The following is a 72089-nucleotide window of genomic DNA, read 5'->3' as shown; positions in this document are numbered from 1 at the left end:
AGAGGACTATAACTAGCCTAGAGCCCTGAGGAGCTCTATTGGTGATCGGCCTCTTTGTGGAAGTGATCTGTCAAATCCTAACTTCTTGGGTCCTGCCTATGAGCTAGCTGGTTATCCCATGAGCTGCACAGGAGTTTAAGCCTAATTCTTTGAGTTTGTTTGCAATGCCCAGTAGGGTATTGTTTCATGTGCCTTAGCTAGGTCAAGGTAGGCAGTATGCACTGTTTTGCTCTTATCCATTGCCTTGTCAACTTTCTCAAAGAAGTCCACCAGGTTTATTAGGCATGAATTTCCTTTGACAAATCCAGAACTGATAGTTCAAGGGGTTACGATAGGTGGTATTTCTTGGTGGTGGCTGGGAGTTAGATGAGAGCAAAGTCGGAGCTGAATTTGCCAGCCAGATAATTTGCTACATCTCCTGTTCCATGAGCATGGCTCCTTTTACCAACAGTTCAACACACAGTTGAGTTCTGTGCTGTCTTTGAGATTTTAGACATAGCTAAAAAGAACTTATGGTTGTCTTTGACTTTGGATGCTATTTTTATCTCATAATTTGCTTTGTTGGACTTAATTAGTCCTCTTAGTTGTCTATTCAGTTTGATAAGAGAGTTTTTATCTTGTTTGGTGTTATACTTCCTAATTTTAGCTATGACTTGTTTTCTTTTGTTTTATAGTTTATTTCATTTTGGATTTTACCAGGGTGTTGTTTTTTTTTTAGTTAGTTTTGGGCTTACTTCTGGTATACACAGCAGCCTGTATGTAATCATTGACATGGTTGGATGGAGCTTCTGTGAATAGCTCTGCTCTGCTACTGTGTTGTTTGGGTTTGGATGGGCTTGATATTTTGACAGAGTATCCTTAAACAAAAGGGTAGTTTGCCTTGGAGAAGTTTATCACTATTACAGGGTTTTCCGGGGTAACAAAACTGATTCTTATTTCAAAGAAGACTGCTTTGTTGTCTAACCTTATCAGAGAGATGAGGCACTTGTATTATTACCAGGTCCAAAATGTTTATACATCTAGGCATATGCACTAACTTGTCCAAGGTGTTTATGTTTACAAAATCTAGGAATCTCTGTGCCTGTAAATTTGTGGTTCTTTAGGATTCCCAGTTTATAGCAAGATAATTAAAGTTCCCCATGAGAATGGTATTTGACTGAATGGTGAGTATCTCCAGTAGGTCTAAGGATTAGTTATGAATTTCACGATACATATAGGGTAACCTATAGTTTGCTAAGGTATGATATTGGACTTTGTCTATGGTAATCTGGATGTGGAGGAACTCCAGTGTGTCATCCTGTTTAATCAACTTAGGGGTATGCATGTTGCTGAGGTAGGTCAAGCCACCTCCATCTTTAGTCGCTGTCTGTGGAGTTGATGGCCAAAATGTTTGGAAGGTACTGAAGAATTGCACTGCTGGGGATCTCTCTGTGGCTTTAAACCATGTCTCAGCAACTGCACCTGTGTTCATTCTCCAATGTCAGGAGAGCTTGGAGGGAGTGGAGCTTCTTGTTAAGACTCCTGGCATTAAGCAACAATACCTTCAGACTTTCTTGAGTAGATTTTGCTAACTCAGAAAGTTTTTTAACTTGGCATTGCCTAAAAATAGCTCTATGGGGGAGGATGATGTTTTAACCAACATTTAAAAGTGTAGTGTGAGGGGACTGGTACAGGCCATCCATAGCAAAGAAACATGGTTTATTAGTTATGTCTCCCCATGCTGAAAAAAACTGTATCTCCTAAAACAACACCAAAAACTAAGTGAGTTATTAAAGTCAATCATCTTCTGTTCATACTGTGACATCATCTTGGTGAAGGTAGAATGCTGCTCAATGCTAGGCCTGCATCTCTGAAATAGCTGCACTGCACTTCACTTTTAAGATGCTCTTTTAATTTTGTTTGGACTCTAGCAGTGAGTTTGAGACTTCTTGTCTAAGGGTGAGTAGATCCTGGTGGCTAGATCTATTCCTGTGAAGGTTTTTTTCTCCTGTAGTGGTATCAAACCTAGGTCTTATGAATAGCCATCTCTCCTCTTGTGTGCATCTGAGCCCATAATTTGGATCTCTAGAAGGAAGTCTGGATTTCAGGAAAGGGCAATGGTTACCATGATTTTGCATATTTGGGTACTAAGTATAAATAATGCTCTGCTTTGTACTGGGAGTCAATGGATATCCTTTTGTATGTCACAATGATGGGAATACTGACTGACTAAGACAGAAAAAAAATGACATTTTCTTTTTTACTCTTTCTGCCTTTTGGGACATAGGTGACATTCACAACTGTGGGTAGTATAGCAGAATTTGCCTCTGTCATACTGCATGAAAGTACTGGAGACAGTGATTGTAAACGCACAGAGGAATAGAAAGCAAGATGGGAGGTGATCAGTTCAGATTCAGCTCAGGATACAACACAAGTGATCCGATGTTTGCAGTGAGAAACATAGTTGAGAATAAATTACAGAAGAAGATCCTAACTGGGTATTCTTAGACCTGGAAAAAGCATCTAGCAAGGTCCCAAGAAAGATGATTTAGTCAGTCCTGCAATGGTTCATAGTCCCAGAAACAATCACAGAATTAGGGTAGGCTATGTAGAAGGACTGAATGACACATGTATGTACAGTATTGGGACTCACAAAGGGGTTTCCAGTGGGAGTGGGTGTGCACCAGAGCTGAACTCTAAGCCAGCTGCTGTTCATATTGTTGATGGACTATATCAGCAGACAGGTCAGAGATGACAGATCAGCAAAGCTGCTATATGCAAACATTGTGTCATTATAAACAAATTCTGAACAAGAACTTCAAAAAAAGGCATGAGACTGGAATGCAAAACTGAAGGAACATGGAATGAAACTGAGCACAGACAAGACAATTGCCATGTCTGCAAATGGAAGAAATTAGAAGAAGATGATAGATGAGATAGAATGGAAAACAGTGGAACAAGTTAATAGTTTCAAGTATCTGTAAGGAGTGGTTGAGGAGAATGGAAGTCTGAATGAGGAGGTCAAAGCTAGAATCAGAGAGGCTGCAGCCAACTGGCATAGAGTGTCAGGTGTAGTGCATGACAGAAGAATGCTAACTAAGCTGATAGTAAGGTGTACAAAACAGTGGTGTGACCAGAGCTACTGTATGACTCAGAAATCTGGGAATTAAAGGCAGAACAGTTAAGAAAGCTAGCGATGAGGGAGATGAAATGCCTGAGACTGGTGGTAGTATGACAACTGCAGGACTGAAAGAAATGAGGACATCAGTAGCACAAGCTGTAGAAAAGTTCAAAGAGAACAGATTTAGGGGGATCAGGCAGAAGAAAACAGGTGAAGAAGATTTAGGGGAAATATGAAAAAGGCAAGAGGAAATGAGGGCATTCTGTAAAAAGATGGATAGTATAAGAACAGACCTATGACCGTCAGGCACGACTGTGCCAAAGAAGGCAGGGCAGTAACTCTGAATCAAGTGAGACTGATGCAGGTACCACAACACCCTAAGCCCATGTAGAAAATGGGAAAAAGGGCAGTGACATGTAGTTTTTGGGAGTTAATATTACAATGGAGGATTAAGGGAAGTAAAGCATATTCATGTTTCAGTGATACATTTTGACTAATGATGGCTGTGCTTTTGGTGATAGTAGATGTCTTATTCTGCAGTAAAGCTTTGATTGATGTAATAATTTGCTTAATATGTGCTCAGTGGTATCTGATAAAGATATTGGGGGTCAAGCAGCATTTGAGTATATCACATGAAGTACAGATTTTCTGTAATGGCACTATCTTTGGAAGAAACATTGACAGAGGTGTGCAGTGCTTCACTGGAAGTGGAAACCAAAATTTTGACACAGCCTTCTTTTATAACAGGCAGGGGCTGAAAAGATGAAGTAAGAGGTGCATCAGACATAAGGGAATGTATATTAAATGGTCACTTATAAACATTAAGAAATAGTTAAAAGGTACCTTATTTGACAGAGTGAAATCTGAAAGATGTTTCCATAGCTTATGATAGATAGATTAGTGGTAGGATAATTGCCCTTGTGGGCCATTTTAAGCCAAGACAATTACCCCTTATGAGAATCAAACCCTGCTCCTTGTGTTTGCAAGGTAAAACACCTTATCCATTATGCTAGTCCCCCGCCCCCCCCAATTGTGAATAGTGTGATTGTGGATAGTCCATGCTTCATCAGTCTGGATACCAAACTTTGTTACTTTACCTCAGCCTCCATTGCGTAACTTGGTGACTTTGACAAGTCAATTTATGATCAAGTCCAAAGTTCTAAGTTGGAATATGTCAATGCAGTTTAACTTTGGCTGCTTTGTTCTTAGTATTCTATCTTGGATCCACTATATTGCCATCAGGGAAAAAAAATATCATTTACTCCAAAAAGCAATTTATACAACTTATCAACCCCCACCCATTTTTTTACGCTGTCTCTGCTCTCATCTCCGATGTAATAACATTTTTCTGGGTTCTGTTGCATTTGCTTAAGTAGTGTGAGCCTATAAGTATGGCATTTTATGTTGCGTTTTTTTTTTTGGTCAAACAGCATATTTTACCACTGTTTCTTAAGAAAAACAATATTTAAGCATCTATATATTCATAGGTTAGTACTAGGCTAACTGCCCTTGTGAGCCATTTTAAGCCTAGCCAATTATCCCTTGTGAGATTCAAACCCTGCACCTTGTGTTTGTAAGACAAACACCTTAACAATTAGGCCACCCTCCCAATTGTTCTGTGAACAGACACAGCATGTGGTCTGTTTTTCCAGATGAAGTAATTACATGTCCCATCTCTCTTTCTACCTCCTACTCAATGAAAATAATAAACAAAAAGAGTTATCTTTCAAACTTTAATTTAGATTTAGTGGTTCTTACTAGGCACCTAGTCCAGGAGAATAACAGGCTTTCTGTTTTCATACACTTTATGCAAGTTATGAACTCTGAAACTCAAATATCTATCAGTTAGTATATGTGAATAGCTGCTGTCTCCGAAGCTCCTCTCTCTCTCTTTGTCTCTTTCTCTCTGTGTGTCATGGTGAACCCTGGCATACTCTATGTGCTCAAATGAGTGCATATTTTTTGACCATGTCTTGGAAACATCAACAATCATTTTCAGGGTTGAGTGCACTTTTAAAATGGAGCTGGGATGGAGGTAGAACCCACACGTTTTGATCTTTCATTATCAAAGGGAGGTTTGCTACTGGGTGAGCCACTGACATTTCAGGTTTCAGCATAAAACAAGCATCAACAAGGTCTTAGCAGAACTTTTTGTCAGTAGTCTTGTTACTAAACTTATGAACGTAGGAATATACGAACAATAATAAGCAAGCAATTATGGAAACCATAGGCTGCTTAGACATGTATACTTTTAAAAAAGCATACTTAAAAGCACTTGCTTCCCTTTTCAAGTCTTCAGTAGTGATAACCTCCTACACTGATAAGGGTTGCACATGATAAACCTAGTATAAATTTCTGTCCACCCAGTCAGTGAACCCAGCTTGGTATTTGTTCTTCTTTTCTTGTTCCCGTTATTTTCTTTGAGTCACCACTTATGTGAAGTTCCTCATGCAGATTCATATTTGAAATATTTGTGTCTTTGTTCCTCCCACAATATCGACTAATCTGTGGAGAATTCAACTGCCTTAGATGATGAGGAAGGAGAAGGACATTGATGAATGCCATTATGGGAAAGAAGTTACAATGAAAAAGTATGACTTCCCTTTTTACAGTCATCTCCCTCTACATCCAAGAAATGAGGCCTCCATCATAGGAGGGAGGAGAAAAGAGAAAGAACTCTCATTAGCACTGAGTGGGTAATCTTCCCCAGTACTTGGTTGCACTTGACTGAGTGTTGCATCAAAGGCCTGTGCTCCACAAATGTTTTCCTCCTATGCAGTTAATAGTCTGTTCTCCTGCATCTGCTTTTGTCCATGAGACAGTAATGGTCTTTCAGTGCCTTCAGTCATACCTATGCCCTTGATAGTTTATGAGGCGTTGGTGACTGCCATTAGTGCCTTGGACTGCTTTTTCTTTAAGCACCATAGACAACCAAGATTACCATCAACATTTGGTCCATTAGCTTCTCTTCTTTAATTTCAGCCCTACCAGTCTTCAGGCACTTAAGCTACTATTGCTAACTGCCTAGAAGCAAGACTCAAAGTGCTTATACTTCTGGTGCTGGCCAATGGACAAAGGTCTATCCATACCCTCTTCAGTGGATGTGTCATCTGTCTGCACTCATACACAATATGTTAAAATACTATGTACCACCCCATATTGGCTAGTACCTGGCAAGGGTCTGTAATACTCCCCTAGGTCTTGTCTGTCAAGTCTCCTTTGACATATGTTATTTTAACAGTTAGACCAGTCACTTCCTTGATAGTTGTAAAATATTACTTGGATGGTGGGGGCAACAATTTTAAGTCTGAGTACAAAATGTTGATTTCTGGCTACATTCCTGCCCTGCATGGCAAACAACTGGGCACATTTTACAACAGATGATACTAGCGTTGCCTTTCATAATGGAGAACATGCTAGATGAATATCATCTGATGGACAGTGGCAATAATTTCATACTGGAGGATTCTAAGAAAGTAGCCCCACTCTCTCTAAGCCATCTTCATCCTGAAGAACAGAGACATCTATTCAGTTACAGAGACAGTGGACATTACCCATCTGGCACTTGGCTACAATAGCTGCTGCACAAATAGGCCACCTACTTGACAGGCAGGTACTACATGGGAAATTGCCCCAATCTACATCACCAACACATTCACCCCAAGGCTAATCAAGTACAATTATGAAGATCTTTAGCTTCTGCAAGTTCTAATGTACAATAAGACAAGTCATAAACCCTCTCCTTGGTGTCTACAGATTCACCTAAGCACCCAGGAAACCAAAAATGAATACTACTCAGCCTAACATCATATTGCTGGCCAACACTAAAACCCTGGGAATTATACAGGACACCAAGCATTCACGCCCAAAGACTGTAGCCCTTTGAAAGCACAGACGTAACACAATCAAGCCAAGGCAATCTAAGAGTTACTGCTCAATACCAGTAGCCTAAACAACAAAATCCACTCCCTCAATGCTCTAGTCACCCATCAGAATGTGGACATCTGTACATTTACCAAGAGATGGTTTAAAGCCACAGTGAGCACCACTGCAGTGAAGGGCTACAATGCCACCCTTACATTCAGGCCAGCTACTGCACATGCAGGGACCACATGTGGAGATGTCAAAAGCTATAAGAACAACCAACTCCCTAACATGCAGCACCACAAATTCTTGGACTTTCTGAACACAAATATCTTTGTAATTCCAGTCTCTGTGCCTATCAAAGCAACTTAGGAAGTAAAAAAGTATAAAATAAAATAAAGTAAAAAATAAATAAATAAATAAAGCCTGGACATGGCCATACTTACATTTTAAGAACACTGAGTTTGTAGACAAAGGGGCTTTAATGGTCATGGAACTGTGACTAGTACACTGTTTGCAAGAAACTAAAGTTGATTCAATACTAACTGATCAGCCCTGCTGACATCAAACACTTAATGGACACTCATGGCCCCTGGCAGATTGCAAAAAAATGTTTTGGGAAAAGAAAATTAATATTTTTATTTACTTACGGTGTTTTTTATACTTTCAGTGCTGTTTGTGCTGCTCTAGCAAACAGGCACAAACCATACAAAACAAAAAGAAAAAAAGAGAATAATTTCAAGTTTATACAGAAAGAGAAAAATAGAGGTATATTTTCCCTTTGGAGTACTGGAAACAAAGGAAGTATGTAGGGGGATCATGATATGTTAAAGATTGCTGCTTCCTGGACCAAAAAAAAATGCCATCATTACGGGTTGCATGATGACATGCATTTGTGCGAACAAATTCTCTGCATAGGGGAGAATTAGTGGAGAGAGCAGGATTTTATTTATTTATTTTTTTAATAAAAATAAAATCACTTGATGAAGCTTAAAATGGACTTCTAGATTTTTGCATGTAAGATCTCATGTGATTATGTCTTTCTGGTAAGAAATGAAAGGTAAAACATGATCAACCAGATAGTGCTCCCAGGCTGAGTCTGAAGGTCCATGGAGATCAGGGCTCTACCCTGGAAAACAAATACAAATAAAATAAATAATATTGATTTTAAAAAAGTTATTTTTCCATCCCCTCAGCAGCTTCATATTATAATTCTGAAGCTTAAATGACTCAATGATATAAGACTGAAAATAAAATCCTTAAAGTTACAAAAGACTGAAACTCAGAATCTTGAGTTACACAGCATCAGTCAAACAAAAACTCTGTTACCACTGCTAAAGCTACCGATGGAAGTAGCAAAACAGCAAATAAAACCTTTGACAGGCCACCATGGCTCAGACACTAAAAACAATTGCTTTAATAATACGTTAAAGACTTAGTAGGAAGTAAACTCTGTGAACAATAAAAGTTGAGGCAGGAATAAGCTCAGTTCCGATAAGGGCTTTCAGTTAAAATAGCCATCTTCAGATCGTAGAACATTTCCTGCATCAAAATTTTTAAAAGCCAAGTGACCAATCCCAAATTAAAACAAGAACACATCCTCTGTAGCAACCAGTCATAATTAATTTCCTGCTTCAAAGTCTTTGTAAGCCAAGTAGCTAATCTCGAGCTTAGAACAAGGGCACACACTCTTAATCAACCAATAGTGTAACCTCCAATGGTAGTCCTCCTCAGATTAAAGTAGCCAATCTCTAATCTGGGGCAGGACCATATCATCTTTATCAACCAATAGTATCCAATCAAAGCTGTCCTAAGGATCAATCCTCCGAAAATTAACCTATCATTAGTCTTCTCGCTTTAAGAATAGATTTCAAAAGAACTACATTATTTAAGCCTAGAGGGCAGTGCGGTCTCATGTTAACAATCCAATCTATTTCTGGGATTTCAGTCCAATATTTTATGACTCCTTTTCTTTGTGTTTGATGAACACATACTATTGCTTTGAATTTAAAACTATGGGTAGGGCTAGTACCAATGTGCAGAGCAAGTGCATTATTCGGATCGGCATTTCTCATGTCTTGCAAGTGACGTAGAATCTGATCTTTAAAATGCTGATTAGTTTTGCCAATATAGAAGGCTTTACATAGACACCAAGATGCCAAATAAACCAGATGTTGTGTGTTGCAATTAGCAAACACCTTGAAAGTATAAGTTCTATTGGAGATGGGATGGACGAACATGTTGCTACTGTCTATAGAAGTGCATGCTTTGCACCGGTGGCATCTGAATGTACCTTTTCTGGCCGAGGGTGTCAGATGACAAAATCATCCTTGTTACATAAGCGATTTTTAATATTTTTCTTGTTTTTATATGAAAAACTAGGGTAATCCCCTACAATGTTCTTGATCTTCTTATCCACTGTTAGCACAGGCCAATACTTTCTAATAGTCTCACAGACTTGTTTATTGTCAGTGCGGTATGTCAATAAACATTTAAGATGTATATTCTTGGTCCTATAATTAGTGGAGGAGGAAGAGGTCACTGGTCCACTATAGTACGGTTGTCCTTTGTTGGTTCTAATGGTACTGGTGTTGGTTGCGAGCCTGAGATCAGAATTTTGTAACCTCTCATCTGAAGGTTACATCATTGGCTGATTAAGAAGATGTGCCCTTGTTCTAAGCTCGAGATTAGCTACTTGGCTTCCAAAGACTTTGAAGCAAGAAATGAATTCCGACTGGTTGCTACAGAGGACGTGTTTGTGTTTTAATTTGGGATTGGTCACTTGGCTTTTAAAAGATTTTGATGCAGGAAATGTTCTACAATCTGAAGAAGGCTATTTTATCCGAAAGCGCTTATCAGAACTGAGTTTATTCCTTCCTCAGCTTTTATTTTTCGCAGAGTTTACTTCCTACTAAGTTTTTAACATATTACCAAAGTTATTGTTTTTAACGTCTGAGCCGTGGTTGTCTGTCGAAGGTTTTATTTGATGAGTTACACAGCATAGCTGCTAAGAATGGACTGAATAGCTTTTCTTTCTTGATAAAGATAATATATGGTAGTGCATTGTTAGTTAAGTTCTCAGCAGTGCAAATGCAACTGGAAATATTTGTGTTTAACCATGTCATTGCCAGAAATGCATTATGCCCAGCAATTGCTATAATCATGGGCTGTAAATGAAAATTTACATTAAAAATCAGGAGAAATAAAAAGATAAGAAATTATATAGAGTAACTGTAACCTGAAGCTTACTTTTCCTCGGTACAGTTCAGCTGAAGTCCTATTTCTATACTGTCATACACTGCATGTCCTGTCTAAACCTGACAGTGTCTGGATTGATTATCTTATTGAATGTAAAATATGAGGCAATGCATTTTAACATGTCAGATTCTCCCACATCTAAACCTTTTGTGGCCACAACAAAGCTTGAAATATTTCTCATTTTCTAAAATATCAGATGTGTGATTTCAAATGCAGAGATAGGATTGTGACAATACATTTAATTCAAATGAAATGAATGTCTGTTTTGTTTGCTGCTATTTCATGTTATAGTTTACATGGTGAATCTATTGTGTTCTGAAACTCCATTGAATCACACAAAAGCAGTGCAAACAAACATACACTGCTAAGGCATTCACTGGAGAGTTCTGAAAATGCATTCAAATGCACTTATGTAATGTTTGCTCATCTGTTGCTCTGCGATGTTATCTGTTTGTAAGAAGTTTGCAAGTCTGTTCCTAGATTGCATTCTCTAAATCATGCTTTGAATGACAATAGTTTGTGTATTTGCTGTACAAACCAGCATTTCAGACACAGAAAAATATTATTTTGAATGTTTTAAGCCAAACAAGTGCAACCCTATATAAAAAGGAATATAAGTTACACCACATGAAATAACTAATCAAATTGGGATTATTGAGATAGTAAAAGAGGAAAGAATTCAGTTCCACTGCTAAGTGGCTTTAATATCCTTTAACCCACAAACTATAGTAATGTGTGTGTGTAGAGAGGGGTTATTAAGATCTTGCAAAAAGGAACTCTTACATCTGCCATTACTAGTGTAATTAAAAACTAGCTCTTTCTTAAATTAACTGACACCTTGTATGGGTGGAAGTGTATGCTTAACAGGAAAGAAAACTGGAGTAAACAAAAATGATTGAATACTATAAGCCCTTATGCACGCAGAGGAATAGATACTGTGTCCAACCCAGTTAAGGGACTTGTCCTGTGACCTATGTGTCTATGTGATATCAGTTAGTAGAAGCAATAGAACTCTAATAGAAGTTTTACCTTTCATTAAATCATTGTTTTCCTCTGTTAATAGACACCTAATAAAATGGTACAGAGACATTGTTTTAGAAGCGTGTCAGCTGAGTGCACAGCTCACTTCAGGGAACATCTTGAAGCACTGCACAGACACAGAGGCACAACAAAATAACTCTGCTCATTGGTATGACTTTTCCTTAGCCTTCTGTGTATTTGAGCTGTTTCTTAGCAAGCTCAAACTTAACATGAGCTTGTAGTAGCTTGCCTAGCTATGCTCTTTCCAGCTCATCATGTTGCCATCTAAAGCCATCCTATTTGACACAAACATGCTCTCTCCTAATAAAATCCTTAACAATCATTTCACAGGGTGCACAGATTGCTGTTCTTGCTATTTTCAATCAATTGCTAAAGCCCTCACTGCTGCAGAACAAGGAAGTAAAGTTATCCAAAGGATGCATTAAAACTGGGCACTCTTGTTACTGCTGAAGGTATAGCCTGCATATATAGCAGACTTAGTGTACCCGCAGTTACATTTCTCCCATCACCACCATTTGTTCAGAATGTTGTCACTTGTCCTGCTCATGGCATCCTGATAAGCTTACCACCACATCAGACAGAGTGAATGTACTTTCTGAGTCTCTGCCAGATTACTATTGCTGCAGTGTATTTACCAGCAAGGGTGTAGCCAGGCATATTCTTTGTACTGCACCGAGTACATTTTTTTCTGAACAGCATATCAACATGGCTTTTTCAGGTCATATTATGTCTACAACTGTCTAAAGGAATGCCTTTAACAACAGGTACAATAGTGCTAATCTAAAAAGAATATTTCTAATAGTTTTAGGGGAACAGCTAAAAGTATTACATACAGGCAGTAGATAGAAAAAGTTTACACACTCCTGTTAAAATGTCAGGTTTTTGTAATATAAAAGATGAGATACCAATAAATCATTTCAAAACTTTTCCCACCTTTAATGTGACTTATAACCTGTACAATTCAATTGAAAACAAACAAATCTGTTAGGGGAAAAAATATAAAAAATAAAAAATGTACAATATGCTGGTTGCATGTGTGCACACACAAACTAATACTTTGTTGTGCGTGCACAGCCTTAAACTTTGTTGAAGCACTTTTTGATTTAATTACAACATTCAGTCTTCTTGTGTAGGAGTCTATCAGCATGGGACATCTTGACTTGGAAATATTTGCCCACTCTTCCTTGCAAAAGCGCTCCAAACCTGTCAGATTGCGAAGGCATCACTTGTGCACAGCCCTCTTCAGGTCACCCCAGAAATTTTCTATTAGATTTAGGTCTGGGGTCTGGCTGGGCCATTCCAAAACTTTAAAGTTCTTCTGGGGAAGCCATTCTTTTGTTGATTTGGATGTATGTTTGCGGTCACTGTTGTGTTGAAAGATGAAATTCCTCTTCATCTTCAACTTTGTAGCAAATGCCTGAAAGTTTTGAGCCAAAATTGACTAGTATTTGGAACTGTTCATAATTCCCTCCAACTTGACTAAAGCCCCAGTTCTAGCTGAAGAAAAGCAACCCCAATGCATGAAACAACTCCAGCATGCTTCACCTTGGGGATGGTGTTCTTTTGGTGATGTGAAGTGTTGTTTTTGTGCCAAATATACCTTTTGGAATTGTAGCCAAAAAGTTCAGCCTTGGTCTCATCAGACCATAACACATTTTCCCACATGCTTTTGGGAGATGTGAGGTATTGTTTGTCAAATTTTATCTGGGCCTGGATTTTTTTCTGTGTAAGAAAAGTCTTCCATTTTGCAACCCTACCCCATAGCCCAGACATATGGAGATAATGGGAGATTGTTGTCACGTAGTACACAACCAGTACTTGTCAGAAATTCCTGCAGCTCCTTCAGTGTTGTTATAGATCTATTGGCAGCCTCCCTGACAAGTTTTCATCTTGTATTTTCATCAATTTTGGAGGGACATCCAGTTCTTTCATACGTTACTGTTGTCCCAATATTTTCACCTCTTTTTGATGACTGGTATATCCAATGCTCTGAAAATATTTTTGTACCCTTCTCCTGACTGATACCTTTCAACAATGAGAGCCCTTTGATGCTTTGTAAGTTCTCTGTGAACCCGGGCTTTTGCTGTAGCAGGTAACTGAGTAAATATCAGGAAAATCCTACTAGGTCAGCTGAACATTATTTGGGGTTAATCAGAGCCTCTTTAATTGATGGCAGGTGTGTACCCAAGAAGACTGAATGTTGTAATTAAATCAAAAGGTCCTTCAACAATGTATTAGTTTAAGGGTGTGCACAGACAACAAAGTAATTGTTTAAGGGTATGCACACTTATGCAACCAGTGTATTGTGTGTTTTTTATTTTTTAAAATGTTTCCCCTAACAGATTTGTTTGTTTTACAATTGAAATGTACAGGTTATAGGTGACATTAAAGGTGGGAAAAGTTTTGAAATGATTTATTGCAGTCTCATTTTTTATATCAAAAAAACCTGGCATTTTAACAGGGGTGTGTAAGCATTTTATATCCAATGTACTTTATTAAGTGCTTTGGTGGCAACATTTAGAGACATGTGTCCATTTTTAGGTGATAGGTGTCCAGGGTGGGGGTTAGCACTAAGAGTTTTTGAGTATGAAATGGAATTAGCTTGCTACACCCATTTTTACCAGAATTTGTGGATTTCCTTATCAAATTTTACAGCCTACCTCAAATTCTCATTTGTTTTACTCTCATCCACTGTCTGACTCCCAGATTTGATCACCTGGTTCATAGGTAGGTACTAGGCTATCAGCCCTAGAGCCTATACAAGCCTAGCCAAAAAGGTACCCTGGCTTTCACCACCCAAGAACATTATTTTCCTGTGCCCCTATTGAGCAAAGCCACAGAGGTTATCCCCGGCGTGAATTTCCTATTTCCCATCCAATCATCAAGATTTTTCTTGAAGAGTGCTAATGAGGAGCTTTGTTTGATATAGATAGGTAGTTTGTTCGAGAGTATGGGAAGTCTCTGGGACAGGAATCTATCCCTCCATCATATTCTGTTGATTGTGGTGACAAGGTTTAGGTCCCTAGAGCGTGTAGCTCGGAGGGATTGAGATTTCTTTAAGTGGAGCATATGCAACAGCTCTGGGTTTGGCATAGCTTTGTATGTTAGGCAGAGATTGCGTCTGAGTAGGAGACAGAGTGAAACTGGAGTTTTTTGAGACGGTCTGCGTAGGGCATCTGTTTGAGGCCAGTAATCCTCTTTGTGAGGTATTTCTGCAGCCTTTACCGTTGTTGTAGATGTATTGTGAGGTACATACCAAAAGGGGTGTTTTACTCTATAATGGGTCTAATGAGTGCCAAGTAGAGAGGAACAATGACCTCTTTTTTCCTTGATGAAAAACCTTTATTGTTGAGGTGTGCCATGTAGAAGGATTTCCTGGCTACTGTGGCAATGTGATTATCAAAGGAGAGACTTCTGTCCACATGTGTCCCAAGGTCACTTATCACACTTTCGGTGTTAAGTAGACTACCAAATATGTGGTAGCTCATGGGTACAGAGTTTTTACCAAAGGGGATGACAATGCACTTTTTGGCATTGAGCTTGAGCCCATGGCTTTGACACCAGTCATCTGTCTCAGTGAGGCCCTTTTGTGGTATGTCCACATTATTAGGAGTTTCAGTTATGGCTCCTAGTTTGCAGTCATCTGCGAACTTCATTAGCCAAAGACCTTCTGTGTTAGTCTGTACTTCAGAAAAGTAGATACCAAATAGGAGAGGACCCAAGACTGAACCTTGTGGTACTCCACTTGTTACTGGTCTGAAGTCGGATTTGGAGTCTGCTACTTTCACGGTGTGGGTTCTGTCAGTGAGCCAGTTGTCAGCCCATCTTATGACATAGGGATTTATACCTAGTTTAGTCAGTTTATCTATATTTCCAGAGTGGGGGATGGTGTCAAAAACCTTGGCGAGATCTAGATAGGTTGTGTGAACCACCTTACCCTCATCTAAGGCTTTGTTGACTGCTTCAAAGAAGTCAGTCAGGTTTAGGAGACATAATCTGCCTTTTACAAACACGAACTGGGTGGGGTCCAGCGTTTGGAGATTACCAATGTCTTTGTTTATTAGTTCCATGGTGATGCATTCCATGGCCTTGCAGACCAAGCTCATTAGGCTAATGGGGCGGTAGTTCCCGGGGTCAGTGGTGGCTCCCCCTTTGTGGAGTGGGATAACCGTCGCTGTGCACCATTCAGTGGGCACAAAGCCTGAGGTGAGGCTATGATTGAACATGGTGCTTAGGTGGGGTGCCAGTTCATTCTGTAGTTCATGTAGAATGCAGCCTGGGATGTTGTCAGGTCCCATGGATGCTGTGTTCTTGGCTTTGGAGAGTGTATTTTTTACCTGTGCAGCCGTGATTACAGGAACTTTGCATTCTTCCAGTATAGAGATGGGCCCTTTAGGGGGTGGGGTTGGATAAAGTTAGCACTGAACCTATCTGCCAGGATGTTAGCAATATCAGTTGGTTCTGTATATTTAGTGCCATTGTGCTGCAGATCTGAGTGTTGCCATTGAGATTCTTGACATAGCTATAGAATGCTTTGTAGCTGTCTTTAGAATCAGTGGCAATTTTGTTTTCATAACTAGTTTTGGATAATTTTATGAGGGTTCTCAACTTCTTACTGAGGCTGACCAGGAAGTTCTTTCAGCCATGGGATTTTACTCTTTTTTGCAACAGTTTCTTTCTTCTGTTGTAGAGTTTGTTTATGGCAGGGGACCCCCAGATTGGCTTTCTTTTTTTGGAGGATAGCATCTTGGTTCTGTTAGGGATAGCATGATCCATGCACTCATGTAAGTGCTTATAAAGTGCATTTGTATAGGATTCAGCAGCCGTACCTCTATTGTCCATCTGCAAGGGTGCCGTGATGTTTGCCACTTCTGTCTTAAGAAGCATGAAGTTGGCTTTGGAGAAAGTTTTTATGGTGATTTCCCTAATGGGGGGTGGGGGTGTGATGTGGACGTCTAGGCTGATTTGCTTGTGGTCAGATTTGACAAACGAGGAATTGACCTCTGGTGTGGAACACCAGTCACCCATGTTGGTAATGACCTGGTGGGGGTATGGATAAGTTGATCCAAGGCATTGGAATTTATGAATTCCAGAAAACGTTGAGCACAAGAGTTGATACATGAGTAGTTTTCCCAGTTGATGGTGGAGTAGTTGAAATTGCCCATTATTAGGGTGTTGGGTTGTGCCCTAATATTTTCCAGTGTATCAAGAAATGAGGAGAGGGTATTCTGAGGCATGGTGGGGGATCTGTAGCAAGTTACAATTTGGATTGCAGTTTTGCCCAGAGTTAGTTACACTTGGATAATCTCAGATGCATTATGCTGAGCAGCTAGCCTGGAGGTGTGGATATCCTTAATGAATATGGACACACCTCTGCCTTTGGTGTTCCAGTCCGAGTTAGGTGGCCGAAAGGTGTGGTATGATTTATAGCAAACGCAAGCACCTGTGCATACAGATGTGCATGGACCAAACCAAAGGCAATGACTTGAAAAACCAAAAAGGTCCAGCACAAAAAGTGTGATAACTCAGAAATATTTAATTTTATTGTTGTAGCTCAAAAGCAAAAAGCAGCATATTGGTTTTGGCAACAGCCTTCCTCAGTGCTGAATAAAAACAGAAATAACCAAACCCTTCAGGAATATCATTGGTTGGTGAAAAAACTATGACAACTCATTAAGGCCAGGTTTAAACAGACCCCCCCCCCCCAGCCGAGAAATCCAACCTGATTCCTTATTATTTAATAAAATGTGCCAACCAGCTTTAGAAAAACATTGGCCCTGGACCTTAACAATAATTATAAAAGTAAACTTGGCCATTTTATGAGTTAAAGTGTGCTTAAACAAAGCATTTGTGGCTCTCCTGTTCCTGATCTCACTGAGGTGTTCAGAAATTTGAAGCCTCAGTGTTCTGGACATTTGTCCTACATAAAACGCCGAACAGGAACAGGTAGAAAAATAAACAATCCATTCAGTGCTGCAATTATCATAACACAAAATATCATAAACCTTAGGGGTATTAAAGCTAGCAAATGTCTTATCTTTGAATATATGGGGGCATGCAGAACAATGTCCACAAGGTACACAACCCCTAACCTTATTCCCAAATATAGTGGATTGTTGTAGTGAAGGAGGAACCTTACGTTTATAATGACTAAGATTAGACCCCAAAATGGGTCCTCTGCAGAAAGAAAAGGAGCATGTAGAGGGACGGATTTCATTAAGCTAAACATAGGCTTTTAAAATATCCCAATGATGGTTAATAATGTGTTTAAATGTTTGAATATTTCATCCAAAGGTTGTAACCTTTGGCTACCTGTTCCTGTTCGGCGTTTTATGTAGGACAAATGTCCAGAACACTGAGGCTTTGAATTTTCAAACACCTCAGTGAGATCAGGAACAGGAGAGGGAGGGGTCTGTTTAAACCTGGTCTTAATGAGTTGTCATAGTTTTTTCACTAACCAATGATATTCCTGAATACTACACTAATGCTTCTTGATTTAAGGGTTTGGTTATTTCTGTTTTTATTAAGCACTGAGGAAGTCTGTTGCTGAAACTGGTATGCTGCTTTTTGCTTTTGAGCTGCTACAATAAAATGAAATATTTCTGAGTTATCATTCTTTTTGTGGTATGAATTATAGCCTGGTAATTCAGGGGTGCTCTCTGGAGCCTTGAACCAGGTCTCTGTCACTGCACAGATGTCGATGTTCTCCATTTTAAGGAGTGTCTCGAGTGAATGCATTTTGAGGTTTAGACTTCTAGCACTGAGTAGCATTACGCTCAGATTTTGCTTGCTTGTACATGTTACAGTGGTGAATTTGCCATTTGAACCTTGCCTAAAAAAGGCACTATAGGGTTGGCAAGAGCCTTATCCAGTATTCAGAATCCCAAGGGCGACAGGTGCAGGCCATCTCTGGCAAAGCATCGTGGTCTGTCGATCATGTCATCTCAGGCAGACAGATACTGGATCCACTTAGATTGACACCAGAAGCTTAGTCAATTGTTGAAGTCAATCATTTTGTCCTTGTACTGTGGTATCATTCTGGGTGATGGCAGGATGCTACTCAGGGCTAGGGTCATACCTGCCTGGGCTACAGGATAAGAGACCTCCTCCATCTCTCTTTTCATGTAGTCCAGATAGGTACATCTCAGGTCATTCACACCAACATGGACAATGACAGAGCCATAGTTGTACTTGTTGTGGAGTGACCTGAGTATGTGCATTATGTGGCGGATCCTGGCACCCGACAGGCAGCTGACAGTAACTTTCTCCTTGTTTAGCCTGGTGAGTGGAACATCAGTGTGCCTGACTATAGAGTCACCTATGATTAGAGTGTTGGGTATGTTGTTATGCCTTATGGGCTGTGGTTGAGTGGCACACTGAGTTTGTGGGCTATGTGTCATTTGGGTTGTGTTGGCGGGGTGGAGTTTGCATGCATTTCTGCTTTGGATGTCTCTGTTGCTTGAGCAATTTTTTAATGAGAGCATCCACAAATGTAGGTGTGTGTTTTGCATTGCTATGTGCATGTTTTGGTGATGTAGGTTTTGAGGGACTATGTGATGAGTGTGGTGGGGTGCAAGTGTTTACCTTCTCCTCTTGTCTGTCTAGTCCATTCTTGGGTGAAGAGAGCTTTGCTTCCAATTTGGCTATATAAGTGCATCTCTCACAGGTTGTTGTGTTGGGTGGTAGGAGGAGAAGGTTGTCTGTGTGCATGAGGCAATTGCTGCACTGACCCAAGATGCCCAGATTCATCAGGTAGACAGGAGAAAACACCAGGTGCTGACCCTTAGACATGCCTGGATAGGTGCTTACTTATTAAGCACTGAAAACTGTTTTGCTCTAGACAAGTGAGGAAAGTTGAGTTCTGTAGTAATTTGTAGCTTATTCAGTGCTTACAATGAGCTCTGAACAAGTGCTGAGTTTAAAGGAACAGATTTGAGTGCTAAAACTTAAAATCTGGCTTGTTATAAGGGAAAATTTGAAGAGCAGACTTTTTGGCGCAAGGAATAGTTTAACTCTAGCTAAGCGGCGATGCATAAAGTGTATTTTTTTTAATATAACAGTAGTAAATGAGCAAACTGATTTAAACAAATTAACCAATAAAAAGCTAAAAACTGAGCCCCGTTCCAGCAGTCTTCGATCAGACACGTTCTAACTGAACACTCCTGCCACTAGGGTGCAGGGGAACCTTCTCCAAAAACAGTGCAGACCACAAACCTTCTTAATGTAAAGCAACTGGTCTGAAGTCCAAGTGCTTCAAATAAAGGCTTAAAATAACAGTTACAATTTAATCAGGCTACTAATAAGCAGTAATAAATGCAGCAGAATAAATGCAATAAAGTAGGAAGAAACACAAATACAGTAAAAGCAGATGAATGAAGTCATTGTTTTTATATAACAATAGAAAATGAGCAAACTGATTTAAACAAATTACCCAATTAAGCAGTAGAAAAACTTAAAACTGAGCCCTGTTCCAGCAGTCTTCAATCAGACAAGTTTTAACTGCACACTTCTGCCACTAGGTTGCAGGGGAACCTTCTCCAAAAAAGATGGCCTGGATTAGTGCTCAAGTTATACAAACAAAGCTAGATTCAAAATGCCTGAATCTAGTCTATGCTGCAGCAAACAAGGCACTAATTTCAGAAAGAAATAGTTCAAATAAGCAGGCACAATAATCCTTTAACCAGAAATTCCCAGCTCAGAGGGGCAGAATCTAACCTCTCCTCCCACAAGAGTGCAGACCACAAAGCTTCTTAATGTAAAATAACTGGCCTGAAGCCCAAGTGCTTAAACCTGAACTAATACACTCTTAGAATAACAGACACTGAGCCGTCAATCAGCAATTCCCAATTTAGAAGGATGTAAGCAACCTGTCCTGCCATAACAGTGCAGACCTCAAACCTTCTTCATGTAAAACAGCTGGTCTGAAGCCCAAGTGCTTAAACCGAAAGGCTTAGAATAACTGTTACATTTAATCAGGTTACTACCAAGCAGTAATAAATGCAGCAGAATAAATACAATTGAGTACTTTTAATAATGACATGTGACATTCTATTCCCCAACAAAAATTTCTATTGTAATTACCCACTTCTGAGAACAAATCCATCGACATTGAAACTTTTAGGGAATTTTAGTTCCCTCCTTCAGATGCAATGTCTCACCCCTACAGTTAAAAAGGCATTTAGGTGCATATCTATTCCAACTAAACTTCTATAAACATTCAGGCCATTCTGTTCTATCTAAACGACTGTAAATGCTCAGGCCACCCTGACATAAACCTAACCAATTCAGACTTTTTGATCTTTTCCTTCTCATGGTCCAAATGTCTGTGATTCAAAAGAGGATGCATACTGTAACATACTGTGAAAAAGTGTGCGTAATATGGATAAGTTTGTAGATGTAACAATTCTGTTGGTATTAACTAATTATTACACTTGTAATTAATATACTTATGATATAGCTGAAGATGAATATGTTTGTCTGATTGTGTTTTGCTTCTTTGTTAAGAATGAAACTATTTGCTTTCTCTATTTTTTGTACAATGTTAGAGGAAGCTTTGATTCCCCTGAAAATACTGTCATACTAGCAGAATTTTTACAAATAAGCAAAATTAACAATTAAATTAGTTAAACTCATAGACATCAGTGGTGTGTGTGTGTGTGTGTGTGTGTATGTGTGTGTGTGTGTGTGTGTGTGTGTGTGTGTGTTTGTGTGCGTGCACGTGCCTGTGTAGGTATGTTTGTAATAAATGCACAGAAGAACACATGGCTAAACAGATAGGTAGACAGCATGTGTAATCTCTCTCTCTCACCATATGCATATATATATTATATATATCTATATATATATATATATATATATATATATATATATATATAGTTTCCCTTCACAAGATCAAATAAATGGAAGCTCGAAATTCATAATCTCAAGACCAGAATCTCGAACTTCCATTCACTCGAAATTATTAATGGGAGCCTGAGGTTTAGAAAAATAAAAAGTTAACTTACCTTATTGGAGGTGGCCAGATCCCCCTGTACCCTAGCAGTTTAAATGTGAATGTTCTGGGACCGCACTATAGCAGAGGAATGGAAAGTCTTCTGTTTTGCGCTTAAGCGTATAGCGCTGAATGGGAGATTTCCCTTTCCTTCACTATAGTGCGATCTCAGAGTAGGTATAATTAAGTAGTGGGGGGCACAGCCCCCCTGTGAAAACATTTGAAAGGTGTTAATTTTTTTTTTGTCCCTTTCATATGTTCAAGTTTCTCTAAATTCAAGATTCTGGTTTCAAGTTTAGAGAACTTTGATCACATGAAGGGGAACCATATATATATATATATATATATATATATATATATATATATATATATATATATATATATATATATATATATATATATATATATATATATATATTAGGGGTTGCCACAGCAGATCACCTGTCTGCTCATGATTGGCAGTGGAGTTTTACAGTGTCAAGTTGCCAGCCCAGCGCCAAACCTTTCACATTTCACAGAAGGCACACACACACGCACATGCACACACTCACACCTAGGGCCAATTTAGAGTGTACAGTCCACCTACAGCATGTCTTTGGGATGTGGGAGAAAACCGGAGCACCCAGAGTAAACCCACGCGACCACAGGGAGGGCATGCACACTCCGCACAGAAGGCACCCCAGTTCAGGATCAAACCGGAGAACCTCTTGCTGTGAGGCAGCAACGCTAACCGGATATATATATATATATATATATATATATATATATATATATATATATATATATATATATATATATATATATATATATATATATATACACACATATATATATATATATATATATATATATATATATATATATATATATATATATATATATACACATATAATATATATATATATATACATATATATATATATATATATATATATATATATATATATATATATATATAAAACTAGATATGTGTGTGTGAGTGTTTATAAATGTATTATTGATATGTGTGACATGCACTTAGATGCACTTACTTCTGTACTTTTATGCTGACATTTGTCTGACTAGATTGTGACATCATAAACAACTGCTCTACATTGTGACAGCCCTTAATACTATTTTGGGAATGCTCTGAGAGCTGGCTGTGTTCCAGAATTTTGGACTCACAGTGTGTGCATCACTCCTTGCTCTTACAAGCTTCAGATGCTAATCTCTTCTCTGGCACATTCTTGACCTGTCAAAAGAAGAAAACACTCTTGCATAGCACGTTTGTTTGCGGCTGGCACCAAGTTATGTTAGGAGGAAGCTTATCATATTTAAGAATATGAATGCTCCCTTTTAAGACTGACATATTGTTTGCAAACTGTCACTTTGAACAAAAACATTTTTGTTCAGAACAATGGCTTAAGTGGGGATGCTGATGGGAATCCCAGGGCAAAGGTGGTTTGATGAACTTGTTGATTTAAGGTTAGTAACTGCTAATAAGCTACATGTTGCTGACATGGGAGGTTGATTATCCCATTCTTCTCTTGTATATATTGTCTGACTCCAGGTACGTCACTTATTTACAGGAAAACTTGTGGGTCACCCTTGAAACTTCTGCTCTCATTAATATGTATTACTTGACTGAATAAATAAATTTATGTGTACGTGCACAAATGCATTTTTTATCTGGATGGAAATGTGAAAGTCTCTTTGTTACTTTGTACAGAAAATGAATGCACAAGTAAAAAAGACAGACTTGTTGATTTGTTTTTTCATGTTTTGAAAGTAGAGAGGGACATGTTCAATCTGGCATGACAAAATAGTGTTGTTGATGTCAGACCTTTATTTTTTTTCTTTCTGACATGATCTGTTTCACATAGGAGTACAATGATTTAGGGAAAGAATGAGGAGGGTGTTGTATGAGGCAGTATAATAAACAAACATAATGGCTTCAATGGCAGTGTTTTGATGTAAATCATAGGGTGGCATTCATAGTCTGGGAGTTCGAAGCTGTGTACTGTTTATTTGAATCGATATGGAAATATGGTCAGCATAGGTTATTCCTACTCAATAGGAAAAATGAAGGCATTTTGAAAAAAACAAATTCACAGTTAAAGCAAAAGCATAAAGAACCTAAAGTCAAGTGGTAAGTATATATGAAGTACAAGAAGGCTCATGAAATCCATAGGCTTTGTATATGTGAAAACCTGTGAAAGCCATAGGCTTTGTGTACCTTTGTATTAACTCAGATATTACAGAGGGATGCAGGTATGAGCAATCACACTTGAAATACTTAAGGCAATCAGTGGACTGTGCAGCATTTATTATTAATATTTAAGTAAAATAAAGGGGATTAATATGGTCCTTATACAGGGTATCTTTATGTGGTCATCCTGTTGTTTTCATTAAACAATGGAAAGGGGGCAATAGAAAAAACGAAAAAGGGCAGACACAACAAAGAGGGAGATGCAGAAGAAACACATCAAGAGGGTGGGATGGAGGAACTGGGAGAGGATTGGTACTATGTTTTTGGTGGGGATAGACTCCCTTATTTTTTCAAATATTTTTTATATTAGAGGGTAGTGTGGGTAGGAAATAGATAAGATGGTGTAAGTGAAGGAAAAGGAAAGAAGGGCTGATGAAGTGCCAGCAGATGTCGCAAAACACAGACCCTCAAATGTTTCCAATGTGAAAAGATGGCACAGTGGAGGACCCCAAAGTTGAGGGGGTAGGGCTTGAGGTGCTGCAGTGGTTGGCACCAACTGGTATGGTGTGTCTTAAACATACTGAAGAGAATCTTTGACTGGCTGAATCCATCTGTCCATGACCTGCTCCAACATGTCCTTAACCAAGTCCAGAAGCTCTTGTTCAGTGAGGCTTGCCAGACTGCCATGTGCCAGAATGCCTGCAGGACTGGTGCCACCTCCATGACCCTGCAAGGATGTCCCTGGATGGGAAGAGGTTAAGTACTCCATAACCTGGGACGTTTGTGTCTGAGCAGCTCCAGAGGATTTTGGATCTGTAAAAACTGAACATAAATGGGAGTGAAGAAAAATAATGAAGGACAAAGGAATACATAATTAGAATAAGAAGAACAGAGAGAAAAAAGGGAATGTGACAAAAGAGAAAATTAGCACATCATTCAATTTCTTCTTTAAAACATTTTTATTTTATAAATCTTTAGTAACGTAAAACAAAATGTATAGGAAGTGCTTATACTTACTTGGCAGGAGAATGCACTGCTATCAAGTTCTGCTGGGGTTTGCATGTTGCAGTCTACTGCACAAACATAATGATCATATTTGTGCCTGATATGCATTTGTTTGCAATATTGAAATGAAAACACCCTTTGCAAATACTTGTATCTTCTAAAATCAGTTATGGACAGAATAATGCAGTTTATATATTGACATTCTTTTCCATTTGGTTGGAGTAATGTACTGAATGTACACTAGTCCTTCAATTACTATGCTGTATAAATTATTTATTTATATACAGTAATTACATGAGTTAAAGACAAAATATTGCAGTGATATGCTAAAACATCTCTTACCCTTGCTTGCTAGTTCTTCAGTTACCATACATTATAATTTTCTCTGTGTATATTATTGGAACCAGTTAAACACAAACTACTATTTCATACTTTTTTCTTGCTAACCAGCTTCTTACCATCTTCTTCAACCAGTCTGGCCATTCATCTTTCCTTCTGTCTCCTATTATAGGAGATTTCTTCCTCAGCTGTAAAGAGAAGACATAAGACAATTCTTGGTTAACTTCTCACATAACTTGCTGAGGAATTTGTCTACGACTGTATAACATACCATGGAGACAGAGAAGTCTGTAGTTTACCCTATCAGGTACTGCTGACAATCTCACATGGATAACTAGCCCTGCTGAAGTCAGGAGCTCAGCAGATGCTGTGTAAAAGGCAGAGAGGTGTGAAACTGTTGTCCCACTGTCTTTATTGTGGAGAGGAAGAGAACTTACAACAATTCACAGCTGACTCCAATGTAGTTATGCCTTTCATTGCAAAACAGAGCAATTAGGTTAGTCAACGGATGAAAGGCAGTCGTCACCTCTTTTGACACATTTCCATAAAACAACATTACAGTACTGAAATGCTAAGCATTAAACTTTAAATGCTTGTTTATACTGCTTTGCATTTTGAGATGACTTAAATGCAGTATCAAAGATATCTATTACATTTAGAGAAAAGTCAGAAAGTATTGTTTCTTATAATTCTTGTAAAGTATCGATACAGTTGCCATTTCATGGCCTCCAATCGCAATCAGACAAAATTGCCCAAATCAGAAGTTCTCTGCAGGAAATGAGTCAGGTGGCAGCCCTATCAACTAAGTGTACTAATACTGTTTATAAGAAGGTCCTTTATGCTTTCTTGTGACATATTTGCAGATAAGGATGTATATCTGGTGCCCAGATCCTTGGGAAGAGGCATCTTCCACAGTCTTTGAGCCAGTAGTTACATAAGTGAAGTGTATGAGCATTTTCTAGTCAATAAAGGAAATGTAACAATTGACAGCAGCCATGCTATACAGCTGAATTTACTCTAGCTTACTTGTGCCATGTGCTCTTTCATTAAAACATTAGGAAAGAAAAATCTGAAGTACATTAATTTTCTATCTATCTATCTATCTATCTATCTATCTATCTATCTATCTATCTATCTATCTATCTATCTATCTAAATGAATGAAAATAAAAATCTGTCCACTGCTGATACTGGGAGCAGAATTACTTTCAAATAATTTCTTTTCCAGTAGCAGTTGACACTTATATATAAAACTGCAAGGATCCCTCAGGGCAGTGAGAGTTTTGACACCAGAGGGGAAAGTGTGCGGGTAGGAGACGGTCAATTCATCTTTGCCTAAAAAGATACTTTGAATAAAGGCCTACAATTTAACTACTGTTTTGGTTGCAGATGTGTATCTCCTTAGTGAACTGAAAATCAAATCCTGAGACACACACAAACGAGGGCCATTCAAGAAATAAAATAAGCAGTCCTGTTACAGAAGGTATGTGAGATGATAGTGACTGACACTAATCCCATTATATGTCAATGGCAAGGGAATACACCACCACTTCCTTATGTATAGCATGACTTATATAAAGCAGACTTGAAATGGATTATGGGAAAGAGAAAGGTTGAAGAAAAACAAGATTACATTGATATGTCAAGCCACATTGGCAGTCATTTTACAGTAAACATATTAAAATTATATAAGATGAAGTCATAGTGATTTTGAAGTGTTTTTTTTAGTTCTGTGGTAGAATTTTCCTTTCAAATATGTGGAAATGCAAACATTTTTATTTTCCATTTCTGAATAAATATATGAACAAGTATTTGTAAGTGTACTCATGCAGCTGTATATCTGTGATGCTAATTATTGTTTTACTCATACATATATCATATTTGCATTTATACAGACAATTATGTTAGCACATAAACATTCCGTTTTTTGTATGCAAATTCAGTTCTGTGTACAGATATATTTATGCTTTTGTTTTCACTATTATAATAGCATTACAGATACATATTTGCAGGAACACATATTTATTCTTGCAAATACCAGCAATTATGCAACTCTCGTATAGTTTATTTTTTAACCCAATGTTTAATATGACACCCTCAAATTAATGTTCATTATAGAACTCTGACTTTCTTGCCTCTACCAGGTTGTCCCACTCAGCCATCTGATAAGGCCTATTATTCTGTAGGTCATGGTACCTATGGTAGCACTGTTGGCCAGAGTGGGTGGAAAAACTATGAATGGTGCTGTGGTTCACAAGTTTAGAACCATTCAGTCTGGGTGCAATATCATCTAAACCAGGTCCAGTTAATCAGTAAGGGTATTACACCAGGCACTGTTATTATTGTTAAGTCTGCTTTAAGAAAAATGCTTTGCACATACTTTTTATGGAATTCATTCACATTTCATTTATTTGGTGGATAAAAAATAACATGCAATTATCATTTTTATTTCCATTAATTATCATTGCTTGGCATTGCCTCAGCTACCTTTTCTGGAGTATTACACCTAAATGTAATTTATTTATGCTGCAGAGCATAAGTTCTATTTATTAATTTATTTATTTATTTACTGCAGGGGGTCAAAAATATATATTCCTATGTGTGTCATTCCCACATTTTATTAAATGTTGAATGGTTTAAGATGAGAAGGTTTGCCAGATAATGTTAGGTGGGTAGACATTACACTTCATGGTTTTCCAAACAGTCAAACATATGACTCCATTTTCTTTATAAATATATTCAGCTTTGAGCATATCTGAGGCTATCTGTGCATATCTGCAGCATGCTAGGGACTGTTGAGGACTGCTGTGGACTTTGCCACATACATTACAGATTCCTGGTATATTCTCTGTTAAACAACTGCCCATTGTCTTTCTGGGAGGACAGTTGTGCCGTCTTTGCAAATGCTGTTTTGGACAAATGACTTTTTCCTAGTAATAAGAGTAGTTTCATAGTGTAGAGGCTGACAATGGAATAACTGATTCAGAATCTGATAATTTCATCAACTATTTCTGATTTCTTATGTAAACTCTATTATAATGACTAATATAAGTTGCTGAAAGGAGAAGTAGTTGTATACATAGCTAGTTATGAAACAGGTAGTGTCAAGTTATTTTCACAATTTAAATTGCTTTATAGAAGCTAGATTTTATCTTTTTAAAAGTTTTCGCCATGTTCACATCACATACAAGTTCTAATGATATAATTTAGTAGATGAAGAACTCTGATTACAGTCCAAAAATGAAAGAAAAATAGCCAGGAACATTATAAGAACATAGTTATAACATTTTATAAGCCATTTTTTATAAACCTATGTATTGCAAAAGAAACGACACTTCATATTTCCTTATAGGTTGCAGTCACTACAGAACTGCACCTAAAATCAACTGGTAGTTTTAAAAGCAGTTGACACACATCACACTTCCACACAAATGGCAGTCAAAGAAAAGTATCTGCTTATCAACAACAGATTACAAATGTTGCACACCTCAGGCTGACAAATAACCTTTTTTGTTTTAAGTGAAGCTACCACTGTAGTCTGTAAGCACAAAACCTATTGCTGTATGTTCCTGAAATGGATGCCTAGATTCAATTCTTTAACTATAATCTTGATGTGAATTTGTTGACTTGCTTTTTGTGCATAATGGTCTGATTATGTTTGGAGTCATAGTCATAATCATTTCTGTTTAAAGAGATCAATAAGATGAGTATGGCAGTAGAGGTGGGTCTACTTCACGATGTCGAAAGCCGACAATATCAAAGCTGATATTATCGGCACCACAACATCGAAAGAGCAGAACATCGTGCAGGTAAATGGAAATTTCAATAGGGGAAATTTCCATTTACCTCAAAGTAGTGTGGTCTCAGAGTTGGAATATTTAAGTAGGGGGGTGTGGGGGGGTGCATGGGGGCTTCCCCCCCCTGCCTACGCTAGTTAATTTTTACTTTTGTTTGATTTTTTTAAACGTTATTCGATGTTTTACTACATCGATCACTAGAGGTTGACCTTTAGTGATTCGATGTAGTAAGATTTTGATAACGTGATATAGACACGTAGAGGTAGGTCTCTGCAGACAAAATTATATGGACATTTAAAGGAGTTTCCATACCTCTGAAGAGGAGCTACGTATACCTACCCTTCCATCTTAATTCTTGTGAGATTCATGGTGGTAGCAAGTAGAACAAAACACAATAAGCATCTCAAACACAGCAACAGTCTGTAGCTCATCCTGGGGATCCCCAGTCATTCCAGAACTTTCATCCCAGAACTTTTGAGACATGCAGTCCATCTAGCATATCCAGGTTTTGCAGCTAGTTTACCTCTCATTGAATTGTGTTGGTTATGATACCCATAGGAGGGAAACAGAGGGCAAACTTTACGGTTTTTAAAACTAACTCACACATCTTAGACCAGAGGACTAGATGCTGTACTCAATTGTCCTCCAAGACTTTCAAGACCTCATACTATCATGACTCCTTTTATCTGCAATGTCACCCTTTTGATCACAACCTGAGTCCTATCATTGTAAATGAAGAGAGGGTAGGATACTGACTAGATCTTCTTTAATAACTCAAGTCTGAAGCACTGAATTAAACTAAAGTGTTTTTGTATGGGACAGACCTCCCTGGCACCATCTTGCCATAGGGACTCTGCCCCAACACTCCTGATTTCTAAATATGCTTCTCTTCCATACCCCTGAAATCTAACGATTCTGCCTCTGATGTCAGTCTAACTCAGAGATGATATATTTAGTGCCGACGTTTATCGATTCATTAATTTCACATTTAATTGGAGAGATGAGCATTTAACTGAGAACATGTAAACCAGCGGCAGCTGCAGCAAGAGCAATGAAAAACTAGATTGTAAATTGAGACTTTTGTTACATTTCTCAACTCCTACTTCAACACAATGGTCTGGTAATATTGTCTGTAATATTGCCACCCATATACCTCTCTGCTGATCCCTCTTTTTCCCCTCTACACTCACTCATGAAGAAATCCTCACCATACATAAGCAACTCAGATTGTTATAACTGCATCCTTTTACTTGTATGGAAAAATCCACCCTGTTATGAGAAAGAACCATGACCATACCTTTCAACCTCTTAGCACAAGAAATCTGGACAAAGCTAAGAATAATGGGGAAAGAAAGGTCCAAAAATAGGCACAATTTTTAAATGTTCTCTTATAAATTTAGAAAGTAGTTAGAATAAAATGTGTTGTGTTAGCATGCATTTTCTAAAGGGTATGACATCTGAAACTCAAATGCCTCTCATTATTTAGTGACTTCAATCTTCAATGATTTGGAAGAAAAACATACATTTTATAAGGAACAGACCAAAAATATGAGGCAAAAATCTGGACATTTTGCAAAAATTTGGACAGTTGAGAGGTATGAATAACTTCAGATTTGAAGGAACTGATTCTTATCCGAGTCTTACTTTCAACAGTGAACCACTCCAATGTGGAGCACAGACTGCAGTCACTCAAGGCTAACTATCTACATATAAGAGAGATTTAACAATCACATTTCCCAGTTGGATGCTCCCCAAATCTAGGATCTGCCTTGATATCACAAGCAAGGTGGTTGCAGAGAAAAGATGCACCCTTGGTTGAGGTACATGACAATCACAAATGCATGTGACTTAAATTCATATAATGTGGATGCAGGATAAGTATGTAGGAGCTGCTGATGGGGTCACATGTATACACTAACATTATGAATACATTAATATATTCCAATATATTGGTATGGGATGAATCTTAATGTGTACAGTCATTTGTATTTTCTAGCCTGTGTCTCAAAATAATTATTGGACCAGTCTACTTAACAGCAATAAATATACACACATATATATATATATATATATATATATATATATATATATATATATATATATATATATATATATATATATATATATATATATATACATATACATATATACACATATATATATATATATATATATATATATATATATATACACATACATATATACATATCCATATATATATTATTTTACTTTTTATTTTATTTCAGTTTGATTACCGGGGAGGTCCACTGGGCTTTGGGGCCCCGTTTTCAGTGCAGGCCGGGGAGAAAAGCTCCACAAAAACAACAGTATTTATTACAAAAATAGTTCAGACAAAAATATTACAATAATTAAACAGGAAATTACAAGCAGAATACAATACTGATCTCAGATGGCAAAAAATAGCAGTTATTAACGGTTTCAGATAGGTTTCAGCAGAAAAAGAAAAAAAATAAAGTAAAGTATTCAGGGATAATGAAAGTAGGAAGATATAAGTAGCTGATACAGCTAGTATTCTAGGAGAGGCTAAAAAAGAGTTTAGTTGAGAATGGAGGTTAGCCAGGAGAGAAGGAGGAGGATGCTTTAAATGGAGTAGGTTGAAGAGTGCAGTTGCAAATTCTATTTAGACAGAGGTGGGAATGAAGTAGGGCTTTGAAGTTGTCCAGGTTGTTGCAGGATCTTAGAGAGGTGGGTAGGGCATTCCATTTTTTAGCAAGGGTGAAGGATAAAAGCATTTGGCCAGCTGGGCGCTTTGGTTTTTGTACTGTGATTAGGTTTTGTTGAGAAGATCTAAGGGATCTAAGGGGGGTATAAGGTATAAGAATGTTGAAAAGAGCAGGACAGTTAGTTGGATGGAACAGTAATTTATGAGCTATGGTGAGTTGGAGAAAGGTAAGATGATTGGGGAGTTCAAGCCAATTTAGAGAGTGGAGGGAGGAGCAGTGATGAGTGATGGACTTGGCATTGGTAGCAAATTTGGATATTTTGTTATAGCATTGTTCCAATTTGGAGGTAAGACTGGATGATAGATTAGTGAGCAGAGGAGCGCCATAGAGTAGAGAGGGAAGGAGGTAAGTAGAGACGAGGGTTAGCCTAGTGGAAGGAAACAGAAAGTGGTTGTTTCTGTACAATAAGCCAAGTTTTATGTGTGTTTTTTGATGTTTAGCTGGATATGATTATTGAATTTCAGCTGGTCATCAATTATGACACCGAGAAGTTTGGTGGAGGTTACTATTTCGATAGTGGAGTTAGATAGGCTGGTAATATGAAATGAGTTTTTGTCAAGTGGTGAGGATTTGGTGGGGGGGGGGAGGAGTATCTTAGTTTTGTTGGCATTCAGGGATAGGTGCTTTTGGAACATCCAATTTTCAGTGGTTGAAAATGCAGTTTGGGTTAGAGCTTGGAGTTCTGTTTGGTTAGGGGCATGGCAGATCAGAGTGGAGTCATCAGCGTATTGAACAATTGTGGTGTTGGGGATGGCTTTATGGAAGTCATTAATAAAGATGTTGAATAGTAATGGGCCAAGAATGGAACCTTGAGGGACTCTGGTAGGTGTAGGAAGGAAGGTAGATGTAGCTTGGCCCCATTTCACAGCTTGGGATCTGTTTGAGAGGTAGCTAGTGAACCAGGAAAGAGCTTTTTGTAAATATATATATATATATACAGATATATATATATATATATATATATATATATATATATATATATATATATATACACACACACACACACACACACACACACACACACACACACACACACACATATATATATATATATATATATATATATTTTTTTTTTTTTTTTTTTGGGGTGTACTGAAACAAAGGAAGATCATTTATCACTGCAGATAAATTTGTATTTCTGAAAGAGATGTAGAGATGTTCACTTCATAAGGAAATTAGGTAGATGCCATCTCTGTAAAAACTAGGCAGGGAGATGACCTAGAATCTTATTGACATTTGAACATGGTGTCTCCACACAAAACCAAAACTGAGCAACCTGGCAAGAATCCTGTCATCTCAGTTAACCTTAGGAGCATAAAAAATATGACAACTGAGCCTTACATTAATTTACATCTTCCTAGTATCAAGCATTAAACTGTAACTCCTCCTTCAAGAAGGGTTATATCTGTCAGACTAAGGAAGAATTTGTGAATACCCATCTAATCATCCTGTCCTCATTTGAATGAAAATGTATTACCTACTTGATTTGCAGTGTGATGCATTATCTTTCTTTAAATTATAGGAGTGGCATTAAAAACACATATGGGCATACTTTGGACTCATTGCATAGTCTATGATAAATTTAAGAACAAACTGCTTGTCAATAAAATTTTGCAATGAGACTTTTAATGTAAATAAGCTAGTATGCCTACAGATAGATAACAAAGTATATTTCAAAGCACTAACTGGAAACTTATAAAAACAGTCATGTTAGATATAACATTTGTCAACATATTTATAAGAGATTTTCTTAATAAAACAGAAAAATTAAATGAGTGATGAAAAATGATCCCAACATATCTGATAAGCCAGCAACTTTAGCAGACTGCTTATTAGTTGATTACCTAATGTTTGCAATTGGATTATCTAGTACTAAAACTAAAGTAGCAATGCACTTTTTATCTTGTTCTGTTAAGCAAAAAGGCTGCAAATAGTATTAAACTGATATAAATGTGGATGGAAGGATTACATAACTAATTTCTATGTTTATATTACTAAAGCTAATTATTCTGATAGAAATACAAAATCTCTAAAACATGCTTTATTTGAAGCAATTCCTATGGAGTGCAGTAGCACTAGTCATGTGTCAGTGTTACAATCATCCAAGTAATATTCATTTTATTTTCATGCGGGAAGGAGGAACATGCTCTACTAGTTTCTGGAATCATGATTTTCCTTATCTAAATGTTCCTAATTTTATTATATTTTATTTATTTTACATTTTTTTGCCAGAAAAGTGCAACTGGGTGTGAGCCCATTTCCAGTGGAGGCCTGGGGAGAAAAGTTCCACAAAAAAATACACAAAATTTCAACAATTTACAGAAAGTTTAACAATTTACAAAAATTACAAGAAAAACATTATTACAAAGACAAGTTGGACCAATATGTGTATAGAAATCTTATGACATAGTAGTAAATTGTGTGAGTGTAACAGTTTAAGTAAAACAGAAATTAGACATTGTAGTATTTTGTCAATAATAAATTGTGTGAGTGTCAACAGTTTAAATAAAAAAGAAATTAGACATTGTAGTTTTTTGTCAGGTAAAATGGTTTGCAGTACAAAAGAATAGTAGTAAAAAGTTAAAGTAAAACTAAATATGTGCAGAAATTGTAACGAGGTAGACTAGAGTGAAAGAATCAGAAAGAGAGTGATTTTAGAAATGGTTATGAGATTCATTGAGGGCATAAAAGTATTTGGGAGGTAATAGTTTTAGTAGTGAAAGTTGGAGTGGAACGTGAGAGCAACATTATTTCATTCTGAAGAATTATACGGGCAATGGTTATTATTTGAGAGATGGTCTTTCAGCATTTTTTAAAAGTGGGTAATATTATTTAAAGTTTTCAGTTCAAGTGGCAGGGGGTTCAATATCTTGGCTAGAAGGGAGCATCACTTCGGGAGTTTGTAGATTTGATAACGTTTAGTAAGGATTTCTTGGTGGAACATAATATTCTGGGGTTAGAGTAAGGTTATAGTAGGTTTTGTAGGATAGGTGTTTGGACTGGTTGGTTTAGTAATTTGTGTGCCATTGTTAGTTGGATATAGTGCAAAAGATGAGGGAATTCTAGTCAGGATTACTTTTTTACTACTAGGTAGTGATGTGCTCTGTAGGGGGAGTCAGTGGCAAATTTAGCTATTTTGATGTAGCATGTTTCTAGTTTATTTCGGTCAGTTTTTCTGAGGTTTGTGAGTATGGGTGAGGCATAGAGAAGTGTTGAGAGTAGGTGAGCTCTAGCGATGGCTACTTTGGTAATGTTTGTTAGGAACTGTTTGTCTTTGTATACAGTACCTAATTGTTTTGCGTGTACCTTCTTAATAGTTTGTGATATGTGTTGCTCAAATCTCAAGTTTTGATCTAAGACGACACCTAGTCTATGTGACGGGTTCAATATTTATGATACCTGTAGCAGTTATGGAAAAGTTGGATGGGATTAGTTGCTCTAGTAGGCTGAAAGACATTCAGCTTGGTTTTATCAAGGTTGAGTATATGTAGTGTATTGGAGAGCCATGACTCTACTGCCATAAAAAGTTTTACATTTTCTCTTTTAGTTCTTGAAAGGTGTGGGCTAAATATATATGTGTGGAGTCATCTGCATATTGGACTAATACCTACCATAAACAAACTCTATAACAGAAAAAGAAATTTTTGCAAAAAATTGCCTCAGTAAGAAGCTGAGATCCCTCATAAAATCCTCCAAAGCTAGTTATGAAAACAAAATTGCCACTGATTCTAAAGACAACCACAAAGCATTCTGTAGCTATGTCAAGAATCTCAATGGCAAAACTCAGATCTGCTCTGAGTTACAGCACAATGGCATTAAATATACAGAACCAACTGATATTGCCAACATTCTGGCAGGTTCAGTGCTAACTTTTACCCCCCATCACCCACTAAAGGGCCCATCTCTATACCAGAAGAATGCAAAGTTCCTGTAATCACAGCTGCACAGGTAAAAAACACATTCTGCAAAGCCAAGAACACAGCATCCATGGGACCTGACAACATCCCAGGCTGCATTCTACATGAATTACAGAATGAACTGGCACCCAACCTAAGCACCATGTTCAATCATAGCCTCACCTCAGGCTTTGTGCGTACTGAATGGTGCACAGCAATGGTTATCCCACTCCACAAAGCGGGAGCCACCACGGACCCCAGGAACTACTGCCTCATTAGCCTAATGCAAGGCCATAGAACATATCATCATGGAACTTATAAACAAAGACATTGGTAATCTTCAGACTCTGGACCCCACCCAGTTCTGGTTTGTAAAAGGCAGATCATGTCTCCTAAACCTGATTGACTTCTTTGAAGCAGTCACCAAAGCTGTAGATGAGGGTAAGGTGGTTCACACAGCCTATCTAGAGCTCTCAAGGCTTTTGATACCATCCCCCACTCTGGAATTATAGATAAACTCACTAAACTAGATATAAATCCCTATGTTACAAGATGGGTTGACAAATGACTCACTGACAGAACCCACACTGTGAAAGTAGCAGACTCCAACTCTGACTTCAGACCAGTGACAAGTGGAGTACCACAGAGTTCAGTCCTGGGTCCTCCCCTGCTTGGTATTTACTTTTCTGAAGTACAGGCTAACACAGAAGGTCTTTGGCTAATGAATTTCACAGATGACTGCAAACTAGGAGCCATAATTGAAACTCCTAACGATGTGGACATCCTACAAAAGGGCCTCACGGAGACAGATGCCTGGTGTCAAAGCCATGGCCGCAAGCTCAATGCCAAAAAGTGCATTGTCATCCCCTTTGGTAAAAACTCTGTATCCATGGACTGCCACATAGGCGGTAGTCTACTTAACACTGAAAGTGTGATAAGAGACCTGGGGACCCAGGTGGACAGTAGTCTCTCCTTTGATAATCACATCACCACAGTAGTCAGGAAATACTTCTACATGGCACACCTCACCACAAAAGGTTTCTCATCCAGGAAAAAAGAGGTCATTGTTCCCCTCTGCTCCTCACTCATTAGACCCATTATAGAGTATAATGCCACTTTTGGCATGTACCTCACAAGACATCTACAACAACTGTAAAGGCCGCAGAAATACCTCACAAAGAGGATTACCGGCCCCAAACATTTGCCCTACGCAGACCGTCTCAAAAAACACCAGCTTTACTCTGTCGCATATCGCCTACTCAGAGGTGATCTCTGCCTAATATACAAAGCTATGTCAAACCCAGAGCTGTTGGACATGCTCCACTTAAAGAAATCCCAATCCTTCTGAGCTACACGGTCTAGGGACCTAAACCTTGTCACCACAATAAACAGAACATGCTGGAGGGATAGATTCCTGTCCCAGAGACTTCCCATACTCTGGAACAAACTATCTATCTGTATCAAACAAAGCTCCTCATTAGCACTCATCAAGAAAAATCTTGATTAGATGGGAAATAAGAAGTTCACCTCGGGGATCACCTCTGTGGCTCTGCTCGACAGGGGCACAGGAAAATAATTTTCTTGGGTGGCAAAAGCCAGGGTACCTTTTTGGCTAGGCTTATACAGGCCCTAGGACCGATAGCCTAGTACCTACCTATGAACCTATGAAGTAGCTAGAAAAGTAGTTGTGTTGAGATTATTGGTAAAAAGTAGAGGTAATATGTATGTAGGTAATATGTATTCAATATGACAAAAAAGTATCCCCTTAGAAATGTAGAACTTCAGACCATTATAGGAAAACTGCAGCACCGTGAAGCTATAACCCCTGGTTTAACTTATAATATAGCATTAGGAAAATATGTTTCCATTTTAAAGCACTATCAGAAAACATAGAAACAAGGACAATGCTACTTCTCAACATGTCCAGATTTTTGCCATTTTATTTTATTTATTCATTTGTTTATTCATTCATTTTGGTAACTTGGGTAGAGTGCTATTTTTAGCCTGTTCCTCATAACTTTTGTGGTTTTCAGGCAAATTGTTCAGTGCTACAGATAAAAAGTGGTATACATTTCAGTTTTAGATTAAATATTTTAAGAAAATGTAATGCAATGCAAAATCTATCACTCTAGCAACTTTTCAGGTTTATACAAGCAATATTTAGAACCTGTTGCTTAGTTTAGATCTTTGTCCCTTCTTTTCTTTTGCCTTTGTACATATTTTTTTTCTTTTGTTTGCTTAGAGTTTGACAGTTGTGGGGACAATCTATAGAGTCAGTGCATCAGACACACCAACTGAAAATAAGAATGAAAGATGGGGAAAAGACAATGTCACACACAGAGAGATTAAATACCAAAAGCAGGAAAAGGCAGCTGACACTGCAGTCTAAGGAAGAAGACAGAATTTGGTTGTGGTTAGACAGCAAGAAGAATCTTGTCTTTTCTCTGAAGCATGATCTAAGGATACAATAACAGAAAGCCAAAAGTATAAATAACATCAGTACTGGAAATGAAGATGAAGTGTTTGGAAATGTTATTGTAAAAAATAATTTCAAGACAGAAGTTAATTAAGGACTTATAAAAATTGTATAGAATTTGAAACAAGCATAACACAAGAAAGGCACTTGAGTAAGGACCTCAGAAGAGTGTGAGTACAGAAACTGAGATAAGCAGGAACATGTAAATTTCTGAGCACACTTCTGCTTCTGAAAACCAGAGAAATGGATTGGGTGTGAACTCTAAGCAGTTAATCTGTGAAAACAAGAAGAAAACAAATCTGATGAAAGTTTTGTTCTGACCTACCATTTGCATTTTAAGGACAGCATAAGGAAGGAAACAAAAATGAGAGGGTGGTATGCAGTCAAACAAGTGAGAAAGCAAAGCAGTATTTATTTTTTAGAACTGCCTATTGCTGGGAAGACATCAAATAACTGACAGCAACAGTAATTTTTGAGGACTAAGTTAAATCTTTTATCTCAAGACAGCTTATTGGAGTAATTAACCCTGAGTTATTTGACTTGCAAATAACTCTCATAAACATTAAAAGGGCACAGTGGGAAGATGATAATTTAAGCAGATCAAAAGAGAACATAATAAAGACTATATGGAAAGGTAGTAAGTAGGATGCTCCCATTACTTCTTACCTAGATTTTGAATTAAATGATTTGCATCTGTTATTGGTGCCAAAGCCCTGAAGGTCATTAGTAATGAGATTAGCTCATAGTCCATCGTATGAAGTCAAGTGAGAATGTCAAAACTAAGGCAAGAGCATTGTCCATTTTACCTGTTAAGAATAAAGGAAGAGAGAGAGAATTACTGTGGTTCTTGCTCAGAATTCCATTGATCCCAGAGTCGATCATAGAAGTACCATTTTGACCTTGTGGGACAATTGCAAAAATACACTAATGCATATCAGTTCATACTAGTCATGATGGACTTTGCAACCAAATTTACAAAAGCAGTGTCATTATGCAAAACTAACACTAAGGATATTGCCAAGGAATTTGTACTATTATTTTCCAGAGATAGTATCACTTAGAAGAAATTTACTGGCAAATGCACTCCCTATGTGTCAAATGTACTAAAAAAGTTATATCTACATTTTAATTTCAGGCAGTTGAAGATATCAGCCTACAATCTGGAGACTGTTGGATATGTATAGATGTTTAGTAAAACATTGAAATTTATGCTGAGAAAAGTTAAGTATGTAAAACACACAATCCAGGACCAGTTGTTATTGCACTTAATCATTCTAGTCAGGGCGGTAACCCACGATTCAACTGTGTATTCTGAAAAATAGGCATCAGAGGGGGACTAAGTCACATGCCAAGAAAACTTGCAAAGAAGAAAAGACTCAGTTTAAGTGTGTGGCAAAACATGTGTGAGCATAATAGAAAGGTTAAACTGGTAATGTCCACAGAAAGAAATCAGAGTTGGCCCAAGGAATGTATCACTAAGTTTATAATAAGAAGGTCTGACTTTGATATCAATCAGTTGCTAGTTTCAGTGCCATCTAGAAAAATGAATATTTGGCCAAATAGTAAAGGGTATTTGAAGTAAAAGAATGAATAGATGCAAAAACTGCAAGACCAGGCAGCCAGGACAGATAATGGTAGACAAATTTACCACATGAATGTGCTGATCTCATGAAAGTCAGTAGTAAAATCTATAGAAAACTTGCAGGCTAAAGTTCCTAGCTGGTGAGTCCCTACCTGAAGTACAGTTAGAATAATCTCTACCAAATGTACAAAGCCAAAAGTGTTTTGTTATAAAATATAGGAGTGTTCTCAGAAATGCCTGGAATAGCTCAAGTCATAAAAAAACAGTATAGACCCAACCCTTGTGTGATGATATTGTTTAGTGCCAGCATAGCTAGCTGGAGTTTTGTAATGAATGTTATCCTTTGAATATCAAACTGATGTGTACAAGATGCTTGTGTTACAAACATATTGGAACTGTATGGCACTTGAATAGCAAACTGACTTGTACAGATGCTTACATTACAAAAGTATTAGAACTATATGGCATTTGAAAATTAAAATGTGTTTGTAAATTTGCTAGTGTTAAAAAATGTATCAACAGTGGATCCTGCTTGACAGAGAAGGAATATACATATGAGGCTGTATGTAGATATGTTAGCAAAGGACCCTGGAAGAGAAGCAGTTAATCTCAGTTCAATTAATTTTGAAAATCCTTGAAATTAAATTAGCTGTTAAACCACAAACTTGGCACCCCACTGTGTTGACTGGAACTGGAGTCAGTTAGTCTGGGAGAGGACATTGTCTAATAGCCTCTGCAAATAAGAGGGGAAGTACTGTAATTGTTTCCTGGCCCCAGGGCATTGTTATAAACATTTAGATGTGTATTATAGCCATTGATGCTAAATCCCTGTCTCAGCTTTAAAATGGGAATACTTTGAGAACCTAAAGTCAGGTGACCAGATGAGGTCATTCTGCTAGTCTGCCAGCCATGCTAGCCATCTTGGAAATTATATTTTAAATATTACAGTGGGAAATCTCTTAGTACTGAGTATTCTGTCTTGGGCCTGACAACAAGAAGGACCATTCACTACATCATAAGTCTTGCTCTGTTAAGTAAGTAGGGAATAGTAATTCTCCTAGATTCAGCGAGGAAAATATAGTGAAGCTTAGTTTAGATATTGTTTTCTGTTATTTGTCTGAGTTTGTCCATCAATGTTATTTTCAATATTTCCTTTGATTTGAACTCTGTGGTATATTGTAAATAAATATTTAGTATTTGCATGCTCTTTTTATTATTTATTATTAAATATATTTAAAACTTTTTTGTGGCTAGTCATTCTAGAAAGTATTAATCTTTAAGATTGCTTATATTTATTTGGTGACACTGAATGGGCCACTCCAGAAGGCCTAGCTGTTTGGTCAGGACAACTACTATCAGTTGAATTAGTAAAAATATTACACAGTATGATTGGGCACACTGTTAAGGGGTTTAGAGTAGCTGATTTTGAAGTGTTTGTTGGCAGTGATAACTACCTTATACTCTGGGCAGAGGGGGGCACAGCAGGTAAATCTGTGCCAGCCTTTTCCCAGTGTGTGTGTGTGTGTGTGTGTGTGTGTGTGTGTGTGTGTGTGTGTGTGAGTGAAGATTAAATCTCACAGTGTGTGTTTGTCAGCTACTTGGAGCAGGGACATGAAGTACTGGGTTCACAGAGAGGGTGCTGGAAGACTTGGCTTGGACACTCTAGCCGAGGACCTAACCCTGCAACTGTACCAGTGCGGAGTTTTACTGGTGACCTGAAGCAAGATGGATAGAGAGATCCATACCACAGACTGAGTTTGTTACCTGTATGTTCTTAAAGGAAATTGTGCTTGATGCAGACAGGTCTGCATCTGTAAATACTGAGTGTATCTATTTGTATTCCAAGTGCATATCCCTATCCAGTGTCAGTGGTGAGGATTTAGGCTCCTTGATTACTGGCCCAGAGAGGGGTCATCTTCAGTTGAAGTGAAGGTTAGCCTAAAACATTACAGAGTACCAGAAACTCAGAAACATATTAAGTGAAGAAGCTAAAAAATGCTGAAAGGCATGATAGAAAAGTCACACAGTGCCTGGAGCAGCCCAGTATTTCTAGTTCCTAAACCTGATGGAAGCCTTAGTATTCTATAATGACTTCAGGAAACTGAACAGTGTTTCAAAGTTTGATAAGTATACCATGTCCAGAATTGGTGAGTTAACAAAGAACCTAGGAAAGGACACATATTTGATAGCACATTAGTTCAAATAAGGATATTAGAGATGTAAATTACCTCTTTTGTCAAATTAAAAAAGAACAGCTATTATAACAGGATTTCTTTCAGTATATAAGTTGATAAGTTCATAGGTGTTTACTAGGCTATTGACCACAAGGGCCTTTTTAAGCCTAGCCATGTATTCCAAATCTCTGACGAGTTCTGATACCCTTGATAAGTCTAAGCATGGGCCTGTGAGATACACCATTTACTATTTGGGGTACACGGAACCACAGCCCTGGATAAAATATTGAGTATAACTCCAGATATGATGCTGTATATCTGTATGAAGTAGTCATTCATTCAGTTGATTGGAAATTTCACCTACCCAAAGCTTAGGCACATTACAATTCATATGACAGGCACACATTACTTTAAATGTTAAGAAAAGTAAACTGAGTATGACAGAATTTAAGTTCTTAGGCTACATTAAAGAAAGAGAGGTGGCAAACTAAAAAGAAAGAGGTCATACAAAAATGGTGTGTACCACCTACTAAAAGACAGGTGAAGGCTTTCCTTGGACAAGCTGGGTACCACAGGAAAGATATGCCTAATTTTGTGACTGCTTCATCTCACATAGGGAAAAGCAGCTCTAAAACTACAATGTTCTCTTCGGCCAGATAGTACAGCAAATGAACTAAAAATGAACATTCATTATGAGCATGTATTAGTAACTCCTGATATAGCAAACAGCTTATTTTACATAGTAATGTATCAGAGATAAGTTTGGGGACAGTTATATCCCAAGAAAGTCAATATGAGGATCACCTTGTGTGCTACATCAACAGGAAGCTGAGCAATGAAAAATGGAGAAACCAAGCTGTTGAGTCTATGTCAATAAAGTGGGATTTATCTCTCACAAATTACTATCAGATAGATATATGCACTTAGGTTAATAGGTTCATAGATTAATACTAGGTTAACTACCCTTGTGGGTTATTTTAAGCCTAGCCATTTACCCTATGTGAGAATCGAACCCTGCACTTTGTGTCTGTAATGTAAACAACTTAACCATTCTGCCATCCTCCAACCCCAAATAATCAACCCTGCCAAGTCTCGAATCTGGGACACTGTGTGCTACAATCACAGCAACGTACTTCAGTATATCTAGATAGATAGAGATATATATTTACACATATGCGCAAAATACACACACAAGCACAATATAACATTCTTCCCAGAGTGGCACACTACAGTTATGTAGAAAAAAGTAAATATTGTATGCAAATAGTTTTCATTAAACAGCTGTTTTTAAAATAATTTAAAGAGTTTATACAAAATCTGTACAAGATCTGTTGCTGTAAGCAATTACATGTCTGTTTTATATTAAACAGGGAGGATTCCTGCATTGTTCATTGAAGACTAATTAAGTAATGCAATTGTGTATAAAAGTAAGGACTGTATCCCTAGGAAACCAATGATGTAGCCCCACACAGAGGAGGAATAGTTGCTTGGAATATCAAATCTAGGTATCAACTTAACAGTAAGAAATATCACTTATTCTGTCATGGAGGTAAACCCTTGACATTATCCAAAATGAAGTTAGTGAAGCCCATGGGTAGAGACCATATTGTTGAGCACTCGATTCAAAGAGAGAAAGACTGCTGGACTTTTATTTATTTAGAAGTGATTACAGGCCTTGGTTTATGTAGTTATTAGACTATAACTGAGGAGGTACTGCCAGGTAACTAGTCTGCTCCTTTGCTTTATTTTGTTGCCTTAATTTTAGTTTGAAGTCAAGCTGTGAATACTTTGATAAGCTCACTGACTTTGATGCATTTATATTCCATATTGGTGGGTGCAACTGGCATATTTCTGATCCATGTTTTATGCCAAATATCTTTAACTTTGCTTTTTACTGCCTACTTAAAGTCACTATGTATGAGCACATTCATGCCACCTGGAGAGGCAGCATTCCTGAGGTGTGTGTTGTGAGCATCTGAGTGGACAGTACCTGTATTTTCTGTTTTTATGCCAGGGTAATGACCAATGCTGCTACAGATGAGGGTATGGTCTTGATTGCCAAAGCCATGGCACTTCCACCATTGAAATAATTCATCAAAAACAAAGACATTGACTCCCCAAGGAAAGGTGGAACCAGAGAGAGTGGTCTAGAATCCATTTAGATGAGCTTACTGGGGACTGTTTGAAAGCCTTCATGAGCATGGAGCGCATTGATTTTGAGGATGGTTAAGGAGTAAAAAAACACAGATAGTAAACATTAGATTTACTTCTGAGATAGAAGCTCAAAAAGTTCATAGTTGAGCAGTTTCTTCCTAACCAAACATTAACATCTCAGGTATGTGATATAAAACACATACTTAATTTGTAGCAAGATCCTGCAGGGTCAACATGCTTAAATGTTAGCTTTTGGTGCATTTAAAAGAGCTTTGCAGACTACTTTATAATGTGGCTATTTGAAAGTGACCCTAATGATGCTGAAAACTTTGTTATATTGGTCCATAGGTTCATACTAGGCTATCTGCCCTAGGGCATTTATAAGCCTAGACAGAGTGTGCTTGGCTTTCGCCACCCCTTGGAATAAGTATACGGTGCCCATTATAAGGTTTAGTTTACTGTACCTCTGTCTAGCAGTGACACAGAAGTGACCCCCGGGGTAAACCTATGATCTCCCATCCACTCGTCAAGATTCCTCTTGAAGAGAGTCAGTGAGGGGCTCTGCCTAACATGGACTGGGATTTTATTCCAGAGTGAAGGGAACCTCTGGGTTATGAATCTGTCCGTCCAGCATGTCCTATTTATTTCTGTGCTGAGGTTCAAATCTCTCGCTCGTGTAGCTCTGGTGGATTTGGATTTTCTGAGGTGGAGCATGTCCATTAATTCTGGGTTGGACATGGCCTTGTACGTTAGGCATAGATCGCCTCTGAGTAGGCGGTATGCTACTGAGTAGAGCTGGAGTTTCTTTAGCAGGGCAGCATACGACATATGTTTGAGTCCCTTGATCTTCTTGGTGAGGTACTTTTGGGGTCTTTCCAATTTCTGCAGGTGTCGGGTAAGGTACATCCCAAATGGGGCATTGTACTCAATTATGGGCCTGATGAGGGAAGAGTAAAGGGGCACAATGACCTCTCCCGATCTAGATGTGAATCCCTTCATGATAAGTTGGGCAATATAGAAGGTCTTTCTAACCACTTTGGCAATGTGAGTGTCGAACGAGAGGTTACTGTCAACTTGGGTCCCTAAGTCCCTATTTACTTCTTCCGTACTTAATGGATTACCACCTATGTGGTAATTTGTGAGCACTTTGTTTTTCCCAAAGGGTATGGCTATACACTTTTTGGCATTGAGTTTAAGGCCATGGCTCTGGCACCAGTTTTTCGTTTCTATGAGACCCTTTTGAAGGATGCTTGTGTCTGCTGGAGAATCAATTATGGTGCCCAGTTTGCAGTCATCTGCGAACTTGGTCAGCCACAATCCTCCCTTAGCCTGTACCTCAGAAAAATAAATGCCGAACAAGAGAGGTCCCAGGACCGAGCCTTGTGGGATGCCACTTGTGACTGGTTTAGAGTCCGACATGGCTCCAGCAATTCTGACCTTGTGGGTTCTGTCCTTGAGCCAGTTTGCAACCCATCTTATGACATATGGGTTTATATTTAAGCTGGAGAGCTTGTCTATGATGCCCGAGTGGGGTATCACATCGAAGGCTTTTGCAAGGTCAAGATAGGCTGTGTGAACTACCTTACCCTCATCAATGACCTTGGTGACTGTTTCAAAGAAGTCGACCAGGTTCAAGAGGCAGGATCTGCCCTTAACAAAGCCGAATTGGGTAGGATCCAATGTTTGTAGGTCCCCAATGTCTTTGTTTATGAGTTCCATAATGATCCTCTCCATAGCTTTGCAGACCAGGCTCATCAAGCTTATGGGCGGTAGTTTCCAAGGTCCATAGAAGCACCTCCTTTGTGGAGTGGGACCACTGTTGCTGTACGCCATTCTTTGGGTACATATCCTGTAGTAAGGCTGAGATTAAACAGCAGCCTTATGTGTGGGTTTAGCTCTTCTTGGAGTTCATGTAGCACGCAACCCAGGACACCGTCTGGTCCCATTGATGCTGTGTTTTTAGCTTTGGAGAGGGCGGCTCTCACCTGGGCATCTGAGATGTCAGGGAGGCAACACTCTGCTGGGATAGATATTTGTCCTTTGGGGGGGGGATTTGCACTAAACCTGTCTGCTAGTATGTTGGCAATGTCTGTGGGTTCAGTGTATTTTTTGTCATTTTGGACTAACTCTGAACATATCTGGGAGATACCACCCAGGTTTCTAACATAACTAAAGAAAGCCTTGTGATTATCTTTAGTGTCTTGTGCAATTTTTCTCTCAAAGTTGGCCTTGGATGATTTTATGAGTGTTCATAGTTTTTTGCTAGTACTGATCAGAGATGCCTTCCCTTTTAGGAATTTTGCTCTATCATGTAGTAGCTTCCTCCTTCTGTTGTATAGCTTATTAATGGCTGGGGTCCACCAGACAGGTTGCCTGCCTTTGGGGGAATGGGTCTTGGTTTTATTTGGGATTGCATGATCCATGCATTCCTTTAGGTGTCCATAGAATGCGTTTATAAAGGATTCAGCAGAGTGGGCTGTGGTTTCCACTGGCCCAGGGGCTTGGAAGGATTCCACTTCGGTCTTAAGAAGTGTGAAGTCAGCTTTTGAGAAGTTCTTCACTGTGGTCTTCTGTGCTGGGGGTGGGGGCGGGATGTGGATTTCCAGAGAGATTAATTTATGGTCCAATCTTACCAATGACGGGTATACTTCTGGTATGGAACATTGTGTCCCCATGTTTGTGATGATCAGTTCTAATATGTTTTCCCCTCTTGTGGGAGAGGTGACTAGTTGTTCCATAGCATTTGAGTTTATGAATTCTAGGAACCTTTGGGCTAGGGTGTTGGGGCTTGAGTAATGCTCCCAGTCTATGTTTGGGTAGTTGAAGTCCCCCGATATGATGGTGTTTGGAGAGACCTTCATGTTCTCCAGTGTCTTTAGGAAGGCCGAGTGGGGTTCCTGAGTTTGAGAGGGTGGTCTGTAGCATGCTACAAACTGGAGGGCAGTTTTGCCTACTGTTAGTTGCACATGGATGGTCTCCGATGCTTCGTGCATTGCCACTAACCTGGAGGTGTGGGTATCTTTGATGAATATGGATACTCCCCCTCCTTTTGTGGTTCGGTCCAAGTTCTGGGGCCAAAAAGCATGATATGAGGTATAACCTGGTAGTGCTGGGGTACTCTCAGGAGCCTTGAACCAGGTTTCTGTCACTGCACAGACATCGATGTTCTCCATACTGAGGAGGGCTTCGAGAGCGTGCATCTTGAGGTTTAGACTTCTGGCGTTGAGCAGCATTACCCTTAGTTTCTTTCTACTTGTGTTTTTTATGGAGGTGGGTTTGTCTTTTGAGCCTTGCCTAAAAAAGGCATTATGGGGGTGGCAAGAGCCTTTGCCAATATCCAAAAGCCCAGGGGTGACAGTTGCAAGCTGTCCCTTGCGAAGCAGCGTGGCTTGTCGAGCATGTCATCCCAAGCAGACAGACATTGGATCCCCTTAGAATGACACCAATACTTAAGCCAATTGTTAAAATTGATCATTTTGTCTTTGTACTGTGGCATCATTCTTGGTGAGGGTAGGATGCTGCTTAAGGTCAGGGTCATACCGGCCTGGGCTACATAATCAGAGAGCTCCTCTATGTCGCTTTTCATGTAGTCCATAGAGGTACATTTCAGGTCATTCACACCAGCATGGACAATGACTGAGTCATATTTGTACCTGCTTTGGAGTGACCTGAGTACTTGTGTTATGTGGCAGATTCTAGGGCCCACAGGCAGCTTACTGTGACCTTTTCCTTGTTCAGCCTGGTGAGCGGGACGTCAGTGTGTCTGACTATAGAGTCACCTATTACAAGTGTATCAGGTATGTTGTTTAGCCTTAAGGGCTGTGACTGTTTGGTACACTGACTTTGTGAACTATGTGTTGCATGTGTTTTGTTTTGAGGTAGTGGTTGCTTGGATGTCTGCTTTGGAGGTCTCTGTTGCTTTGGCAGATTTTTATTAAGAGCCTCCGAGTATGTTTTTCTGTGTTTATGTGTTTGGTTTGCAGTTGTGGTAGGTCTATGTGAGACTGGATTTATGGTGTGTGTGGTTGCCTTCTCCTCCTGACTGGTTATGCCAGTAGTGAGTCGAGAGAGCTCAGCCTCCAGTTTGGCTATATGGTTGCATCTCTCACATATATTTGTATTTGTTGGGAGGAGGAGAGGGTTGTCTGTGTACATGAGGCAATTGTAACATTGCTTCAAGATTCCCAGATTCACCAGCTGAACTGGAGAGGAAGCCAGCAACTGACCTTTCGACATGCCAGAATAGTATAAGGAACTGCTATGTAACTGAATCAGAAAGGACCTATAGGGGATAGGGTACTCAAGGGGATTTTAGGAGGATGTAGTGCTTTTTGAGTTAAAAAGTGCTTAACTTATAAAAAAAATGCTTATAGGAGCAAGTGCGGGGTTTTTAGATTGAGAATAGAATGTTTAGATTGAGAGTTAGAGCAGTTCCAAGGGAAAAATGAAGAGCCGACTTTGTGGAGCCGGGAATAGTTTAAACCTGATTAAGCGGCACTGCCCGATGCTGCGCTATGCGCAAAAGTGGGCTTTATAGCAGAGGGTTAGAAAGAGCTAGGAAATGGCCCAAAACAGCCAATAAGCTACAAGTTACTGGGCTGGAACCACTCCTTTAGGGACAAATAGGCTGCTCAGAGCTCCCCACTCCCACTGGTGAACAAAGAAGCTTCCTCCTATCCAAACAAGGATATGGGCAGCACAGGAACTATGACACAGCCCAGAGATCAGCAATACCTGAAGACTGGACTATTCTAGTTCAGTAAAGGCGGGAAACAAGGATATATATATTTTTTTTTTTCTTACTAAATAGCAGAAAATAGATACAGTAACAACAGTAAATGCTTTAAATCAGCTAGCGCACTTGAGTGTGTAGCCTACCAGTTAATTTAAGCAAAAACAAACTTTAAAAGTGCAAAAAGTTCAGGAAAACAAACAGTAATGCAGTAAATCAACTTTGCAGAGCTTATTTAGTTATAGAAACTCGCTTTTCGGCGAGAAAAACAGTCGGAAATAAGTAGCCAAAAAAATACTTATAAATCAATGGAAAGTCACTCTTCCACTCTCTGCTGCTTGTAGAACTCTGCAGGACACCACAAGGAGCTGTGCTGAGTCAATTACAAGCGCAAAAGTGCGCTAAAGCTGGCTTTATAGCAGGGGGTTAGAAAGAGCTAGGAAATGGCCCAAAACGGCCAATAAGCTACAAGTTACTGGGCTGGAACCACTCCTTTAGGGACAGATAGGCTGCTCAGAGCTCCCCACTCCCACTGGTGAACAAAGAAGCTTCCTCCTATCCAAACAAGGATATGGGCAACACAGGAACTATGACACAGCCCAGAGATCAGCAATACCTGAAGACTGGACTATTCTAGTTCAGTAAAGGATGGAAACAAGGATATTTTTTTTTTCTTACTAAATAGCAGAAAATAGATACAGTAACAACAGTAAATGCTTTAAACCGGCTAGCACACTTGAGTGTGTAGCCTACCAGTTAATTTAAACAAAAACAAAATTTAAAAGTGCAAAAAGTTCAGGAAAACAAACAGTAATGCAGTAAATCAACTTTGCAGAGCTTATTTAATTATAGAAACTCGCTTTTTGGCGAGAAAAAGCAGTCGGAAATAAGTAGCCAAAAAAATACTTATAAATCAATGGAAAGTCACTCTTCCACTCTCTGCTGCTTTTAGAACTGTGCAGGACACCACGAGGAGCTGTGCTGAGTCAATTACTAAAATAAAAAAGGTAAAGAAAGATCAATATGCAATGGATCTATTTGTAAAACTGAGCAGTCGATAATAAAGTATGTATCAATGCTTGATAACACAATGAAATTATGAACTGTAGATTTGTTAAAAAGAAGCAGCTGAAGTAGTCTGTATTCACAGAGAGAGAAATCAGTATTCAGTTTCTCAATTAAAAGTACAAACTTTGTTTGGGAAGATAGTTCAACATGTTGCAGTAGGTCAGGATTTAACACATAATATGACAATTTTATAGATTTGGGAAGGCAATAGAAATAAATATTCCTTGTGATAGACTTTATTGTCAGTGTGGGGATGGGAACCACTAAGTGAATATGTTTATAGACACACTTCTACCTAATCAGGTAAAGGGTAAAATGGCCACCAGACACATACATAGGAGCATATCAGTTTGATGAAGATCAAGGTATAGTGTTAGAAAGCCCCAAAGGTATCAAAATTTGAATAAGGCGGAGAGAAGAAGAACATGCCACATTTAGGCAGATGTATTAGCACATGCCTAAGCCAGTAGAAAGAAGGTAAGATATTGCAGTCTGAAACTGAGGCAAAGCAGGAAGGACAAGTAACTGAAGAGAAAGAATCGCTCACTGAGAGGATATATTCTGTAGGAATGAAGTTATAAAGTATTGAAAATGCACAACCTGTGCAGAATTCTAAGACTTCTGACAAGCCAAGTTAAAAAGACACAGAAATTAACAATTTGAAGCAGCAGCCCTGTGTTCGCAAGGCAGAACTTGTCGATAAGAAAGCTTTCACTACTGTAGTAAAAATGGAAGAAACAATATCGGCTCTAAACCCATTTATCTCAGTGTAAGACATAACACTCAGATAAGGAAAGTCTCTAGGCAATATATACCAGTGAATAAGGGAAAAACCTGAACTACATATAAATTCTGTTCTAATACACCTTTTTCAGACAGTGACCAACCAAGAGAACAAAAAGGAGAGAGAGAGAAAGAATTCAGACTTACTTACAATGGGACAGAAGAAGACCAGCCAAAAGAATAGCAAACAAAGCAGGCGATAGTTTACTTCAGACAAGATAACCTTGAACAGAACCCCACTGATATTTCTTTTGGGTTAAAATAGTGGAACCCTGAACAGAAGGCACGATGGTTCTATCCATCAGGTTTACAAAACAAATGAAAAAAAAGAAAGTAAATAAATAAGATAGAGAAAACAATTGTTACTAAGGAAAATTTGCTAAGAACTTTGTTTCTTATTAGAAGAGTTAGATAATAAGATCCCAGTATGTGCATTGAAAGGAGAAGAGGTACTGCATCTTGCCTCACAACAAACTGGCACTGAGACAATGACTGAGTTGGCTGTCATCCAGGTAAGCAGGTTACATTTTAAAAGGGCACAATGAGATTATATTTTTTTGCCAAGCAAGGAAAATACAGCTAGTACTGTAGAAGTATATAAACAAAATGTTCTGTTTCTACATAACTCCACTTCGAGTTACAAAACATCTTACTGTACAGAATAAGTAAGGACAGACAAGAAGCAGTACATCAACTATTATTGAGCAATCCTTTCACACAACTAGTAATTAAGTTAGCACATAGTCATTGTCTGTACTCATACCAAGTTGCTAAGACCTAGAACTCCTTATCTCTCTTGATCATGTCAATACTCTCTCTCCCTCCCATCCTTCAAAACCATTCTGAAAGCCTTCCTAGCCAAAAACTGGTGCTGCTCTTGGTCAACACCAGGATAGTTATATCACTAAATATGAGCAAGTACCTATTCATACTTTACACCTCCTTACACTCCCTTCTTCTCTCACTTCCTTACTTCTATAAATTACTCTCTCCCCTGGCGTTCTCTATAAATATACCATAAACCTGCTTTTCTCTCACTTCATATTGCAATTCCTGTTTGTATTAAACTAACTTACCTTTAATTTATCTATAAACTGGCTAAAATTTCTCTTAACTATTAAATCATTGTCATACAATTTGTATCTATTCTTAACCAATGTTTTCATATTATGTCTAATTTGGTATGACTATTTAAACTGTATTTGTTTGTGTATTATTTTTAAAGACTGTAAAATTATTAATCTTAAAATGATTTCTAATTCTTTGAGCTTTTTTTCCCCAGTCCTCTACTGAAAATAGGCTCTTATCCAGTCAGACTTTCCCAGTAATCAAATGCCAATAAATAAATAAAGTGTGATAACAGGGCTCCTAGGAATGGACAAGACTAAAGCATTGATCATAGCATTTTTTTTCTGGCCCAGAATAATAAAAAGAAGTTGACAACTTATGTGCTGGATACCCTGAATCCCAGAAGATAACCATTCATGCTGGCATCAGAATCATTGGATTCTAATGCATATATATCTTAGTGGTGCAGTACCATTTGAAGGTGTTGCTCTGGATGATGTTGGGTAATTGATAAAGTCTAGTAATGGGTTCCAATACTTTTGAAACTTATTTGAAACCCTTTGGGATCAGAACAGATCTGATTCTGGACTACAAAACTATGTGCCTTTAGTTTATTACCCAGTGTAAGACTAATGTTTATTATTACAGCTAAGATGTTAGTTTTATTATTTTTTACAGTATGATTAAGAAAATACTCACTGACTGGGGTATACTATTTATTGTTATGATAACTGCCAATAGCTGCCAATGCTTTAAGGTTCAGTAATTGGACACCTGAATGAACCATCCTTGTACAGAAGGGTTAGCACAGCATTTTAACTAAATATTAAAATCCATGCTGGAAAAGTTTTTATGGATGATGATAAAAACTAGAACCAGTTAATAACATGATTTCTTTTTTTTCCCATTAAAGAGGTAACAAAGGCTTTGATTTTATTCAGTCCTTTTGAGTTGTTATATAGCATTCATCCTTGTTGAGTTATAAATGTTGCCAAAGAAACTTGGGAAAGATAGAAAGCATCATGCAAAAATGTCATAGAGTGCTACATAAACACTCGAAGTAGGCACAAAATACCAATGTTCTTCATGTGAAAACACATGCAAAAGGCCAAGCTGCTCAACAAAGAGTATATGATAGAAATGGTATGACCAGGGACTTTGAAATGTGAGGCCAAAGACTAGTCTTAGCTTTGGCTAAGTGGCAGTATTTCTTTGAAATAGAAAAATTAAAGGAGATAAACTACAGGATTAAACTGACTTTTAAGAGAAGACCAGAATAAATTTATTGTGTTAACATTCTGAAACCATGGAAAGAAGTGCAGATGTCTATTACTTTGATGGCAGAGACTAATTAATCTGGCAAAGAAAGAAAAAAGAATAGACTCTGTGCCTACAGTTCAGGCAGGAGACCCACTATTTCAGCCACAGAAACAAGAGAAAAGAAACAAAGAAGTGCTTTCAGGACTACTTGCCAGAACAAACCTGGTTCAACATCATACTGAGATACAATTCCAGGGGAAAAAAGTTATCTTAAAGCCTTGCAGAAGACACTAGTTACAAGGGAAGGCTGTACAATAGGAAAGTACAAATAATGCTTGAGTTGTGTATGATAGTGAAGTTAGAAATTAATGGAACAGTATTACAGTGTTAGCCTGAAAGTCTGCTTGAAAAAGTAGGTTCTGTAATGGCTTTAGGCAGCTGAGTATCATTTCAGAATTTGACATTTACCCTAGGCCTAAGGTTGATGCACTTTTATTTTATTTATTTAATTGAATGTTCTGAGCTAGACAGAGCACAGATGACATATGTCCAATTTCAGTCTTACCCCGTGAAGGAAATAACTTTGGAGTATTACAAGAGATAAGTGCAAAGAAGAATAAGATGTAAACAAGAAGGGAAGTGCAAGCAAATTATAAACACCTAAATAGAAACACTCGTGTTATGGAGACCTTTGAGTAATATATCAAGTGTGAGGGTATGATTGCAGTAGTTTAACAGGGGGGGGTGAATATGTAGCCAAGGAGAGATTGGGATAGACTAAAGTGGAGTTTTGTAATGCAGTTGGGGGAATGACACTGGCATATAGACATTTTCTCGATATGAGCTTTCAACTGAATGTAGAATTTTGCATACTTTGCTTAATCAAAAGGTTATGAAAGGCAACATTCGTTATCATGACAGACATAAGAAAAGGATACTGACAGTTCTCTGTAATCAGACTTGTAGCCGTCTCAACCATGAACCAACACCCTATCCCTTCAGCTGTTCAAGTGAAGAGCAAAAAATCTGTTCTGCTTATTTTAGTTAGATCCATGCCCCCCAGCTTTTCCATTGAAGAGCAAAAAATAAAAATGTTGTTTCTTCCACTAGCATTCCATCCAGGTGGACAAATGCACAACCTGTACCAACCATCCAGACATTCAGGTCCCATTTTTATGCCCTGCCCCTCTTTTCTCACATTTTCTTAAAATAAACAAATCTTCTTTTAAACTGTAAAAAAACTGCTTGCTACAAATGTTGCAAACAGTTGCTACAGTTTATACACTGCCTGCATGAAGCACTACACTGCTCAAGATTTAATTAAAAAAGAGAGAGACAGATTTTCCATTTTTTTCCTGCAGCAAGCATTTGATTTGGTTTAGACCACACACAGAGTGCTATAGCACTTAGGTTTGACTGCACATGCAATATCATTAAAGAGATCTAGATCAGATAATCAGGGTCCTCCACACTTTGCAAACAAAGCAGTTGACACCTCTTGCCCCACTACTGCCTGTAATGACTGAAGCCAAAGAAAAGACAGCCTTTTTAACACAAGAGGGCTTCTTCAAATATAATGGCCTTTCTTTTGGTTTACATTGTGCCCTTACAACTTCTTAAATGCATTTGTTTACCGGGTAAGCCCTCTGGACACAATTTTATCTTTTGAAGGACAATCCAGGGGCACCCTCTGGTCAAGTGACTTGCTCAGAGTGATGCAGTAGACAAATGTAGGTAGAAGGAATTAAACCATGTACCCTTGACTATTAAAAGCAGCTCATTAGCACCTCAGAGCCTTCATGCTCGGTGCTAACTATCAGAGATTCAGAGATTAATAGACAGAGTCATAAAACCCCATGTCAAATACACTCAGAGGATTGGGACCTCCATACAGCAAAGATACAGTCTGCACCAGACTCTCTGAGATATGCCAGATTAATTGTTTATACCTCTAAGGCTACATTAGTCATGACAGTGGTAAACTACTTAGATGATGTCATTCATTGGAGGATCATTAGCCACGAGAAACAAAACCTTGAGATAGTGAGAAACTATTCCAATCCTGCTGCCAAGAAGGGAGTGGGGGTATTTTGGGGGTTAGCTTGGTACTATCAAAATATGTACTATATTTGCATCAATAACTTGCACTCTTACAGATTTGATAAAAGCAAAGATGCCCCTTAAAGCTAAGTGGACACTGGAGGCCAATAATATATATTAAGCAGTTGAAGAGAACACTATGTTCAAAGCCTGTATTAAAATCTCAGGATTGCTACAGGCTTTTTGTGGTATACACCACTGTATCAGGATGGACCTGGGCCACAGGTATTACAGCTGTTTGATGGGGAAGAACATTCTGTATGTTTTCTGAGGTGAAAATTCAGTAAAACAAAAATCAGGTATTCTATTATATGAATTCCTAGTAATCAAGAAGATATTTCATCATTAAAATACTACCTCTTTAGCCAGTAATTTATCCTGCTTACAGACCATGTCCCACTATTTGGCTATGTAAATAGGTTGGTGGGAAAATGGAACTCTATAGCTGGCCACTTTCTTTATAGTCTTTTAAATTCAAGGTGAAACACAGTCCAGGATTGACATATAATGTAAATAACCATGTCCAGTGCAATTTACCCTGCAAGTAAGCCTGAAAACAAGGATTCCAACTTGGGGTTCTTACTGTAAGACAGTATGGCACTTTACACCTACGTAGCCTATTTGCAGTGAAGTAAACTAACATAAATAATATGAATATTGTGTGTAAATAGCATAAACAGAAATGTTGCTTTAAAACCGATGTCAATAGTGAGTATAAAGGCTGTACATAGATCTGCTGCTTTAAGTAAACAAATCTTTGTTTCTATTAAACAGAGAAGAGTTTTATGTACTTCAATGAATAGAATCAATTATGTAATTAAGCTGTGTAAAAAAGTGAGGGTTATATCCCTGGGAAATAAGAGAAGCTGCCCATTCATTGTGGGGGAGGGCAGTGCAAGTTTCCTGGAACATCAGTTCTAGGTGTTATCCTGCAACCAAAGCTGTTTGTTATGTGTTTGTGGATGGAAGTCGTGGACATTTGCCAAGAGGAAGTTAGAGAAGCCCAAAAGAGAAACCATATAGGAGAGCAGCTGTATCCAGTGGAGAATTTGGTTTATGTGGTGTATGGACTATAGTTAACAGTGTACCACTGGACAACTGACCTATTCTTTTATTTTGTTGTCTTTATTTTTCATTTGGAATAAAACAGTAAATATGTTGATAAGCTCATGAACTTTGATAATTTTATTTATCAGTGTATATGTATAATGTATATGTATATGCAATGTAAGTATATATAATGTACACCCATGCAGTATGTGTCATTTTGTGACATAACTTAGATTGCAGGGTATACAAAAAAAAGCTCGGATATCCCTGGATATCATTCACAATGGGGTACACTGGTTTCTGTGAGTGAGTGTCGCATGCATATGTGTGTGTGTGTGTGTGTGTGTGTGTGTGTGTGTGTGTGTGTGTGTGTGTGTGTGTGTGTGTGTGTGTGTGTGTGTGTGTGTGTGTGTGTGTGTGTGTGTGTGTGTGTGTGTATGTGAGGAGGTATGGAGCTAGCAATGGAATGCCAAAATCTTTTTCAAAGATAGGCTCTCAAAGCTCTTAATTTTGGGGAAAGACATTTCCAATATGTCTATGTTTAATTATTTTTCCCATTTATAATTTCTCTACACTTTATTAAATATTTCCTTATTGTGGCTGTTCAGGGGCAATACATTTATTTTCTAAGTTTTCTCTTTGGATTTGTTTGTTGTATTTTTATAGTTTGGTTATGGATAGTAAAGTGCATTCAGCAATGTAAATGTTCAATTTGTTTATTTATTTGTGCATTTAATAACCTGTAAGTATGTTGCCCAAGGATCATTTTTTGTAAAACTCAAGTAATAGGAATTACAGAGCAATAGAAGTATTAAAATCAGCAAGCTGAGATCACACAGCAATACAAGTAGTATCAGCAGAGTTATTCATTAAATATTGTTACCAAGGTCCAGGTGCCATAAAGATCATGAAATCTGGCACATCTTGCCGAGTTCCATGCAAAAGTTGTGGATAAACAACAAGTAATGTGCTAGTATGCCTTAGTGTACACAGAAACGGATCCTCTTCAAAACATCTAAAACCCATAACTTCTAAATTCATAACATCAGGACCAGAACATCTAAAACCCCAAACATCTAAAACGCATAACATTGAATTTCATAACATTTAAAATGTATAATATGTAATAGTGTATTGTTAAACGTGTAAATGTTCTAGTTTAATCTGTTAATCTTGTGGTATCACTATGAGATGTTGTAGTTTTTATTTCTATAGTTATTATTTATATAGTGTAGGAATTAATAATCTTTATATAGTGTTTATTTTGCCACTCTGTATGTGTTTTTTAGGCCATAAAGGTAAGTGATATAGACATTATGTGTACATTTTTTATGGTGATCGTGATACAGTGGGGTTAGGAAATTATTTTTTTCCCACAGTAGTACGATCTCGAAGTTGGTATATTTAATTTACGTGGGGGGGGGGTGCAGGTGATCTTGCCCCCCCCCCCCGCAGAAATGTAGTAAAAAGTGTGTTTAGTAGTTTGGTGTCATTATATGTGGAGGGGATGTTATTTTCATGTGATTTGTAGTGTTCAATGTTATGATGAACATTTTAGATGTTATGAAATTCAATGTTTTGTGTTTTAGATGTTATGGTTTCGATGTTATGAATTTCGAAGTTATGGGTTTTAGATGTTTTGAAGGGGACCCACAGAAACACTTACTGCAAAAAAGATCAAGGTCAGTGCACTGTCAACCATGCACAGGAAATCTGCATATGTCCAGACAAGTGATTTATAAACCAGACTGCGCATTATCAATGTCCATAATTTGACATTATACAACCTCAATGCAAATAACATGAAATCAATAAAGAAAGACAGATCTGCAGCACTCCATCCAACAGGTGAAAAATATTTACAAACAACTATTTTATGCAACAGAATTCAAGTGAATAATATGTGCAAGCAATTGCAGATTTCATCATAATGCTTGCACACACCCACACACACACACGCACACACATGCGTGTGTGTGTGTGTGTGTGTGTGTGCGTGTGTGTATGTGTGTGTGTATCTGTACATTCATTATAATATGCAGAATCAAAACTAATCAGCAAAATTCCACATACAAATAATTTAGATGAAGGGCAATCATAGCCACTTCACTATGGCTAGCAGTAGCTAACACTGTAATATTGCATGTGGGGCCCATGTGGGGAACACAATTAATGTACATATCCTGGGAACTAGGGAAATAGAAAAGCAGATGTTGGGTAAGTGTAAAGAAGAAGAACACACTAGAAGTATACTGCAATAGGAAAGTCTGAGCCATAGTCAGATGGTCATATTTTTTTGAGAATAGAAGGAATGGAAATGACAGTCAAAGAGGAGGAGGGGGTAAAAACAGCAAAGATGAATATATCAGAATATAAAACAGACAAAAGTTGGAAAAAAAACATTAAGGAGAGAAAAATTAGACAGCACACTGTACAACATGGATGAAGGGAAATGGACAGGCAGGGCAGGGATGCATACCAGCCATGGTTCAAGGCAGAAATACAAATGTACACAGGCATTATATAGTGCTGAGATGTTGAGAACTGTGTGACAGTCATAGTGGAAGTTGTATGACTGCAGGTAGTAGTGGGTCATAGTGAAATAAATAGTGATTGCAGTACACAGTGAATATTAAAAACAATCAAGTCTGTCAGCAGTACAAGTTTAAGCCAAGCTACTTACTGGATAAACAAATCCAACCCAAGAAATGCAGGAGAAGACAAGTGGGAGATATACAAGAACCTCCAACCATGCATGTGAAAGGCAAACAAACAAGCACAATGCCACTTACGTAAGTACTGTAGCAAACCAGGTGTGTGACTGTGTAATAAATAGCTCCATATACTCAACCTATATATATGCAAAATGGACTGCATATGTGAAAGTCATATGCCATGTCACAGGAAACACAGATTATTGTTATTTTGTATGTGTGACTTGCATTGGATGAACATAATCTTATCAGAAATCAAACTGAGTACACGTACACACGACAATGACATGGAATAGTAACCGATAATTAATACTTGATAAGGAATGCCAGCTTTTGCCTAGAAATGAAGTAAAAACATCCTGTTTAGTACTCAAAACACAAGTACAAGAGGAAAAATTACATTGCCTGCATATACCCTGGATATGTATCATGGCAAAATCATTGCACAAGGTATTACTGTGAAACTACAAACAATGATGTTAATTTAGAGGATGTTAAACTTATGTTGTGTACATGTGCCACATATATGACAAAGGTGAAATGGGGAAGGGCGGTGGAAAACAGAGGTCCACATCATTAAGAAAATGCAAGCAAAAGAAAGAAGCATACAGTTAGGTTGGAAAACTGTATATAAAAGGACACATTGCAAATGCATATGTTCACCACATAGAGTGGTGTGGGAGTCCACCAAAGGTACACTGAAGGCTGTTGTACATCATTTAGGTAGACAGTATATCTGATGGCTCTAAACATGTCTGTGTACATATTACATAAACACAGTGATATGCAACAAGTAACCAGCAAAATGCATGGATACAGAACATAATACTGATTATCCCATTCACATATATAATACAATAACAACATAATAGAATAGGTACAACAAACACCCATATATGTATATATGGGTCTACATTGAATGATCGAAATTACAAAACTTCAAACTCATATGGTTAGGACCATATGATCAACGTTTTGTAATTTCGAACATTAAAAAAAAAGAAAAAAAAAACAAAAACAAATTAAAACACATATATGCAGGGGGGCAAGCCCCCCTGCACCCATCACACCCCCCGCTATTAAAATATACCAACTCCGAGATCGCACTGCAGCGAGGAAAAGGAAATATTCCCATTCCTCACTGTATGGACATCCCCGTTTAAGTGTTCAAAGTTTTAAAAATTTGATCATGTGGTTTCGGCCAAATGAAATTCGAAGTTCTAAGCTTCGATCACTTAAATAGGACACGTATACAAATATATATATATATATATATATATATATATATATATATATATATATAGATGTATAGATATACCTATACACACACACACACACACACACACATATATATATATATATATATATATATATATATATATATATATAGATATATATATATATATATATATATATATATATATATTTATATCAAGAAAATATAAATACCCCACAATGGTTAGCTGCACAAAACCAAACAGTCAACAGATAAAAAACAAGAAAAGTGCAGTTCCACAGCTGATAAAAGATGAAATTCCAGATCCAGTGTAGTCAAAATGTTTAATGAAAAAGATGAGTGCTTTCACAATTCAAACACTTGCTTCTTCAGATCACAAAAAGACCAAAAAACCACAGGTTTAAATACTCCATTAATTAACAATAATTAGTCATGTGATATGTAAAACAGTAGTGAATGTGCTCAAGAAGAGAGCTATTTAAAAAGACAACCACAATAAAAAAACGTCCTTCATAAAAAAAAAAATATATATATATATATATATATATATATATATATATATATATATAAACAAGTTACATAAAAACTGTTAAAAATTCTACAACACTCCAAATGCCCTGAAAATACAGATATATATATATATATATTTTTTTTTTTTTTTTTTTTTTGTGTGTTAACTAATGTAGTATAAATATTATATAAAATTATTTTCTGAAACTCCTGTTCTTTAATTCTGGTTTCAGGGGAACTACATCATTTAGACCGGAGCCTTTGTGCGCTCTAAGTCTGAGAATCCATATAGTTTCATTGCATTCAGTGTTATTAATAATATCTAATCTCATATCAGTCCTGGTAACCTCCAATACCTGAAAGGCAAATTTATGCTGATCCCCTTGCTGTGCTACATGTTTAGCAAGTGCGCTGTACTCTAATATTTTACTAATACAATATAAATGGTCACTTATCTGTTCACGGAGACATCTGTTGGTTCTTGCCAGCATAACATTTTTTACATGTCATACACTTAGTTATATATACTAGATTTTTGGTGTTGCAATCTGCTTTAACATTAAGCATGAACTCATGCCCAGAGTCAGGATGTATAAAACTCGGATCTTCATTTATACTGGTACACAAATTACAAGCACCACATCTCTTAGTGCCTGTCAGTATATGGTTCATATCTTGCCCGTCATATTTAGGGTAACATAACTGTCCTCTTAAAGATTTTTTTATTCCTGTAAACAAAAGAGGGCTTAGTTCCAAGAATCCCAACTGTATTTTCATCAGTTTGCAAAACGTGCCAATGTTTACTAACTATATTCTTAAAAACATTGACTTCACTACTGTATGTTAAATTAAAACAAAATTTTCTGTCTCTAAATCTGTGGTTTGAAACATTTCTTCTCTGGGGTAGGAAAAATAAGGGGCAGGATTCACGAAGGCTTGCACGGAGTGTAAGAGACGTGTAACACTCCATGCAAGCCTCGCGATCCAGGAACAGCCCTAAACTCCGTGTAAGAGACCAGCTAAAACGTCTCTTACATGGACTGGGCGTGGACATGCTAAATACCTCACTTGCAGCCGAAAGGTATGCAAATGAGGTATATTAGCGATCCACGAAGCAGAAACCAGTCCGTGTAAGAGACGTTTTAGCTGCAGAAATGTACTCAGTTGACAACTGAGTACGTTTCTGCAAATTCCACAATGGAGCCATGTCAGCTACAAATAAAGGGTGCATATGTCTCAGGCAGCATGCCAATGGCCAAATATGTGGCCATTGGCAAGGTAACCCGATGCAAAAATATTAAAAATATAATTTTTTTTTCGGCGATCGCCAATGTTTAAACCCAGCGCAGCCCCACGCAAACAGGCTGCGCTGTATAAAACCATAAAAAAGAAGGTTATAAACCCACAAATGTGGGTTTCATGCAACACATGGAATGACAATGCAGGGACCAGCAGATCAAAAACAACATGGCCACCGTGTAGTGGTTGCTAAGGGGGGAAGCTGAGTCTAAGACATGTAACTAAGCATTAGTAGGCAATCTCATGTAAATGAGGGTTAGGATACTGAATCTGACAGTCACATAGCAAATGAGGACAGTCTGAGTAGTGTAAGAGATACATAAGGGGGAGGAATAGAGTAGGAGATAGGTGACATCACAGGGGGGAATGGTAGAAAGAAATGCAGTTCATTGGAGGTCAGTGTAACATGACAGATGACAGACACAGATCATGGAAAGAGGTGTGCCACTAGATAAGTCAGGGAAAGTCAAGAAATGGAAGGTGTACACTGTTACTTACACCAAAGTTTCTTGCTGGGCGTGCATGCACACGTGTGCGCGCCATGAAGCACGAGTAGGACAGTGTGCGTGCGTGTAAGGCAGACTGAGCATGTGGGAGCGTGTTGGGAGATGTTTAACACTGTTTGTGCTGGTGTGTGCGTGTTTTAACCCAAATAAGTAGATTCTGAACCATGTAAGCACGTGTGCGCTCATGTAAGCCACTGTGAGCATGTTTCTGCTGGTATGCACGTTGCTCCCCCCTGAGGAAACAGAAAGGAAAAAGGAAGCAACATAATTAATAGGAAGCTAGCAGGGATAACTGCTGAAGCTAGTAGGTGAAAACAATTAGAAGCAGGCAATTACACAGGCAGAATAGTAGCCCAGCCCAGCACTTAAAACTCTGCAAACAGTAGTGCAGGATGTTTCTCTTAAGAGACACTGCAAGACAGGAGTAAGCTAATAGAAGTGAAAACTGAAAAAGCTTCACTCAGAGCAGAAATGTTAGGGGCTGCCATAGCTCTCATAATGAGACATAGGCGACTTGCTGAGGGTGGTGACAATGCAGATGGTACCAGACAACCCACAGTGAGGAGATGGAGAAGAGTGTACAGGCCCAGGGTCACCTACCAGGGGTTACATGAGCTGGAGATAGTAGAGTGCTATAGAGTGGACAGAGAGCTCCTGCAGCAAATTGTTGAGCTGTGCAGGCCACGCCTCACACACAGAACCAACAGAGGGGAACCCATCCCAGTGGAAACCAAGGTATGTGTTGGCCTAAGAATACTAGCAACAGGTACCTTCCAGAGACCAACTGGCGATATGATGGGGATATCACAGGCATCAGCCTCCAGGGTACTGCACCAGTTCCTGGATGCCATGTCAGCACATGTCGGTGATCATGTATATTTCCCCAATGCCCGTGAGGTATTGGCCAGCAATATGCGTCTCTTCCAGCAAATAGCGGAATACCCTGAGGTAGTGGGTGCAATAGACTGCACGCACATATGCATCAAAGCACCAGCCGGTGAGCGGGGTAGGGCCTACATTAACCGCAAGGGCTTCCCCTCCATCAACTGCCAGGTCATGTGTGATGCCCAGGGCATAATAATGAATGTATGTGCTGGCTGCCCTGGGAGTTACCACGATTCCCACATCTGGCATTTGACGCAGCTGTACCAGACATCTGCCAATGGGGACATCCCACACGGACACCTAGTGGGGGATGCAGGTTATGCACTGGAGCCTTGGCTGATGACACCCATCAGAAATGCACACACACCTGAACAGGAACGCCATAATGAGGCACATGCACAAACATGTAATGTAATCGAGCGTGTGTTTGGGCTGCTCAAGTCACGGTTCCGGTGTCTGGACACATCTGGTAGAGCCTTGCAGTACACACCAACTACATGTACCCAAATTGTCATGGTATGTACTATGCTACATAATATGATCTTGCGAAAACAGCTGCAGCAGGACCAGCATAGGGCTGGGCCAAACAGCCCCCCACCATTGCCAAGGCCATCACAGGCAGAGCGTGACTCGGAGGAGGAACAACCTGAGCCTGCCCCAGTAGGCAGAAGGAGGTGTGCCCAGTATGCCCTGGCCTTGGCAAAGAGGCAACGCATAGCACATACACTGGCTCAGTAGGAACCCTGGGAATGATACTCCCTCTGACTCACTCAAATAATAACATGGATGCCTAAAATGACATGACCTGCTCACAAACATGTACAGGGAAGTGTAATATGCGCATCCGACAGAGGCAGCCCTGCAGCATCACCTGAGGCATGAATGCCATGTGTTAAGTAATGTAACACCATGTACTATATGCACACCTGAGCACCCTGACTAACATCCACCCTCACCAAGCATGAAGCCACAAAATGACGATGGGATGATCAAGTGCAATAACTGGCTGAAGAAATGCAGTTAGTCAAAGGGGAGCCAATGTGTTTCAGGCTGGGAAGACATGCGGAGCATGACATGATGCACCACCTGCTAAGGGTGGCATGCACCTATCATTCCATGCCCCATGGATACTGGCAAAGGCTGTCAGTACCCACAGCATGCCCTGAATAGGTAAGTCTCAAAACACAAACCCACTTTCATAGGTACCACAAGGGATAGGAACCTAGATGTAATGCTACCCAATGCCAGAAGTCTAAACAGCAAGATGTGTGCAGTGTAAATGCACACAGTATGGAGAATGTAGATACCAGTCCTGTAATAGAGAACTGGGTCAAGGCTCACATCAGCACCCTAACACTACCAGGTCACACCTCATAATGTGCTGTACAGCCACAAAACATGGAACAAGCTACAAAAGGAGGGTGACTAGCAATAAATGTCAAGGATAACCACACCCCCATGTTGGTACCACAACAAGAAGCAGCATGGATTAGCCATGGTCAAATACCAATGGCTAAAACCGCCTCCCAGTATATAGCCTGCTGCAGACTACTGTCCTAATACCAGGAACTACACTTGGCCTATGTTGGAATACATGAATATATCAAGCCCCCCAAACCACATTATATTGCTTGACTGAAAATACCCAGACATACACCGGAAGCATTATACTAGCACCAACACAGTAGGAGAAAAGTACCCAGAATCCATTAACCAGAATGCCCAGGAACAACGTACCACTCCCACAAGAGGGGTAAGCATACTGGATGTGATAATCAGCAACATGTGTACTGGATGGCAAGATGAGAAGTGTATCCCTCACTGGTAAGACCAGACCATAGAGTAATCACACTGGATATACACATCCCGACCCCAGTCCCTGGCCAGAATACCACAGTGAAAAACATGTGTACAGCATAGGTTGCAGCCCTCCAAACTGATGTTGAATCCACGAAAGGCCCTGTGCAAGTGCAGAATATGGGACACACCACAGAACATGTTATACAGGCATTCCATGAACACAGCCAGGAATGCTTGGAGTATGCAATCACAAATAACAACAACACACAATGCCATTCACGCAGGCATCTGGCATGCTGGACTCCAGCCATTACCAAACCATGCAAGAGAATGAGGAAGCTACCACATGATAGAGCAAACATAAAAAGGGAAGTAATCACTGACCAGTAGTATGGCAATAACATATGTCCACACATACAATCCACTAAGTCCAGCCACAACAAGTAGAATCTGTGAATCCAGAGGTAATGTGACACCTGTCCCAAGTACACAGACAACCACAACACCCCCCAGTAAATACAAATATATGTGATAGATGCAACCATGTATCCAAACCAGAGGTTGAGCTCCACCAACTCAGTACTGTCAAAACTAGTCAGGAGGAGAAGGTAACCACATACACCACAAACCCAGTCCCACATAGACCTACCACAACTGTAAACCAAACACATAAACACAGAAAAATATTCCCAGAGGCCTTAATTACAAACACACCACACCAACAGAAGCCTCCAAAGCAGATCACAAGCAACCACAACCTCCAAACATAGCACATGCAACGAATAGTACACAAAGCTGGTGTGCCAAACAGTCACCGGCCAGAAGGAGAAACAACATGCCTGATACAGTTGTAATAGGTGTCTGTATAGGCAGACACACTGCTGTCCCACTCACCAGACTGAACAAGGGAAAGGGTAGAGTAAGCTGCCTGTAGGCTGCCACAAAATGCCACATAACACAAGTACGCAGGTCACCCCAAAGCAAGCAGAAATATGATGCACTCAATGTCCATGCTGGTGTGAATGACCTGAGATGTACCTCCCTGGTCAACATGAAAAGAGACATGGATGATCCCTCTGAGTATGTACCCCAGGCCGGTATGACACTGGCTGTGTGCAGCATCCAACCCTCACCAAGAATGATGCCACAGTACAAACACAGAATGATCATGTTTAACAGCTGGCACAGTTACAGCTGTCAGTCCAAGAGGGTCTAATGTCTGTCTGCTTGAGATGTCAAGCATGACAAGCCATGCTGCTGTTCCAGGGATGGCTTGCACCTGTTACCCCTGTGCATCTGGATACTGTTTAAGGCCTTTGCCACCTCCATAGAGCCGTATGTAGGCAAGACCAAAAAGACTACCCACCACCCTAGAAAACATAAGTGGTAGGAAACATAAGGGTAATGCTGACCAATGCCAGATGTGTAAACTGCAATATGCATGCCCCTGAGGCGCTTCCCATTATGGAGAACATCGATGTCTGTGCAGTGACAGAAGCCTGCTGCAAACCTAGTGATAGCACACCAGCACTACTAGGTTATACCACATATCATGTGTTATGGCCCCAACACCTGCACCAAAACATCAAAGGAGGGGGAGTATCCATATGCAGCACAGACACCCATATAGCCAGGTAACTGACAATGCACAAAGCAGCGGAGACCACCCATGTGCACCTAAGTGTAGTCCAAACTGCTGTAGCATGTGACAGACCACACTCTCACACACAAGAACTCCACCCAGACATCCTGAAGACACTGGATAGTATGAATGTCCCACCAAATACCAGACAAGGTACACACAAATTACCACATAGGTGGCAAACCATTATGTATGCAAGGAGTAATCAGGGACCTAGGGACACAAGTCGACAGTAATCTGTCATGTGACACTCACAATGCCAATGTGGCTAGGAAGATTGTCGATATTGGACACCGTATCATGAAAGGATTCACATCTACATCAACAGAGGTCACTGTGCCACTGTACTGTTCCCTTATCAGACCCATAATCTAGTACAATGACTCATATGGGATGTACCGTACATGACACCTGCAGCGGTTCGGAAGACCACATAGTTACCCCACCAACAGGATAAAGGGTGTGAAATATATGTCATATGCTGCCTGGCTGTAGACACCCCAGCTGAATGCAGTCACAGACTGCCTACACAGAGGCATTGTATGTCTGTTGTACAAGGCCATGTCCAACACAGGAGTAATGGACATGCTCCACCACAGGAAATCAAAGCCATTGGAGCTGTGAGAGTGACAGATGTCAGCCTCAACACATAATGAAATAAGATGTGCTGGAGGGATAGATACATAACCCAGGGGCTCCCCACACCCAGAAACAGGATCCCAATCCATGTTAGGCAGAGCCCCTCACTGACACCCCTCAACAGGAATATTGTCAAGTGGATGGATGATCGTACATGTATACTGGGGGTCTTCACTGTGTCACGACCAGACAGAAGCACAGTGAAGAAATCCATAAATGGCCATAATAGAACATAGCAAGGGGTGGCGAAAGACACACACACTCTGGCTAGGCTTACTAATGCCCTAGGGTGTATAGCCTAGTATGAACCCATGAACCTATGAAGATACAAAATGTACAGGACAAGTATAATCACAAGGCTTACCCAACTGATAGTAGGAACCATGTTGGGCATCCACATATATGCTCCAAATCACACAGATATTACAAGCAACATACCAAACACACACACATATTGCTAACATACAACCTGACAGGTTCAGTGCAAACACCCCCCCCCCCCCAGAGAGCAAAATATCTATCCCAGCAGACTGCTGGTCCCCTGACATTGCAGATGCTGAGGTAACAGCCATCATCTGCAAAGCAAAACACACAACAGCAAAGGTATGTGATGGTGTCCTGGGCTGAGGCCAACATGGACTCCAAGAATAATGGAATGCCAAATCACACTACTGCCCAATGTCAGCCTTACCATAGGATATGTACCCAAAGAGCAGTGTACAACAACAGTGGTCCATCACAACAAAGGTGTTGCCTGAATGGATACTGCAAACTACCACCCCAGGATCCTGACAAGCTTGGTCTGCACAGCTATGGAAAGGATCAGTATGTACCGCAGACAGAAGGCTATTGTGGACCTACTGATACTGGACCCTACACAGTGTGGCTGTCGTAACTGCAGATCCTGCCCCTAAACATGTTTGACCCATTTGAAGAAGTCATTAAGGTCATTGATGAGGGCAATGTGGTCCACACAGCGTAGCTGGACCGTGCACATGCTTCTAGACAATACCGTACGAGTTCAGTATGGATATGTTCACCAGCTTAAATATATATCCCTATGTCAGTAGTGGGGTTGCAAACCAGACCAAGGACAGAACTGACATGGTCAGACATGCCGCATCCATGTCAGACTACAAAGCAGATATGAGTGGCATCCCACAAGGCCTGGTCTTGGCCCCCCCCGTTCTGTATATATGTCCCATAGGTATAGGCCAACATGGAAGGACTGTGACTGAACATGTATGCAGAGGAGTACAAACAGCCCACCATATCCGACCCCCAGCTGACACAAGCAACCCACAAAAGGGCCACCTACAAACAGACAACTGGAGCCATAGAAATGTCAGCAAGCTAATTGCAGAACTGTGTATAGACAACCACCGTGGATATGCAGTAAGTGCCCACAAATTACCACACAGGTGTTAACCCATGACGTACCTAACATGTAATGTGAGACCTGGGTACAAAAGGTGATAGATATCCTGCACTGGACAAACATGTGGCTGTAGTGTTCGCAGAAACATATACTATATACCCACCCAAACATGAAGGTTGGCAGATGTAGATAAGGGGAAGTCACTGTGGCTCTGCAGTCATCCTCCATCAGCATCACAATTGACTACAATAGCCCCTGTGGGATATACCGCAGCAGACACCTCCATCAACTGTAAAGTCCACAACAGTACCCCACCAGGAGTAGCAAAGAGCATGAAGAGATGCCATGTGTTGCCTGAGTAAACAAACTGCAGCCCCACACACTGCCATACTGCCCAGCTACAGGCAAGCTGTGCCTGATGTATGAAGCCATGTCCAACCTGGAATCAATGAACATGCTGCACCTTGTACAATCTGAATGGCAGTGAGCTATGCACATGAGAGACCTGAACCCCAGCACTGACATACATAGGACAAGCTGTACAGAATGATCCATAACACAGAAGGCACCCCCACTCTTCAGTAAACTCCTGGTACAGGTCAGCCAGAGAGTCACTTATCGACACCCCTCAAGAGGAATCCTGATGAGTGGATGGGAGATGGTAGGCTAACCCTGGGTATCACTGTTATGTCAGAGGTAGACGGAGGCACAGTATACTAACCATGACATATGTCATGGCAAACTCCAGTTACAATGTGTGTCGAAGGACAAACACACCCTGTGACTAGCATCAGAAATGGCCTAGGGAACATCACTAGTGTTTGCCAATGTCCACCCATGTTGTGGAATACACTAGCAATGTTGGACGAGCCTGGTGTAGGTAGTCCATATCTGAACATAATGCAACATGGTCATATGTGCACAACTGGCCCCTACACAGTCTGTTGTGCTCACTATGAAGATGTCAAGCAGTCATAGGACTAAAGCCCAGAATACTGTCCACCACAGTGAAAGTACTGAACCAGTACACTATACGGTACTACAGTGTTAGGTCATTATGAAAGTATGTTGAGAACTGTCTGCAAAGTATCCCATGCAATCCCTGCAGGCACAGTATAATCCCTGTTGTGGCAGACACGAAGCAGTTGGCCAGTTAGTACACAACATGACACCCAACACACAACCATAAACGTGAGATATTGTTGAAGTTCACACACACCCAAATATGTGGTGGACTTCAGAGTGCAACATATGGAAAGCTCACACTGGGCATGCTCGCACACTTTGATAAATGAGGCATATGTCAGACAACATGCCATGGAAAGGCTGAACTGGGCATGCTCACACACTTAGGCCATATCTCCATTTAGCAGTTGGCCACACATATCTGGTATTTGTACGTGTCAGTCCAGGAACCAACTACAACACAGCAATCTGCCCAGTGCACACAGTAAATGACTACAGAGACATAAGTGATATAGTGGATCACCATCATATGCAAACATCTTCCACAGATACACATGTTGGTCATAGGAACAGGGAATGCTATGGCAATAAAGACCTGCAAACAGTAGAACAGCACAACAAATATTGTGCATCCGACAATTGAACATATGGGTGTAGAGGTCAATACTAGGCTTGTTGCCCTAGGGAATGACAGCTCAGCCAGAGTGTGCTTGGCATCTGCATCCCCAGTACAGTAGGCTACTGTGCCACTGTAAAGTAGATCACAGAAGGCAACATGTGAGGCTAGTGAGCTGTGCCTCTGTCAAGCAGGGGCACCATGGAGGTCCCAGGGATTGAATGTGCTAAGCCACAGCCATGTTGTCGGTGTGTGCTGGGAGAGGGTTGCTGAGGATCTCTGACAGTAGGTGTCCGTCAATAACAGACTGAGGGGAGCCCTATCTGCATTCTCTGGACAATTCCACTGTCAATACTGTGTTGTAATGATTATGTGTGAATGAAGTGCCGTGCCGGAACTGTTCACAGATGTCCTCCCTCTGTGGGCTACAGCTCTGCAATGTATTAGCTCACTCTGTCTGTTGTACGGCTCATATATGGCTGGTGTACAGCTGACAGGTGTCTTCTTGTGGAGCAGTCATGGGTATATGTGGGATAGCATGATCAATGCAAACCATACACATGCTCATAGAATGCAATTGTCAAGGATTATGCTGAGTGGCCAGTATAGTCCCCCAGCATGGGTCCTCTGAAGTCGTCCACCCCAGTCTTCACAAGTGTAGAGTCTGCTTGTGCTAAATACAGTTTGTGTGCAGTGACAACCTTGCCTGGGGTGGAGATGGGATATGGATGTCCAGGGAAAGGTGGGTATGGTCAGATATCAACAATGGTGGTCTACCTCTGGTATGGAACAGTGAGTACCCACGTTACAGATGGACAGGTGCAATATGTATTCCCCCATGTGGCTGTGGTGTGTGGTTCTGCCATAGCACATGGACCCACAAATTGTAGTGGCTGTAGGGTAAAGTGGTAGAGGCCTGAGTAGTTCTCACACACAATATGCCTGTAACTGATGTTAACAACTGGAATGGTGTATGTGAACACCTGCATATCCTGGCACTGTTCCCAGGGAAGCTAAGTGTGTGTCCTGGATGTGGGTGTGGTGTTCTGGACTGGTTGTGTTGTGTGTTACATGTCCTGTGGTCACAAAGCATGGTATAGAACATAACCTGCCAGTGCGATGTGCATATATGACCCTGACGTAGGTGGCTGCAAATGCATATATATGCTATCCCCCACCTGACAGGTAGTACTACATGTACATACCTCTGTAGAAATAAAGATGTCAGCACCCTATAAATACTGCAGGTGCAGAATAGATGCCCAGTAATTCGGATAGTGTGCTCTGCTAATGCTTTTCCCTCAAGTGTCATAATATAGTTAGGTAGGGGTTTAAATCCTGCAAATGCTCAATGTGTGTGTGGGTGGGTGAGTGGGGTTTGTGTGTGTGAAAGGCTGTGAGAGGGAAATGTCCCTTTTGGCAACTGGGAAAACACACTACAGGATGCACATTCCCCTTTCTAAACACTGATGATATCAGCACCCTATAAGTACAGCAGGAGAAGGAAAACCTCCCAGTAATGCAAATAACGTGCTCTGCTAATGCGTCCGTCTCAAGTGTCATAACATAGTTAAGTAGGGGTTTGAATCCTGTAAATGCTCAGTGTGTGTGGAGGGGGTTAGTGTGTGTTCAAGACTGTATAAAAGTAATATCCCTTTTACCAACTAGGAGAACACACTACAGGATGCACATTCCCCTTTCTAAACACTGATAATGTCAGCACCCTATAAGTACAGCAGGAGAAGAGAAGCCTCCCAGTAATGCGAATAGCGCACTCTGCTAATGCATCCGTCTCGAGTGTCATAACATAGTTAGGTAAAGGTTTGAATCCTGCAAATGCTCAGTGTGTGTGGAGGGGGCTAGTGTGTGTGCAAGTCTATATGAAAGAAATATCCCTTTTGCCAACTAGGAGAACACACTACAGGATGCACATTCCCCTTTCTAAACACTGATGATGTCAGCACCCTATAAGTACAGTAGGAGAAAAAAAGCCTCCCAGTAATGCGAGTAGCACACTCTGCTAATACGTCTTTCCCAAATGTCATAATATAGTTAGGCAGGAGTTTGAAACCTATGAATGGCATGTGTGTGTGTTTGGATGTGGGGACTCTGTGGGTGCGCATTTCTGTATGAAAAACATGTGCTTCTTTGAAATCAGGAGATCACACTACATGATGCACATTACCCTTTCCAAACAGTGATGATGACAGCACCCTATACATACAGCT

The sequence above is a fragment of the Protopterus annectens genome, chromosome 1.part2, assembly GCF_019279795.1.
Source record: "Protopterus annectens isolate FY-2018-M chromosome 1.part2, PAN1.0, whole genome shotgun sequence".
NCBI lineage: Eukaryota > Metazoa > Chordata > Ceratodontiformes > Protopteridae > Protopterus > Protopterus annectens.
Note: the sequence above shows the minus strand (reverse complement) of the source record.